The 58,667-nt window shown below is 39.5% G+C and overlaps 1 pseudogene; it reads right to left on the bottom strand.

Annotated features, from left to right (window-relative positions):
• Window positions 1-10,296: 10,296 nt before the first annotated feature.
• Window positions 10,297-39,309, bottom strand: LOC133242654 (poly(A) polymerase alpha-like; annotated as a pseudogene).
• Window positions 39,310-58,667: the final 19,358 nt, after the last annotated feature.

Below are 58,667 nucleotides of genomic sequence, written 5' to 3'. Positions count from 1 at the left end.
GCTATGAAGGGTCACTGCTCACTAGAAGTTGGCCCTTGCCAGCTGCCTCTACAAAGATTAAATCATGACCACTACAAGATGCTGACCTTCAACACCCCTTTGAAAGGAGTTCAGGGTGGAGACAAAAAATAAGGCAGTCTGTGCTCTGGGAAATACCCAGAAAAACAGGCCTTCAGATAGTCAGATGTTTTCAGGTAAAGGTTTTTACGAGTCCAAATTCTTGCATCTTCTCATACCTAGAGAAACTCTAATGTCACCAACCAATGTCTGGACCTGGTTCTCCCGGCTAGTGCCTCAGCAGCTTTCCTACTTCTATTAATCTTCGGGCCATACATTTTTAACTTTCTTGTTAAGTTGGTTTCTCCAGGTAGTAGTACAACAAGAATATCCCCCGGCCAACACCCAGACAGTGCTGGAACAAGCTGCTTATCGTTCTGTGGACTCTCACCTCCCTCTGTAAATGCACGCCGAGGTCCTCAGGCTATTCTCCCTTTGAGATCTTATATGGGAGACCACCCCCAGTGATAAAAATCTCAAAGGAGACCACCAAAAACTAGCTGACCTGGAGATGTCCCAACACCTCCAAGCCCTGGGAAAAGTCTTCTGCCATATCGCCCGAGAAACCTGAGAAAGGACACCCATTCCATTGGGCAGTTGGGTTCATCCCTATCAGCCAGGAGATGAGATATGGGTTAAAGACTCGAAAAAGGAACCACCACTTCAGCCAGTTTGGACAAGCCCTCACAGGGTCGTCCTGGCAACCCCTACTGCTGATAAAGTTATAGGTGTCATCCCTTGGATCCACCACACCAGAGCCAAGAAGGCAGCGACTTCCTGTAATGAGAACACCTGGAAAGCAATTCGGGACCCTGAAAATCCCCTCATGGTCTGGCTCCAAAAACAATGACCCTCACCCATGAAAGACACTGAGCCCTGCTCTACGCACTCCGGAAGCTGACTAATTAACACAAGGCGGAATCTTAAGGATCTGGCTATCAAAATGTCAATGGATTTTCATTGTCAACCTTGGCCTCTATCCCTGATTGGTATTATTGCTGTGCTCTTCGCTACAGGACTAGATTCAGTCACACCCCAGGACTGGGATTTGGGTCAAAAGCTGCGGTTAGCTGTCTGTTATCTCACTGTAGTGGGAAGCCTCATTCTTATTAAATGTCTCTTATGATCGATTCTCCCTACTAACTAAATCATTCACAGTATAGCTGACCCCCTCCCCACCTTCATGATAGGTTCAGTTGTTATAGCCATGACAACCCAAAGATGGGGAGAAAACCTTTTGCTAGTGTTCAGTTATTTGTTATATGCAGGCTGCTTTGCAGCCTTTTGGTGTCCCTTGCTGTAACAGATGGTGCCGTTCCTTATCCATCATACACCTGTCAACATTAGTTAACCCTTGGAAAATCGCTTACTTAACCATCAGCTACAACAACGTATAGATAGCCAATCCTATAGGCCAATCACCTACTGCCTTCATAACTATGCGATGTATATCCAGGGGTCTGGGTGCCAAAAATGTTTTCCAGTTATACCCCCTGCTGCCACTACCTTTCCCCCACCAGAGGATCCAAACCCCGGGCAGTATCCCGACACCATGGCATTGCCATCATGCCCCTGGGCCTCCATCTACCCCCAAATGCCAGGCAGATGTTACAACCCAGAACAGGTGTCTGTCTGCCAAATACATGGAAAAACCTACTGGACAGGGACAATAATGCAGAGAAAGGAAATCACAGACCAGTTAGATTCCCTGGCTGAGGTGGTTTTACAGAATAGGAGAGGGCTAGATCTACTGACAGCTGAAAAGGGAGGACTCAGCCTCTTCTTCGGAGAAGGCAATGGCACCCCACTCCAGTACTCTTGCCTGGAAAATCCCATGGATGGAGGAGCCTGGTGGGCTGCAGTCCATGGGGTCGCTAAGAGTTGGGCACGACTGAGCGACTTCACTTTCACTTTTCACTTTCATACATTGGAGAAGGAAATGGCAACCCACTCCAGTGTTCTTGCCTGGAGAATCCCAGGGACGGTGGAGCCTGATGGGCTGCCGTCTGTGGGGTCGCACAGAGTCGGACACGACTGAAGCGACTTAGCAGTAGTAGCAGCAGCCTCTTCTTGAACAAAGAATGCTGCTTTTATGTAAATCAATCAGGGACGTGTCCCAGCAGCTAAGAGAACGAATCATGAAAAGGAGAGAGAAACTAACAAATTCCTGGGGTAATTGGAACAATATCTGGAGCTGGGCATCATGGCTTCTCCTTTTTATCGGTCCTCTCTTCATATTCTTTGCAGCGCTCTTATTTGGCCCTTGTATTCTCAGTGCTGTTACCCAGTTCATAACTTCTCGAATTGAGTCCATAAAGTTACAAATGGTAATAGTTCAATATAGCCCCCTAAATGACGGGAAGCTCTGAATGTCCTACCAAAACATGAGAGAATTCTTTCTGCAATGAGTGATAGAAACATCAAGAGATGGGGAATGAAGAGGAAATGTTAAAACTTTACATAACCTCCTGCTCCTTTTGCCTCTGTAACTCAGATTGCTCCTTGCAAAGTCTGGATCACGTAAGTCACATAGTCTCAGATATACTAGGAACTTGAGCTTATCTCACTCACCCTTGTCCTGCTCTTTGCAATTGCCCAGCCCCTGCAAACCCAGTTAATCATGCCTGTCCATGTATAAAAACTGTAACCCCTTTGTTCGGGGCTCAGAGCTTGGAGTGTTACCTCCTCTGGGCCTGCTGGCGTAATAAGCCTGAGTTCTCCAACTCTCCGAGTATGGTGCTGGGTTTCTCGAGTACTGGTTTCTACAACAATATGAGAAAGTTCATGTATGTATTGTCTACTTGGAATTTTTTTCTAGAATTCTCATGCTCCTAACAAACACTTCTCTCATTAGAAAAATTTAATCTATTTCCTGACATCTAATTCTTTCCATTAGGTGAATTAGGTTTTACATCTAGTATGTGTAATATGCCCCCAATTTCATAACCTTTTCTAGATTTGTGAATATAAATGCTCATACATTGTTGTTCTTTGATCTATTCTCCCTAAACTACAGCATGATCTCCTTAAGGTGTCAACTGGATCATGTCACCTCCTCCTCAAAACTCTTCAAGGATTTCCCTTTAGACTGAAAACAATATCTCACATCCTTTTGGAGCTGACCTCTATAAACTCCTTGTCCTGCATTGCCCTGCTAACATCCTATTTATGCTTCTCACTCCTGACCTTTCATTCCCTCAGGCACCCAGAGTTCTTAACTCAGGCCCTTTGTCCATCTTCCCCCACCCCTGCCCTTCCCATGCCCGACTTCTTCTCATCCTTGAAGACATGCTGTGCATGATTACATCTAAAAGAGGCCTTCCTTGTGTTTTCAACAGAAATTAGGTTCCCTGTACACTTTAACAAAACCGAATTTACACTCTATATAACACTCATCACAGCTGTTAACTGTGTCTGTTTATAGGATAATCTGTCTGTCTCCCCCAGACAAGTAAATATGTAAGTGCACGGGTTTTATCTATTTCACTCGATGCAGTATTCTTAGAGTCTAGCACAGTACTGCTATTTCTTGACATGGATGAATTAATGCTGTCTCACGTCTCTTTTAAAAAGACTGGACAGATTCGATGCATGATACTGGATGCTTGGGGCTGGTGCACTGAGACAACCCAGAGGGATGGTATAGGGAGGGAAGAGGGAGGGGGTTCAGGATGGGGAACACGTGCATACCTGTGGCAGATTCATGTTGATGTATGGCAAAACTAATACAATATTGTAAAGTAATTAACCTCCAATATTAGTTTTGCCAAATATCATTTTGATATTTGGAAAAACTAATACAATTATGTAAAGTTTAAAAATAAAATAAAATTTAAAAAAAATTAAAAGGACTGGACAAATTCAGTCAATGGATCTGTAAAAAATAAATATAAATCCCACACACACACACACACTTCAGGGATCTCCTTTCCATATGGGTTTTGTTATGATATTTTTCTCATTCAGTGGTTATGAAACTGGTTACCTTAGACTGGGATTGAACCCATGTGGCTGGGACTCAAACCCAGCCAAAACCCACAGTACCTGGTATCAGGGCCTAATGAAGCTCAGGTTTTTGATGTCTCATTTCAGAGAGAATTCAGTGAGAGACAAAATGACAGATTAGAAGTGGATTTATTTAGAGAGAAACACACTCCACAGATAGAGTGTGGGCCATCACAGAAGGCAAGTCTGGCGGCCTCGAAATGAGTTAGCATTTATGGGCTGGGTAAATTCATAGGCTAATGAGTGGCAGGATTATTCCAACTATTTTGGGGAAGGGGTAGAGATTTCCAGGAGTTGGCCACCACCCACTTTTTGGTCTTCTGATGCCGCCTTGGAACTGTGATAGCGCCTTTGGGTGTGTCATTTAGCTTGCTGATTGAAGATCAAGGTCTAGTTGAAGTTTACTTGTTTGCCATCTTGGACCCGCTTGATTCTAAGTTTATATTGTATCCTTGGGCTATGTCATTCTTTCAAAAGTTGTGCCTGCCCTCTTTCCTCCTGTTCCAGTTATAAGTGGTGGTTATAGAAATAAATATTAATAAACTCTAATTATTTTCTATAATAGAATAAAAAATAGTGTCATTGGGAGAATATGGTTCAACTGATGAGTAGAGGGATTCAGACAATGTCAAGAGGCCAAAGTGCTATTTGAAGCAGTGGATTTGGGAAGAAAAATCCTGTATCTAGATAATCAGTGGATTTGAAGGATAAGCATATCTAACATACAATTTAAATTTACTTTGCTATATTATGTTCATGTATTATTCACTAGAACTATTTAAAAAATATCCTGTTTGCTTTTAGCTTCAGGCCTCAAGGAGTAGAGTATGTGTCTCAGTTAGCTTATCTCCTTAGGGTGGAATGAAAGGAACAATCCTGAAACACAGAGTAGAGGATACATATTGAAGGCAGTGTACATGCTCAGTAACGGAACTGCTGTCATATTGAAGATTTATTTCCAGTTTTTAAAGGAATATCCATACTGTTTCCAAAATGGCTGTATCACTTTACATTCTCATCAACAGTGTAGGAGGGTTTCCTTTCTCCACATCTTCTCCAGCATTTATTGTTTGTAGATATTTGATGATGGCAATTCTGACTGCTTTGAGGTGATAACCTCATTGTAGTTTCGATTTGCATTTCTCTAATAATGAGCAGTGTTGAGCATTTTTTCATGTGTTTATTGGCTGTTGGTATGTCTTCTTTGGAGAAATGTCTGTTTAGGTCTTCTGTCCATTTTTTGATTGGGTTGTTTGTTGTTCTGATATTGAGCTGTATGAGCTGCTTATGTATTTTGGAGATTAACCCTTTGCCCATTGCTTTGTTTTCAATTATTTTCTCCCATTCTGAGGGTTGTCTTTTCATTTTGTTTATAGTTTCCTTTGCTGTACAAAAGGCTTTAAATTTTATTAGGTCCCATTTGTTTACTTTTATTTTTATTTCCATTACTCTAAGAGGTAGGTCATAGAGAATCTTGATGAAATTAATGTCAAAGAGTGTACTGCCTATGTTTTCCTTTAAGAGCTTTATAGTTTCTGGCCTTCGATTTAAGTCTTTAATCCATTTTGAGTTTATTTTTGAGTATGGTGTTAGGAAGTGTTCTAATTTTATTCTTTTACACATAACTGTCCAGTTTTCCCAGCAACACTTATTAAGAGACTGTCTTTTCTCCATTGTATATTCTTGTCTCCTTTGTCAAAGGTGCCCATAAGTGTGTGGGTTTGTCCCTGGACTTTCTATCTTGTTCCATGTTTCAGTTCAGTTCAGTCGCTCATTTGTGTCTGACTCTTTGCAACCCCATGAACCACAGCATGCCAGGCCTCCCTGTCCATCACCAACTCCCAGAGTCCATCCAAACCCATGTCCATTGAGTCCGTGATGCCATCCAATCATCTCATCCTCTGTCATCCCCTTCTCCTGCTGCCCTCAATCTTTCCCAGCATCAGTATCTTTTCCAATGAGTCAGCTCTTTGCTTCAGGTGGCCAAAGTATTGGAGTTTCAGCTTCAAAATCAGTCCTTTCAGTGAACACCCAGGACTGATCTCCTTTAGAATGGACTGGTTGGATCTCCTTGCAATCCAAGGGACTCTCAGAAGTCTTCTCTAACACCATGGTTCAAAAACATCAATTCTTCGGCGCTCAGCTTTCTTCACAGTCCAACTCTCACATCCATACATGACCACTGGAAAAACCATAGCCTTGACTAGATGGACCTTTGTTGACAAAGTAATGTCTCTGCTTTTGAATATGCTATCTAGATTGGTCATAACTTTCCTTCCAAGGAGTAAGTGTCTTTTAATTTCATGGCTGCAATCACCATCTGCAGTGATTTTGGAGCCCAGAAAAATAGTCTGCCACTGTTTCCACTATTTCTCCATCTATTTGCCATGAAGTGATGGGACCAGATGCCATGATATTAGTTTTCAGAATTTCCCACAGTTTATTGTTATCCACACAGTCAAAGGCTTTGGCATAGTCAATAAAACAGAAATAGATGTTTTTCTGGAACTTTCCTGCTTTTTCGATGATCCAGAGGATGTTCCATGTTTATGACCCAGCAATCCCACTACTGGGCATATGCCCTGAGAAAACCACAATTCTAAAAGACACATGTACCCTAGTGTTCATTGCAGCAATATTTACAATAGCCAGGACATGGAACCAACCTAGATGTCCATCAAGAGATGAATGGATAAGGAAGTTGTTGTACATTTATACAATGGAATATTACTTAGCCATAAAAGGAACCAGTTTGAGTCAGTTGTAGTGAGGTGGATGAACCTAGAGCCTCTTATCCAGAGTGAAAAAAGTTAGAAAGAAAAAAACAAGTATTGTATATTAACACATATATATGGGATCTAGAAAAATGGTACTGATGAACCTAGTAGATGTCAACTACAAATTGGCACTTACCAAGAGCATTGCCAATGACTGAACAACAAAGACATTTGCCATCTGCCTCTGCGGAGATTGAACCCCATGTTGCTATAACTGTTGACTTCAACAACCCTTGACAGAGTTCAGGGTGGAATGAGGCACTCTGTACTCCAGGGAATCTGGTGCGACAAGTCTTTAGATAGTTGGATGCTTTTAGGAACAGATTTTATGATCTCAGTCCTTGCATTTTCTCATATATAGAGAACCACTAAATCCATTCATGGTGACATCAGATCCTCATGACTAGGAAAAAACCTTTTGTAAAATGTCCTTCATGGTATTGAATTCCCCTTTCATGAAAACCTTATATATTGGCTTTCCCCCACTGCCACTTTGAAGCAGTCTCTCAGAGCTATCTGAGATGCTGCCTCCCAGACTGCAGTCCTCACTTTGCCCCAATTAAAACTTAACTCGCAACTCTCAAGTTGTATATCTTTTTTTTACTCGACATAGAGAATGAACTTGTGGACACAATGGGGGAAGGTGAGGGTAAAACGAATTGAGAAAGCATCATTAACATACATACACTATCATGTGTCAAATAGATACTGGGAAGTTGCTAGATAGTATAGGGAGCTTAGCCTGGTGCTCTGTGATGAACTAGAGGGGTGAGATGGGGGAGGGGAGGGAGGGGAGGGAGGCAAGAGATATATATGTAATTATGACTGATTCGTGTTGGTGTACGGCAGAAACTAACACAAAATTGTAAAGCAATTTTCCATCAATTAGAAAAATAAATAAATTTTTTAAAAAAAGAATTGAAGGTAGACAATCAGAACTGGAGTTCCTTTTTCTGCATTAGTGCTTTTACCAGGAATTTGCGAAAATCTTTTTTGAAACATTAGTCTATCTGCAAGATATTGAGACCAATATTATCTAGATCTTTTTTAAAGGCTCTAGACTATGTCCTTAACAAAACATTTCAAAGAATTTAGGATTGTTAAGCTAAGGGCATCATAAAGTTGACCCAGGGTTACAAGTATGACTTAGAAATAACCTCCAGGTATTGATATTAGAAGTAGTCTAGGAATTATTTGATGATTCAACTATCACTGTGGCATTCTGCCATAAAATAACCCATAATCCCATTAACACTACATGAAAACATCTATTAAAAATAATTTGGGGTTTTTCTAGACTATAGCATGGCAGGGTTATGTATCTGTTAAAAAGTTTTCCAACTCTAACTTAAAATATACTATATAGAATGAGATAGGCAATAAAATACTTTTGAACTTTACATACACACATGCACATACACACAATGTATAGAGACATACAAATATCTATACACATATATAATACATTTAGTTCAGTTCAGTTCAGTTGCTCAGTCATGTCCGACTCTTTGCGACCCCATGAACCGCAGCACGCCAGACCTCCCTGTCCATCACCAACTCCCGGAGTTCACCCAAACTCACATCCATCGAGTCAGTGATGCCATCCAGCCATCTCATCCTCTGTCGTCCCCTTCTCCTCCTGCCCCCAATCCCTCCCAGCATCAGGGTCTTTTCCAATGAGTCAACCCTTCGCATGAAGTAGCCACAGTACTGGAGTTTCAGCTTTAGCATCATTCCTTCCAAAGAAATCCCAGGGCTGATCTCCTTCAGAATGGACTGGTTGGATCTCCTTGCAGTCCAGGGGACTCTCAAGAGTCTTCTCCAACACCACAGTTCAAAAGCATCAATTTTCAGCTTTCTTCACAGTCCAACTCTCACATCCATACATGACTACTGGAAAAACCATAGCCTTGACTAGACGGACCTTTGTTGGCAAAGTAATGTCTCTGCTTTTGAATATGCTACCTAGGTTGGTCATAACTTTCCTTCCAAGGAGTAAGCATCTTTTAATTTCATGGCTGCAGTCACCATCTGCAGTGATTTTGGAGCCCAAAAAATAAAGTCTGACACTGTTTCCACTCTTCTCCATCTATTTCCTGTGAAGTGATGGGACCGGATCCCATGATCTTCGTTTTCTGAATGTTGAGCTTTTTAAAACTAACATTAGAGAGCTAAGGATTTAGATTTTACTTTGAATGGTTTGATTAATGATGGTTTGGATTATCTATACATTTAGAAGTGTTGGTGGGATTCAAACCATTCAAAGTAAAATCTAAATCCTTAGCTCTCTAATGTTAGTTTTAAACTAACAGCTCCAAGCTTTTATTTTTATATTCTTAACGTTACAAATTAACATTACACTTGTGTCACAGAAAATTTGAAATATTGAGCACAGTTAAATACATTCACAATCCCAACTCCTTTAATGCTAAACATTTAGTTTATTTCAATTCTGAGTTTTCCCTTTAACCTTGGTGTTGGTTGTTGCTGGGTTATTTATTTATTTGCAAGTTTGTGTGGAGGTGTTTAAAGTGCATTTTCAATCAGGAGCTATATCATCTGTTTACAATATAGCTCTTGAAAAACAAAAGTAGTTTAGAATTATAAGCCAGAACAAACTCCAGTCATGAGATACAACAAACATCATGTGAAAGCAACAGCCTGATCTCTAGGTTATGAAAATTAGAATTAAAAAGTCACTACCCAGAAAACGTCCAGCTTTCTTACTTGGCAAAGCTTGGGTGCAACTCTATGAAAGATTTAATAAGCTGAATTTTTCCCATTGTGTAAACAAAATGATAAGACTAAATCTGTGCTTGGCAATTTCAATCTAAATTCATAGCTACACAAAACACCAGACATTGTGCATTTCACTTGTTAATATACCATATTTTCTCAGATAGTAGGAGGAAAGGCAAGGTAACTACAGAGAACAAGAATGTGGGAAGAAGAAATAGTGTACCTATATTTGACAATATAAAGTAATGGTGAAAAGAAAGCCTTAATTAATGCATCTCGGAAGGGCATAAAGACTATACTCTAACTTTGGAAAGTTAATTTAGAAAGACAGAGGGAGAGACTGAATAACTGCAATTTATCATGAAAAATACACATATGATAGAATGGTGAACAATGGAGAATTCATACCATATGTTATTTGGAAAAATCTGTTAGTTTTCTTTGTTAAGATTAAGGAAGAATATGTTTATCAATTTATGCCATCCTTCATACAGTTGATAACAAATTAATAATAGCATTCCTGGCTCTGCACTTACAAATTAGGACATCCTAATAAATGCTGATTAGCTCAGTCAGGGAGGTCAGTAAAAAACCTAAATCCTTTCTTAGTCATTTCTAATCTTGTACATTCTATTCTCCTTTTTTAGCATGTAAAGACAACATATTAAGTTGGCAGACATTGTTTATGAACCCCTGAAGTTAGCTGTATTTTGACCAGTTAAATTTCAGATTTATTGACTGGAATAGAATTTGCTGGGAGGCCAGGGATATTGGAGGAGTCCGTACTTGATGTTTTCTGAGAAGTCAAAAAAGAAGTCTCTTAGTTTCCAGTTAAATTGCATTTTTTAAATATACAGTTATTCCTTTATTTCTGTTTGCCCGTGCCCACTCAAAAGAAGACCATTAACATCTTCAGTTGTTTTATGCTCTTCTGTTTTGGTTTCCTTGATATGCTTTTCTTTATGAAGTGAGGATGTCCTCTTCACTCCTACTACAGGATTAGGTAGATTTTTTTTTGTCTACTTTCCCTGAAGGTCTATATGGTTGCTTTACCAGACTTGTTGAAGAATAGACTCTAAAGACAGTAGGCTTTGGTGGTGGTGAAATAGGAATAGGAATCCTTACACTCTATGTGACCTTTTGAAATTTCACTGAAATTTACCTGTGACTCAGAAACTTCAGTAGCCTGTATGTTGGTCACACATCCTGCTGTTCTAACTGGAGTAGAACTGTGTCTGTTCCAAGAGTTGTCAGAACAGTTCAATGGACCAGTCTTCAAGTTAAGACACAGGCTGACAGTTATCATGTTCATTGATAAGTAGAAGCTGTTGTCACTCAGAGATGTCACTTTAACACCATCGATTGAATGATTTTGCCTTTTTTCTGAAGCACGTGATTAGGTAGTAATTGAGGTTGATTTGGTTTTACATGCACTATAGCACTTTCCACATGAGTTTCAAATGACTTTCTGCTTATTGCTTGCCTATAAACTGTACCTGCAAAAAAATGAATACCATCAGGAGGATCAACAATGAGCTTATTAGAGTTTTTGGTTTTTTTAAACATTAAGTCAATCACTTGGATTATGTGAAATTCTTCCTTATTCTTCTCATTCTCCCCCCGCTGCCTTTTAATTCTACTGTGAGTCAGTTTTCTCTCTGCCCCTGGATGAAATTCTTCACATGCCCCCTAGTTTTTCCAGTCCTTCTTAACAAATTAAAAAAAAAAGTATTTTAATCTCTTTAAAGCATCTACAAGTTCATCACATAATGACTTAACTCCAGTCTGCTAAGTCACTTCAGTCGTGTCCGACTCTGTGCGACCCCATGGACTTCAGCCTACCAGGCTCCTCCGTCCATGGGATTTTCCAGACAAGAGTACTGGAGTGGGTTGCCATTGCCTTCTCCGAGTGTTATTTCAAATGCCAAACTTATTCAGACTCACCCTTTTATCCTTCCTAAGCATAGACCTCCTCCAGTTCTGGAAGCCTGCAGAAGGACAAGAATAGGAGCTAGCTTCTTCTCTTAGTTGTTTGCTACTTACTATATGGCTCACCCCAGGGCAATGGTGGAAAAGACACAAATTTAAGTGGTTGATTCATTCAGAATTCTGTTGGGGTACTCTGGTAATAGTACTTTTCCAAAGATACCCCTTTCCTTCCCATACAGAGCATTTCTAGGACCTTCAGTAATTTTCCAGTTGAAGAACTCCCATTTTAACTCCTTGATTAGGGGAATGCCTTTTGTCTGGCTGACTATACACAACTTTACCTTTGGCCTCTTGGCTTTCATCTGCTTGTAATTGGGCTTCCTACGTATTCCAACTAGTCCTCTCAGTTCAACTGAGTTCAGTCGCTCTGAGTTGGAGTAAATATTGCTGCTAAGTCACTTTAGTCGTGTCCAACTCTATGCGACCCCAGAGACGGCAGCCCACCAGGCTCCCCCGTCCCTGGCATTCTCCAGGCAAGAACACTGGAGTGGGTTGCCATTGCCTTCTCCAGTGCATGAAAGTGAAAAGTGAAAGTGAAGTCGCTCAGTCGTGTCCGACTCTTAGCGACCCCATGGACTGCAGCCTACCAGGCTCCTCCGTCCATGGGATTTTCCAGGCAAGAGTACTGGAGTGGGGTGTCATGGCCTTCTCCAATGGGACTGTGCTGCTGCTGCTGCTGTTGCTGCTAAGTAGCTTCAGTCGTGTCCAACTCTGTGCGATCCCACAGACGGCAGCCCACCAGGCTCCCTGTCCCTGGGATTCTCCAGGCAAGAACACTGGAGTGGGTTGCCATTGCCTTCTCCAGTGCATGAAAGTGAAAAGTGAAAGTGAAGTCGCTCAGTCGCGTCCGACCCTCAGGGACCCCATGGACTGCAGCCCACCAGGCTCCTCCGTCCATGGGATTTTCCAGGCAAGAGTACTGGAGTGGGGTGCCATTGCCTTCTCCAGGAGTAAATATTAAGAAAACCCAAATTGGATCCCTTTTTCAAGGCCATATTTAGTCTCCAGAAAAACAGCACCTCTTCCCCACTTTTTTGAAAGAGGAGCTGGCTTCCTGGGCAGCCTTCTAAATTCTGCCAAGAGCAAGAGGTGGTACCAGCCATAGACCTTGCCTTTGAAATTCATAAGCAGAAGTCAGATGCTTGTCCTTTTGTTCCTCTTGCTTTTGGAAATTATAAAGAGTTTTAATAGATTCCAAATCTCCTCTCACTTGAGTTGAGGGGAAGTCTCAGTACAATTAAAATTTTCTTGAAATAAATCCTCACTACTCTATACTTCTACATCACCTAGTCAAAGTGAAAGTGTTAGTCACTCAGTCATGTCCAACTCTGCAACCCCATGGACTGTAGCCCAGCAGTCTCTTCTGACCATGGAATTCTCCAGGCAAGAATACCAGAGTGGGTTACTATGTAGGGGATCTTCCCAATCCGGGGATCAAACCTGGGTCTCCTGCATTGCAGGCAGCTTCTTTACTATCTGAGCCACGAGGGAAGCCCTGCAGAGTAGCTAAAATGAAAAAGAAAATACTAAGTGTTTTGAGGATGTGGAGCAACTGGAGCTCTCATATACTACAAGTAGGAGTATACATTGATATAACTAGAAAATGCTTTGCTATTATATACTACAGCTCAGTTCAGTTCTGTTCAGTTCAGTCACTCAGTTGTGTCCGACTCTTTGTAACTCCATGGACTGCAGCACTTCAGGCTTCCCTGCCCATCACCAACTCTAGGACTTTGCTCAAACTCATGTCCATCGAGGCAGTGATGCCATCCAAACATCTCATCTTCTGTTTTCCCCTTCTCTCGCCTTCAATCTTTCCCAGCATCAGGGTCTTTTCCAATGAGTCAAGTGGCCAATGTATTGGAGTTTCAGCTTCAGCATCAGTCCTTCCAATGAATATTCAGGATTGATTCCCTTTAGGATTAATTGGTTTGATCTCCTTGCATTCCAAGGGACTCTCAAGAGCCTTCTCCAACACCACAGTTCTATATACTATAGAACTCTGCACAGCTTTCCAATACTATAGCTAAACATATCTATTCTCTTTGACTTAGCAGTTCTACTCTTTAGGCATATATCTAACAGACATGCACATATATGTTCAACAAAAGTGTGTTTGTAGAAGCCCTATTTGTAATATCTCCAAATTGAAAATTGCTTAATTTTCCAACAATAATAGAAGGAAAAAAATAAGTTGTGGTATATATATTCACACAATAGAATTTAACATTGAGAATGGTAATTCTACAACTGTACACACCAGTATATCAAAAACACAATATTGAACAGATATGCCAAGTACAAGAGTATACTGTCTTACACCATTTATATAAAATTCTTAACACAGGCTACATTATTCCATGTTATATGTTAGAGTTCAAAAATGGTGCTATGGTTGGCTGGAAGAAGTTTGAAGGAGCAGTCTGTGGCGTTAGTAATGTTCTGTTTCTTAATCTGATTCTAGCATTATGGGTAAATTTAGTTTATAAGATTTTATTGAGCTGCACACTTATAATATATGCACTTCTCTTTTGGCTACACTAATTCAGTAAGAAGTATAAAACAAAACAAAAGCAAAACAATAAGAACAAAATTAAATATCTTGACTTTTTAATCTCATGTTCTAATCTGATCTGGAGGTGGGTGATCTATTAATGCTGGAAGATCTAGCATTGGGCCACCCACTTTGTAAATCCTACATAGATGAGCCAGGTCCTTGGCTTAGATCCTGCAGTTACCAGGCAACTATTATTCTCTTCTCAGCCTTTGTGGCCTCTTTCTGAGCCTACAGGAAGAATTGCATTTATCATCCTGTTACAAAAATGATATGCTTGATACAAGCTATCAGAAGCTTGGGGACACAAATGAGGACTCTGCACATGCACATGTAGGTCACAAGGTTCCAAAAGCTTTAAAAAGAGTAAAACCTTAAAAATGAGAATGAAGTGACAATTGTTTCTACATTAACTTTAAGGGCCACAATTCCAGACTCCTTCTGCCCCGATCTTTTGGTAATATCTTTTTAATTCACATGAGGTATGACTGACACAGCAATGAAGCTAAACTGGGAGGGCTTTGTGGAAAATATGTCAGAGGCAAAAGAGATTTAACCTACATTAGTCTTTTTCAATTCTTTTATCATGATGCAGTCAGGCACTTTGAAATTAGCAAATATTTAAGATTCTTTGAGTTATATTGTTCTTTCTCCTATCCACATGTACCCTAGCCCCCCAAAAGGCTGCACGTATTGAAGCAGTGCCCAAGGAGCAGGTTATTTGGACAGATTCTCTGAAAGAGAGTTACTAGGTACAGGCATGAAGGTTTTCATGTTTCAAGATTCACACTGACAAATTGTTTTCCATTTGGCAATGTCACCAGCACCACAGGGTATGATCAAATTTCCCATATCTCCATTACCATTAGGTAGTACTATTCATTTAAATATACACATATATGTGTAAATACCTCTATGTTATAACTTTCATAGGTAGAAATAGCTCATCCAAAATTTTAAATTTAAATAAAGAGAAAGCATATTGGCCATAATTTTATCTTCTATTTTTTAGGAAAAATCTTTTCAACACAAAATGACTATTTTATTGAGCTGCTGTTGTTCTAACAGTATATAAACTGAGCATCTGATCAGTCTCTAGTGAAGAAGCTCTTTAAAAGGAACTTAAGGAAACTGGTCTCAGGTTCCTCAATTAGTTTAGAAATTGACAATTACATTAATCTCAGGAGAACTTGGTAGATACTCTCTGAAACAGTATTCATTCTTTTGTTCAGTGCATTTTCTAATGCCAAGTTAATGCCAAAGTAAATTATCAGCAATTATTTTTCTCTCTTTCAATAGCTGAAATGTGGAACAAATTCTGTATTTTTCCTACATCCTGTATGTAGCTTATATAATTACACATCTTGTAATTTCAGAATAGATTCTCCTATAACTATCTGAAGTTATTATTATCATGATTTATGAGACCATTTCTGAATGGGAGAATTTCTTAAGATATACCAAGGGAAATAATGGAGCTCTCAGAAGTTTCTATTTTAGTATATCATGAAGCAATAAGAGACTTGCTTTATAAAACTTACTTAGAATCTTACAATGCTTTTTCAAGATACTTCATACTTCAAGAAAAGTCATATTATTACAATAGAACTAATGATTATTCTGTGTTAATGCTAGTATTCTTAATCATATTTTTACACACCATAGTATACCAATTTTAGCAGCTTTATTCAGGTACACTTATATACAATTCACTCTTTTTAAGTGTACAATTAAATGTTCCTTGGTAATTATAGAGTTGCGTAACCATAATCACAATCTAAAATGATTCCATTTGCTCATTTAAATACACTCTACAGGAGGAGCTAAGATGGTGGGGGAGTAGGACGGGGAGAACACTTTCTCCCCCACAAATTCATCAAAAGAACATTTAAACGCCGAGTAAATTCCACAAAACAACTTCTGAATGCCGGCAGAGGACATCAGGCACCCAGAAAAGCAACCCAAGTCTTCGAAAGGAGAGAGAAGAAATACAGCTCCACTCACCAGAACACCGACACAAGTTTCCCTAACCAAGAAACCTTGACAAGCCACCTGTACAAACCCACACAGAGCGAGGAAACGCCACAATAAAGAGAACTCCACAAACTGCCAGAATACAGAAAGGACACCCCAAACTCAGCAATTTAAACAAGATGAAGAGACAGAGGAATACCCAGCAGACAAAGGAACAGGATAAAAGCCCACCAAACCAAACAAAAGAGGAAGATATAGGGAATCTACCTGATAAAAGAATTCCGAATAATGATAGTGAAATTGATCCAAAATCTTGAAATCAAAATGGAATCACAGATAAATAGCTTGGAGACAAAGATTGAGAAGATGCAAGAAAGGTTTAATAAGGACCTAGAAGAAATAAAAGAGAGTCAATATAAAATGAATAATGCAATAAATGAAATTAAAAACACTCTGGAGGCAACAAATAGTAGAATAACAGAGGCAGAAGATAGGATTAGTGAATTAGAAGATAGAATGGTAGAAATAAACGAATCAGAGAGGATAAAAGAAAAACGAATTAAAAGAAATGAGGGCAATCTCAGAGACCTCCAGGACAATATTAAACGCTACAACATTCGAATCATAGGGGTCCCAGAAGAAGAAGACAAAAGAAAGACCATGAGAAAATACTTGAGGAGATAATAGTGGAAAACTTCTCTAAAATGGGAAAACTTCTCTAAAATGGGGAAGGAAATAATCACCCAAGTCCAAGAAACCCAGAGAGTCCCAAACAGGATAAACCCAAGGCGAAACACCCCAAGACACATATTAATCAAATTAACAAAGATCAAACACAAAGAACAAATATTAAAAGCAGCAAGGGAAAAACAACAAATAACACACAAGGGAATTCCCATTAGGATAACAGCTGATCTTTCGATAGAAACTCTTCAAGCCAGGAGGGAATGACAAGACATACTTAAAGCGATGAAAGAAAATAACCTACAGCCCAGATTATTGTACCCAGCAAGGATCTCATTCAAATATGAAGGAGAAATCAAAAGCTTCTCAGACAAGCAAAAACTGAGAGAATTCAGCACCACCAAACCAGCTCTCCAACAAATACTAAAGGATATTCTCTAGACAGGAAACACAAAAACGGTGTATAAACTCGAACCCAAAACAATAAAGTAAATGGCAACAGGATCATACTTATCAGTAATTACCTTAAATGTAAATGGGTTGAATGCCCCAACCAAAAGACAAAGACTGGCTGAATGGATACAAAAACAAGACCCCTACATATGTTGTCTACAAGAGACCCACCTCAAATCAGGGGACACATACAGACTGAAAGTGAAGGGCTGGAAAAAGATTTTCCATGCAAATAGGGACCAAAAGAAAGCAGGAGTAGCAATACTTATATCAGATAAAATAGACTTTAAAACAAAAGCTGTGAAAAGAGACAAAGATGGTCACTACCTAATGATCAAAGGATCAATCCAAGAAGAAGATATAACAATTATAAATATATATGCACCCAACACGGGAGCGCCACAATATGTAAGACAAATGCTAACAAGTATGAAAGGAGACATTAACAATAACACAATAATAGTGGGAGACTTTAATACCCCACTCACACCTATGGATAGATCAACTAAACATAAAATTAACAAGGAAACACAAACGTTAAACGATACAATAGACCAGTTAGACCTAATTGATATCTATAGGACATTTCATCCCAAAACAATGAATTTCACCTTTTTCTCAAGCGCACATGGAACCTTCTCCAGGATAGATCACATCCTGGGCCATAAAGCTAGCCTTGGTAAATTCAAAAAAATAGAAATCATTCCAAGCATCTTTTCTGACCACAATGCAGTAAGATTAGATCTCAATTACAGGAGAAAAACTATTAAAAATTCCAACATATGGAGGCTGAACAACACGCTGCTGAATAACCAACAAATCACAGAAGAAATCAAAAAAGAAATCAAAATTTGCATAGAAACTAATGAAAATGAAAACACAACAACTCAAAACCTGTGGGACACTTTAAAAGCAGTCCTAAGGGGAAAGTTCATAGCAATACAGGCATACCTCAAGAAACAAGAAAAAAGTCAAATAAATAACCTAACCCTACACCTAAAGCAACTAGAAAAGGAAGAAATGAAGAACCCAAGGGTTAGTAGAAGGAAAGAAATCTTAAAAATTAGGGCAGAAATAAATGCAAAAGAAACAAAAGAGACCATAGCAAAAATCAACAAAGCCAAAAGCTGGTTCTTTGAAAGGATAAATAAAATTGACAAACCATTAGCCAGACTCATCAAGAAACAAAGGGAGAAAAATCAAATCAACAAAATTAGAAATGAAAATGGAGAGATCACAACAGACAACACAGAAATACAAAGGATCATAAGAGACTACTATCAACAATTATATGCCAATAAAATGGACAACGTGGAAGAAATGGACAAATTCTTAGAAAAGTACAACTTTCCAAAACTGGAACAGGAAGAAATAGAAAATCTTAACAGACCCATCACAAGCACGGAAATTGAAACTGTAATCAAAAATCTCCCAGCAAACAAAAGCCCCGGTCCAGACGGCTTCACAGCTGAATTCTACCAAAAATTTAGAGAAGAGCTAACACCTATCCTGCTCAAACTCTTCCAAAAAATTGCAGAGGAAGGTAAACTTCCAAACTCATTCTATGAGGCTACCATCACCCTAATACCAAAACCTGACAAAGATCCCACAAAAAAAGAAAACTACAGGCCAATATCACTGATGAACATAGATGCAAAAATCCTTAACAAAATTCTAGCAATCAGAATCCAACAATACATTAAAAAGATCATACACCATGACCAAGCGGGCTTTATCCCAGGGATGCAAGGATTCTTCAATATCCGCAAATCAATCAATGTTATACACATTAACAAATTGAAAAACAAAAACCATATGATTATCTCAATAGATTCAGAGAAAGCCTTTGACAAAATTCAACATCCATTTATGATAAGAACTCTCCAGAAAGCAGGAATAGAAGGAACATACCTCAACATAATAAAAGCTATATATGACAAACACACAGCAAATATTATCCTCAATGGGGAAAAATTGAAAGCATTTCCTCTAAAGTCAGGAACAAGACAAGGGTGCCCACTTTCACCGTTACTATTCAACACAGTTTTGGAAGTTTTGGCCACAGCAATCAGAGCAGAAAAAGAAATAAAAGGAATCCAAATTGGAAAAGAAGAAGTAAAACTCTCACTGTTTGCAGATGACATGATCCTTTACATAGAAAACCCTAAAGACTCCACCAGAAAATTACTAGAACTAATCAATGACTATAGTAAAGTTGCAGGATATAAAATCAACACACAGAAATCCCTTGCATTCCTATACACTAATAATGAGAAAACTGAAAGAGAAATTAAGGAAACAATTCCATTCACCATTGCAATGGAAAGAATAAAATACTTAGGAATATATCTAGCTAAAGAAACTAAAGACCTATATATAGAAAACTATAAAACACTGGTGAAAGAAATCAAAGAGGACACTAATAGATGGAGAAATATACCATGTTCATGGATTGGAAGAATCAATATAGTGAAAATGAGTATACTACCCAAAGCAATTTATAGATTCAGTGCAATCCCTATCAAGCTACCAACGGTATTCTTCACAGAGCTAGAACAAATAATTTCACAATTTGTATGGAAACACAAAAAACCTCCAATAGCCAAAGCTATCTTGAGAAAGAAGAATGGAACTGGAGGAATCAACCTACCTGACTTCAGACTCTATTACAAAGCCACAGTTATCAAGACAGTATGGTACTGGCACAAAGACAGAAATATTGATCAATGGAACAAAATAGAAAGCCCAGAGATAAATCCACGCACCTATGGACACCTTATCTTTGACAAAGGAGGCAAGAATATACAATGGATTAAAGACAATCTCTTTAACAAGTGGTGCTGGGAAAACTGGTCAACCACTTGTAAAAGAATGAAACTAGAACACTTTCTAACACCTTACACAAAAATAAACTCAAAATGGATTAAAGATCTAGACGTAAGACCAGAAACTATAAAACTCCTAGAGGATAACATAGGCAAAACACTCTCTGACATACATCACAGCAGGATCCTCTATGACCCACCTCCCAGAATATTGGAAATAAAAGCAAAAATAAACAAATGGGACCTAATTAACCTTAAAAGCTTCTGCACAACAAAGGAAACTATTAGCAAGGTGAAAAGGCAGCCTTCAGAATGGGAGAAAATAATAGCAAATGAAACAACCGACAAACAACTAATCTCAAAAATATACAAGCAACTCCTACAGCTCAACTCCAGAAAAATAAATGACTCAATCAAAAAATGGGCCAAAGAACTAAATAGACATTTCTCCAAAGAAGACATACAGATGGCTAGCAAACACATGAAAAGATGCTCAACATCACTCATTATCAGAGAAATGCAAATCAAAACCACTATGAGGTACCATTTCACGCCAGTCAGAATGGCTGCGATCCAAAAGTCTACAAGCAATAAATGCTGGAGAGGGTGTGGAGAAAAGGGAACTGTCTTACACTGTTGGTGGGAATGCAAACTAGTACAGCCACTATGGAGAACAGTGTGGAGATTCCTTAAAAAACTGGAAATAGAACTGCCTTATGATCCAGCAACCCCACTGGTGGGCATACACACTGAGGAAACCAGAAGGGAAAGAGACCCATGTACCCCAATGTTCATCGCAGCACTGTTTATAATAGCCAGGACATGGAAGCAACCTAGATGCCCATCAGCAGATGAATGGATAAGCAAGCAGTGGTACATATACACAATGGAGTATTACTCAGCCATTAAAAAGAATACATTTGAATCAGTTCTAATGAGATGGATAAAACTGGAACCTATTATACAGAGTGAAGTAAGCCAGAAAGAAAAACACCAATACAGTATACTAACACATATATATGGAATTTAGAAAGATGGTAACAATAACCCTGTATACGAGACAGCAAAAGAGACACCGATGTATAGATCAGTCTTATGGACTCTGTGGGAGAGGGAGAGGGTGGGGAGATTTGGGAGAATAGCATTGAAACATGTATCATATCATGTATGAAACGAGTCGCCAGTCCAGGTTCGATGCATGGTACTGGATGCTTGGGGCTGGTGCACTGGGACAACCCAGAGGGAGGGTAGGGGAGGGAGGAGGGAGGAGGGTTCAGGATGGGGAACGCGGGTATACCTGTGGTGGATTCATTTCGATATTTGGCAAAACTAATACAATATTGTAAATTTTAAAAATAAAATAAAATTTAAAAATAAATAAATACACTCTACAGTCCTACCCCTTTGCAATGATTAATCTGTTTTCTGTTTCTATAGATTTGTCTTTTCTGGACATTCCACATAACTAAAATAATATAACATGTGGTCTTTTAACTGGCTTCTTTCACTTAGCTATTTTTAAAAAGATTCTTCTATGTTGTAACATGTAGCAGTAGTTCCTTCTTTTATATTGTTGAATTACATTCTGTTTTATGTATCTACCACATTTTGTTTATCCATTCATCAACTGATGAACATATGGGTTATTTTCAGGTTTTTTGACTGTTATATATAATACTGCTATGAACATTTGTGTATAAGTTTGTGTGTGAACCTATACGTTCATCTCTTTTGGGTAGACTCTTAGGAGTGAAATTGTTGGGTTGTATGGTAAATTGCTTCATCCAGTATCACAAATTAGACAGCTGTAATGTTGCCCTTCCCTGATTTTTTGTCACCAAGATAGCTATTATTTCAGAAAAAGGTCCCTCTATGTGGGTTATCAAATTAGATTAGCCTCAACTGGCAGTGAAGTACCTGATTTTTATGGCTTGTCCACCTTAGTAGAGCTACTATCCAGGATAAATTTAGTGAGAGGCAGGGGAAGACAGGAAGCAGGTACAGGTGAAAATGTCATAGGCTAACATTGTTTGTACCTGAAGCCTGAATTTCAACAGTTTCTTTAAGCATAATCAAATGCTTTGCAGATTGTTGTATGCCTTTCGTAAATTTAGAGGCTGTATGGCGTAGTGGTTAGGGCAGGGGACCTGGAGCTAGGTGGCTTGGGTTCAAATCCTGGGCCTACCACTTCAGACCTGTGTGCCTTGGCTTTGGGGCTTCCCAGGCTGTGCTAGTTGTAAAGAACCCTCCTGCCAATGCAGGAGACATAAGAGATGTAGGTTCTATCTCTGGAGATAAAACTCTTTATGTCACAAAGAGTTGGACACAACTGAGCAACTTTCACTTTGATAAATTTCCAAATAATATTAAAATGACTATTTTGACAATCTGTCCAGTTGTATTATTGTATGTTAAGTAGAAGATCTGCCAATCTTGTCACTCTACCATTCTGAATGTCTTGTCTCCTCCAAATACTTAAAAAATACAAAGATATCAAGGCATCTTCTTCAGGCACATGTATGTTTTCATATAGATTATATATAAACTATATATATATAAATATATATACAGTTTACTGAGAAAAGCATTTTTCATAAACAGTATTAGAAAAAATTATTGTGTAAGTAAGTAAGTAAAGTTTCTCAGTCATGTCCGACTCTTTGCGACCCCATGGACTGTAGCCTACCAGGCTCCTCTGTCCATGGGATTTTCCAGGCAAGAGTACTAGAGTGGGTTGCCATTTCCTTCTCCAGGGGATCTTCCCAACCCAGGGATCGAACCCCAGTCTCCAGCATTGCAGACAGATGCTTTACCATCTGAGCCACAAGGGAAGTATTGTATGAGTACAGATAAGTAGAAAAATATGCTAAGTTCAAAAAACATGCTAAGTTGAGAATACAATAAAATATAAGAACTTCCCATATGTCATGCTACCTCCCTATAAAGGAATAAACATGAATCTTACCTTGCACCAGTGATCTAGCAGCACTTATGTTTTTGTATAGTTTATAACTCTTCCTTACCCTATTCCCAAGTTCTCCACATGTGTATGTATACACAAGCACATCTTCCCATTAGTAGTGATATTTAATCAATAATGTACATGATTTTCCAATGGCTAATTATGAATTACTTCACTAATGTCAGGGGCATTTCATACTTTCATAGTACTGGACTGTTGCTTCTAGGAAGAAAAGAAGAGTTTGGGCTACACTGTCAAGCTCCCATAGCCATTTAAAAATAACTAATGTACACTTGGAAATTTCTCATCGTAAGACTCTCTCTTTCACACACACACACACACACACACACACACACACACACACAATCAGTTTGCCAGTTAATTGCCTGTGCTGAAAGTTAATGTTCTAGTAAACTAGGTATTAACTGATGTAATGAGTGGTATCATGTAGGTTATTGCCATTATAAACCATACTTAACAGTTTAGAAAATCAATAACATATTAAACTGAGGTTAGTGCTTCTGGGAGAGAGTTATTTGGCAAACAGTTGTTTTCTGACAGATTGGGACTGCTTCTTCTGCTTCTTGGAAGGTAGAACATGTTCTGCTGCCGTAGTGACTATGTAGAGTTTGTGTCTCTGGAAAAATCACACACACACACAAACACCAGTGAAACATGGAACCACATCTTAACTTCCCTCAGACAGACACACACACACCAATGAACCACAGAACCACATTGCATCTTCCCTCAGACACACACACACACACACCAGTGAACCACAGAACCACATCTCATCTTCCCTCAGCGGAGCTGCTTGCTTACAGGTCTGCAGGTTGGGCAGGACGCAGGGAAAGGGAAGGCGGCTAAAGTCTGGGCCTGGGGCGTGTTTCCTTTGCTGTCTCCACACACGAACCCGTGTGCTGGTGTTGGGTAACTAAAGAAAAGCTGGAGCAGGGTGACCCTTTGGCAGTTTTCTTTAAAAGCGAGTTTGCTGTCCCCAGCTGTCAGGGGTCATGCTAACTTGATGGAAAAACTCTCCACTCTGTGGCTATTCACTTCACATCGCTGCTTCTAAATATCATCGTGAAACTGCCAGAGACAGACAGAAATGCAGATTCTCGGCAGACTTCCAGGCAGTGGTTCCCAGGGCAGGATCATCTGTGTTTTGTCAGAACATAGCTCCTACTTGAACTTCTGGACAGTCAGCTAGAGAATAACCAATAAGTCTTTGTGAGGACAATAGACAGCGAGCACCACGCTGACTAATCATTCTGGAAAGAATGAGTTCATGGCCTATACGTGTGCTATTTTCATTGAAGCCCCACACCACACGCCCAAAGCCCTTCATTAAGCATTCTTCTATAGGTTTTATCCTTTATGTGTAAAATCTCATTTTATATTTATTTTTCCCTCTTCCTTACTACCTGTTCTTCCTGGTGGCTCAGATGGTAAAGAGTCTCCCTGCAGTGCAGGAGACCCAGGTTCGATCCCTGGGTTGGGAAGATCCCCTGGAGAAGGAAATGGCAACCCACTCCAGTATTCTTGCCTGCAAAATCCCATGGATGGAGGAGCCTGGTAGGTTATAGTCCATGGGGTCGCAAAGAGTCAGACACGACTAAGCGACTTCACTTCTCCTTCTTCTACCTGTCTACAGCAAAAAGTTACTAATATGAACACATTAACATACCACAGGGGCAAAGCCATGGTACATCATTTGTAAAAGGATAAAAGAAACAGTATAACATAGAATGAAAAGCATTCCACTGGGAGCCAGGAAACCTGCGTTCCTCTTTTGAGCTTGTGATTAAACTCCTGGCTGACCACAAGGAAGTGACAGCATCCCAGGACCTCAACTTTCTCCTATGTCCCAGGGAACTGGCCAAGATCTAATCTAGGTCCCTTCCACAGCAACACTATTCCAGGAATGACTGCTCAGTTTCTGTGTAGAAGTCATTAGGCTGGGCATTTTCCCATCCCTTTGATCTTCACAACACTCCATGAAGTAGGTGTCACCATCCCATTTCATGACTGGAAGGCCAGGGCTTGCAGAGAATTAAGGAACATGCCAGAGACACAGCCTGCAAGTGGCTTGGCCAGAACTGTGTATTCTAATGACTATGCTGCTCTCTCTCTCTCTCTTTTTTTTCTAGCTAGAGGAGAGATTTTATTTTTCTATTTAGTTTTGGCTTTGCTGGCTCTTTCTTGCTGTGCATAGACTGCCTCTAGTGAGTGGGGGTTACTCTTTGCTGCAGTACGCGGGCTTGTCAAGGCGGTGGCTTCTCTTGTTGCAGAGCACAGGCTCTAGGCGTGTGGGCTTCAGCAGTTGTGGCCAAGGGGTTCAACTACTCCACAGCATGTGGGGTCTTCCTGGACCTGGAATCAAACCCATGTCCCCTGCCTTGGCAGGCAGATTGTTTATCCACTGTACCACCAGGGAAGTCCTATGCTGCAGTCTTTAAGTGGACCAAAATGCTCTGACTGGATAAAGTACTTTGTGTCATCAAAACTCTTCCTCGAGGATCTCGGATTTAGAGTACCCAAAAAATGGGCAAACTATATCAATATATTGAGGTGTTAGAGTGCCAGTTGATTATCAGCCACTTCCCTGAGCCCCCAGACCTCCTCTTTGTCATTGCCCTAGACATCCCACCTCAATACCATATGATCCATTCAGCAACTAAGGCGGCATGCCTGGGCCTGCCTTCCAGGATCCTTTTCAGCATTAGGATCCATTTCCATTTTGTTTGGACACTACACTATAATACTGGTTGTGAAGAATTTTAAATACCATCCTTGAAATTACTGTCATAGCCACCCTTCCTTCTTTTTACCAGCATTCCAAGACAGAATGAATTGACTTCTGCCCTGAAACATTTTTCTTATTAATTTTTGTTTTTTTGACAAAGCCATGAAGCACATGTGGGATCCTATTTCCCTGATCAGGGATCAAACCTGCACCCCCTGCATTAAAAGTGTGAAGTCCCAACCACTGGACTGCCAGGGAAGCCCCTAAAACATTTTTCAAATTTCCTGGTTGAGGGTGACTGTTGATTTAGAGTTAAGGTTAGCTTGGCTGAGTTGTTCCAAATCGTTTCTCAGGTTCTTTAGCTGGATTCTGCCTCCTATTGCTGAGATCCTGTTTAGGGATCTGGTCCCCAAATACTCCTAACCTATCTCTGAGCTCCTAGTAGGAGATTGTCTTCAGCTTTGTCCGCTCTTCTGTCTGGCCTTACCTTCAGTACATACTTGATATTTTCTCCTCTTCTGATGACCAGGTTTCTAGATCTGTTCCTTGCTTTCATTTACTTTAAGGCCTTACCTAACATATCCTTTAATGGCAACCCACTCCAGTATTCTTGCCTGGAGAAACCCAGAGACAGGGGAGCCTGGTGGGCTGCCATCTATGGGGTCACACAGAGTTGGACACGACTGAAGTGACTTAGCAGCAGCAGCAGCAGCAACATATCCTTTAATCTTCAGTAGAATTCACTCCCTCTCTGGTCGATTTGACTGGTTTGCGGCCTTTGACTTTGTTCTGCCTGAGGCTATAGGCCACTGGGGAGTTTTTACCAACAGATGAATTTGTCCATGTGAGAGATTTTCATTTTCCATCCAGTGTTTTTCCAGTCTTATTAATGTTAAATCTACCCCTCTACCTTAAAAAGAATGAAAGTGTTTCTTCCTTTGCTGCTCTTAAAAAAAGAATAAGAAAATCCAATCTCGATCACTCTCTATCATACCTTATATTTTACTTGTTTATCTATTTCATTCTATTTTATTTATGGTCACAAGGCATGCGAGATCTCAATTCCCTGACCAGGGGTTGAACCCATGCCCCCTGTAGTGGAAGCACAGAATCTTAACCACTGGACTGCCAGGGAAGTCCGTATCTTGTTTATTTTTGGTCTGCATAGAAGGTAAGCTCTAGGATTTTTTTAGTTTTGTTTATTGATGTATCTCAAACATTTGAAACAAGATCTACCATAAGTAGATCTTTGGAAAGCATTGGTTAAATGAATGGGTGAATGAATGAATTCACCCTAGTGTCTTGCTGCCTTTAACAATTGAGTTTCAAAAGTTATCTCCTAATATCATAGTTTTAAAATGAACTACAAAGAAATAAATCAGAGTAGACAATTTGGCAATAAAGTTATGCCCTAGAATAGACTGCATTGCACTTGATCAGAAGAGTGGTGGAGAACTTGTCTATTTGGGTATATAAATTGTGTGAGCTAAGTCAGAGTAGGGGCTAAAGGCCAGAGTAGCGATTGTCCTAATTACTCAGCCAGCAAGCCTCACAGAATTGGCCTGTAAATAACGTACCCATCAGCTTCACAGACCTCTCTGCACAGATGGTTTCATTTGAATTTGAGCTCCCATGCCCCTTTCTAGGAGGTGTATGTGGATAATTTTTGGCATGCCTGTCTGCTGTGTGAAGCCAATTTACCTTCAGGAAGATGTTCACCACACAGGCAATGACAGATAGAGTTCACATTAATTTTATCCACTGCCAGGTCAGAGACTGATTGCTATGAGACAGTTTCATGGAAGCAATTTTATTTTGTATGTCTAGAATTGCCTTTGAATTAATTGTTATTATTATATTGATGTATTACAAAAGAAATTCTCAAAGTAAATAGGCTTAAGTAGACAGATGTACCCTACCAACCAAACTCATCAAAGCCAATAGCAAGCATTTACCATGATCATTTCTGATACAAAGAAACATTGGTTTAATACTGTGAAACTCTTAATTTATAAATATTTTCTTTCCATGATGCTGATCAATAACAATCAGCCTTGATTCTCCATCAGGAAACTGCTTTCCTCTTAGCCTCTTCTTCTTTGATAGGCAGATTTTGTAACCTAAACTCATGTCCGGGCCATGGTGAGGTTGTCAGGAGAGGGTATCTGACTGAAGTGTCATTAATCCATGGACAGTCGTGTAGCTGTGTGGTTTGATAGGAGAGTTATGGCAACCTGATTTTCTTTGTCAAGAATTTGAACACAGAGAGTCAGAAAATAATTTATCAATCAGAACTGGAGGCAGAAGCTGAAGAGATGCAGTGAGAATGCAAAAAGGTAACATTTACAGAGTCCCTATCATGTGCCTGAGACTATGTAACACATTACATGGGCTATCTTTTAAATCCCCATAATAGCGTTATGTGGGCTTCCCAGGTGGCTCAGTGATAAACAATTTGCCTGCCAATGCAGGAGACGCAATACAGCAGGTTTGATCCCTGGGTTGGGAAGATCCCCTGGAGGAGGGAATGGCTACCCACTCCAGTATTCATGCCTGGAGAATTCCATAGACAGAGGAGCCTGGCAGGTTACAGTCCATGGTGTTGCAAAGAGTTGGATCGGACTGAGCATGCATGCACAATAGCTTTATAAGCCATGTGCTATTCTTAACTTGCAGGCATAGGGAAGGTAAATTACTTGATTATGTAGTAATTTGTGGGATCATGATTCAAGCTGAGGTCCATGTGATTCCAGAGCCTCTTCTCTTAATTACTGCATGACACTGATCACAGAGGAGAGAGAATTTTGTAAAAGAGCAGTCTCCAACCTTTTTGGCACCAGGGACCAGTTTCGTGGAAGACAAGTCTTCCATGGGCCAACAGTTGCAGGGGAGGGGGCGGTTCTGGATGATTCAAGCACATTACATTACATTTATTGTGCACTTTATTTCTATTATTATTACATCAACTCCACCTCAGACATCAGACATTAGATCCCAGAGGTTGGGGATTTCTGCTCTAAAAGTCATGTTAAAGTTAAGAAGGAAGAAAATGAGCAAATAGAGCATACCGGATGTTTGAGAAAAGAAAATGGAAGTGGAATAGTCCAAAGAGAACCAAGGTAGCTTGGCAAAACACATTTCCCAGGAGAAAAGAGACAAAGAGACTGGCCTCAATAATTACCTTGGATTAGCATAGTGTTCTGCTGTATATTGCTTGAGAAATTCTCTGTCCTTTGTCAGTAAAAAAAAAAAAAAGTCTTAAAAAGTCATTTATACTAATTAATACCATAAAGTCTATTTTGCAGGGAAAACAAATATAATCATAACATGTACGCTGCAAGGTGTCCAGTTCTTCCTCCTGTGTCTGTTCTCAGGTGCCAGCCAGTCTCTCTCAGGAAGACCAGAATGGAGGTAGGCCTCAGAGAACCAGGGCCAGGAGACCTGAAGGTCATTTTTAGAAAAATACCTTTCTATCTATGTATTTGGCTGTGTCAGGACTTAGTTGCAGCATTCAGGCTCTTAGTTGTGGCAGGAGGGATCTAGCTCCCTGACCAGAGATCAAACCCCAAACCCCTGCATTGGGAGCATGGAGTTTAAGCCACCAGACCACAAGGGAAGTCCTTGAAGCTCATTTCTTGTTTTGGTGTCTCTTCATTGGATGAGTTATTGACAATGCACAATAAAGTAGCCCCAATAAAGGTAGTTTCTTTTTGCCAGAGGTCTTCCTTCAGTGCCTCATTCTGATGACCATAGTACTTCCCAGAAAAAAACAGTCTTTGAGATAATACTGAGGCTACAGGAAAGCACAGTTCTGCTCATAAGGAGGCCTATATTCCCTGACCTAGCAAGGGATATGAATCATATACTCATATATACCATGTACTTCCCAGTGCTCCTAAGAGTCATGGTACTGAGGATGTATGCTTCCTCACAGTGTAATGCCCAGGCAACTCTCCTTTGTAATGACTGCTGCTGGACCCCAGGATCTGAGGAACCCAAGAAAATCTTAGCTGAACTCCTGGCACTCATGAACATAAGAGCCTTCTCTACTCATGAAATAAGATTCTCATCTTCTACATTGGAGTTGTCCCTAGGAATTCATTTTCTTTATCTTTGGATCCCTTCACTTTGTTCTTTGCCTTCATTTTGTTCTTTTGACAAGTTTTGGTCTTCCTTGGTTGCTCAGCTGGTAAAGAATCCACCTGCAAAGCAGGAGACCCCAGTTTGATTCCTGGGTTGGGAAGATACCTTGGAGAAGGGAAAGGCCACCCACTCCAGTATTCTGGCCTGGAGAATTCAGGGTTGCAAAGAGCTGGACGTGACTTTAGGGCTTCCCTTGTGGCTCAGCTGGTAAAGAATCTTCCTGCAATGTGGGAGACCAGTCATCTGGATCACCTTAGACTTTTGTTCCTTTGAAAATTATAAATGAAGAAATGTTCTATAAGGGAAAGACCAGACTGACCTGGTCAGTCATTGAAATGTTTCTTTTCATTTTACAGGTCCCAGTGAGCTCACATCAATTAAATAGAAATGTACTTAATTAGCAGGATATGCTATGATAGATTAAATATCTAAATGTCAGATGAAACCAGAGTTTTCTGAAATTTCCTCAGATATAACCTGGATTTGTCTGTCTGTACCTGGGGAAGATATACATGTTGGCTTTCTATAAAATAGGCAAAACTTGAAAGTTTTCCTCTAGTATTTAGATTGCAAATAGGTTGATCAATGTAACTTCAATGTCTAATCCATCAGGAGGCATTATTTTTAAGGTAATGAATACTTATGAGACTATAGGAGACAGTTCAATTTAAAAATATGTATTATGTAAGTAAAATCTATTTTTGTGAGTTTTAAGAGTAGCAAATTTGTATGCTGTATTCATTAATTTATCATTTTGTATTTCTTTTATTTCATTTTTATAATCAGGTTTATTGAGATATGATTTAGATAATGGAGAATTGGCCATTTTCAAGTCCACAGTTTGATAAATTTTGGCAACTATAAAGTCATGCACCCACCACCATAATCATAAGATTTAACATTTCCCCAAAATTCCTTCATCTCCTTTTATAACTAATCCCCCCGACCCATTCCTTAGCATTGATCTGATTTCTCTTCCTATAGTTTCACTTTTTCCAGGATGATGTCCCATAATAGAATCATACGGTATGTTAGTCTTTTGTGCCTGACTTTCTTCACTTAGCATAAGGCATTTGAGATCTTTTAATATTTCTGCCTATACCAGTAGCTTGCTCCTTTTTAATGTTGAGTAGTAGTCCATAGTCTGTTGTCTGATATAACATAATCCGTTTATTCATTCACCAGTGGAGACACACTTTGGTTATTTTCATTTGGGACTATTATGAACAAAGCTGCCATGAACATTCATATATAAGTCTTTGTGTGAGGATGCTTTCATTTCTCTTAGGAAAATACATAAGAGTAGGTATTCATTTTATTTTCAAATGAATATACACACAAAATAATATATGAAAAACTATAATTATATGTATGAAAGAACACATAATATTCACTACATAAATGTCATTCTTGCAAATGAGACAAATATCTTCATTAGCTGAAAAACCCTAGCTGTTACCTGAACTAAGTTTTTTATTTCAGCAACACTAGCATGTGTTTAATATTTGATACTTTGGTCCTTTCTGAAGCTTCCAGAGAAATAATTCAGAAATTTCAATGGCACTTTTAAATTTAACATTTTGCTTTCCTTTGTATATTTTATACTTTTTAATTTTTATTTTATGTTATAGTTGATTAACAATGTTGTGTTTGTTTCAGGTATACAGTAGTTATACATATACATGACTCTATTCTTTTTCAAATTTTTTTTCCATTTAAGTCATTACAGAATAGAGTTTCCTGTGCTATACAGTAGGTCCTTGCTGGTTGTCTATTTTAAATATAGTGGTGTGTACATGGCAATCCCAAACTCCCAATCTATCCCTCCCCCATTTGTATGTTTTAGATGAGGTATAGTATGTGTTGCCTGTACAGTACTTTGCTCTTTTGCAAGGATATTGCACTTGAATTTTGAATTTCAAGATTTTAAAAACCTTTGTAAAAAATACATTTCAAAATTTTTCCAGAGAATAATAATTTACCAAGTTTCCTCATTATAAGCAATACTCCTTAAAATAAAATTTGTCAATCAAGTAAAAAAATATTAAATGTAAAAAATTAAAAATATAAATTTAGTTTCATTACCATGTGATACAGAGTTGAAAGCAGTGGTAAGAAGTTTGAACAATTACAGTAGATATTTAGAGTATCTTTCCATTCTAAAGTTATTCTTAATTTGAGAAGTAGTTTATCCTTGAATCCACAGGATCAGAGACCAGGGTGTCTCCTTCACCTCTCTTAGCAGCTCATGACTTCAGCCTTCTGCCTGTAACATTTGGAGCAGGGTGGACATCTAGAGCTGTCTAGACCAATCAAATGCACATCTATAGGAAGCTAGACTGGAACTGAGCTAAGGCTTTTTGTGTGAGTGTGTCTGAGTCATTTTGTTCAGGGGTTGTGAGATAGCTATTTTTCCACCATTTAACTGAGAAGCAGAGAACATTCATCTGCAAGGAGGAATGAAGCAGAAATGCAGAGGACCAAGAAGTGAGATGAACGTTTCCACTGACTTTCTCAGCCCTGGTTCAAGTCTGTAGTTTTCCAGTGGTTCCTGAGGTCCAGAATTCAATCTTTTTCTTGTGACCTAAAACACAGTTGAAGAACAAAATTTTGGTTTTCCTGAGTTTCTTATGATTTCTGTCACTTGCCTTCAAAGTTTCTAAGTGCTAGAACTGTTATGAGTCCAAGCTCACTTTGTTTGCCACACAAGAAGCCAGTGAATCTGAGGGACAAAGAGTTGAGGAAAGGAATACAACTTTATTTGGAAAACCAGATGACCGGGAAGATGGCAGGCTAATGTCTCAAAATAATCATCTTGTTGGGGTCTGGATGCCAGGTTCTTTTATGGATCAGAGATGGGGGGAGGTGAGGAAACAAAGTAAAAAGGCCATTTCATCTTGCAAGTATCCCCTAAAATGGCAAGCCTCAGGCAGTAGGATGTGTTAATTTCTTCCTTCTTGCCATCTATTGGTGGACAGAGTTCTGAACAAAGGCACATTAGCTTAACAGTCAGTCAGAGGGGCAGGGTTCCCTGAGGCAGGCCATTATGTGTGATTATAATAACAAAAGCAACCAAAGATGCAGATCTAGCTTCAGTTCAGTTCAGTCTTTCAGTCGTGTCCGACACTTTGTGATCCGATGAACCGCAGCACGCCAGGCCTCTCTGTCCATCACCAACTCCCGGAGTTTACCCAAACCCATGTCCATTGAATAGGTGATACCATCCAACCATCTCATCCCCTGTTGTCCCCTTCTCCCCCTGCCCTCAATCTTTCCCAGCATCAGGGTCTTTTCAAATGAGTCAGCTCTTCGCATCAGGTAGCCAAAGTATTGGAGTTTCAGCTTCAAAATCAGTCCTTCCAATCAACTCCCAGGACTGATCTCCTTTAGGATGGACTGGTTGGATTTCCTTGCAGCCCAAGGCACTCTCAAGAGTCTTCTCCAACACCATACTTCAAAAGCATCAATTTGTTGTAGCCACAAATTCCGGGAAACAAACTCACTCAGAAGGACATTGCAGAGAGTGGAGGGCAGTGGAGCAGGCCCACACCGGTGGACCCAAGGCAGAGTCTCCTCCTAGCCAAGGACCCCGGCCAGTTTTTGTGAAAACTTTATATACCCTAAGCATATGTGTCTAAACCCACCTCCCCAAATTCCCTGAAACTAGTCTGAACAAAGGAAAAAGAAAGATACAATCAAAGTCAACCCATGATTCATATGCCTTAAACCTAGGTAGTTAGCAGTGGACAATTATCAATAGGCTTGTGGTCATTTCCCAATAAGCATAATAGAATGTATGATTCTATTTGGTTACACAGATAATTAGAGTATTCTTTTAGGTGATGGAGAGCCCCAGGGCTCTTCCTTCTCGGCCTGGTTTTCCAGTTGGTATGTCGTTTCCATAGATACTGGGCATATAGCTCAAAGTCCACAGTCCAGCCCAAGATGGAGTCCTGCTTTCAAGATAGAGCCTGTTCTGTTTCCTCCTTCAAATTCTTTGGTGCTTAGCTTTCTTTATAGTCCAACTTTCACATCCATACATGACCACAGGAAAAACCATAGCCTTGACTAGACAGACCTTTGTTGACACAATAATGTCTCTGCTTTTTAATATGCTGTCTAGGTTGGTCATAACTTTCCTTCCAAGGAGTAAGCATCTTTTAATTTCATGGCTGCAATCACCATCTGCAGTGATTTTGGAGCCCAGAAAAATAAAGTCAGCCACTGTTTCCACGGTTTCCCCATCTATTTCCCATGAAGTGATGGGGTCAGATGCCATGATCTTAGTTTTCTGAATGTTGAGCTTTAAGCCCACTTTTTCACTCTCTTCTTTCACTTTCATCAAGAGGCTCTTTAGTTCTTCTTCACTTTCTGCCATAAGAGTGTTGTCATCTGCATATCTGAGGTTATTGGTATTTCTCCCAGCAATCTTGCTAGATCTCCTGGCAGATTTAGCTTGGAAGAGTCTAAATTGACTCTTCCTGGTTACTGAACAAGGCGTCTTCCATTACTTTCCCACTAACTAGTGAGAGATGGGAATACCAGACCACCTGACCGGCCTCTTGAGAAATTTGTATGCAGGTCAGGAAGCAACAGTTAGAACTGGACATGGAACAACAGACTGGTTCCAAATAGGAAAAGGAGTACGTCAAGACTGTATATTGTCACCCTGCTTATTTAACTTGTATGCAGAATACATCATGAGAAACGCTGGGCTGGAAGAAGCACAAGCTGGAATCAAGATTGCCAGGAGAAATATCAATAACCTCAGATATGCAGATGACACCACCATTATGGCAGACAGTGAAGAGGAACTAAAAAGCCTCTTGATGAAAGTGAAAGTGGAGAGTGAAAAAGTTGGCTTAAAACTCAACATTCAGAAAACGAAGATCATGGCATCTGGTCCCATCACTTCATGGGAAATAGATGGGGAAACAGTGGAAACAGTGTCAGACTTTATTTTGGGGGCTCCAAAATCACTGCAGATGGTGACTGTAGCCATGAAATTAAAAGATGCTTACTCCTTGGAAGAAAGGTTATGACCAAACTAGATATTGAAAAGCAGAGACTTGACTTTGCCAACAAAGGTCTGTCTAGTCAAGGCTATGGTTTTTCCTGTGGTCATGTATGGATGTGAGAGTTCGACTGTGAAGAAAGCTGAGTGCCGAAGAATTGATGCTTTTGAACTGCGGTGTTGGAGAAGACTCTTGAGAGTCCCTTGGACTGCAAGGAGATCCAACCAGTCCATTCTGAAGGAGATCAGCCCTGGGATTTCTTTGGAAGGAATGATGCTAACGCTGAAACTCCAGTACTTTGGCCACCTCATGCAAAGACTCATTGGAAAAGACTCTGATGCTGGGAGGGATTGGGGGCAGGAGGAGAAGGGGATTACAGAGGATGAGATGGCTGGATGGCATCACTGACTCGATGGACGTGAGTCTGAGTGAACTCTGGGAGTTAGTGATGGACAGGGAGGCCTGGCATGCTGTGATTCATGGGGTCACAAAGAGTCGGACAGGACTGAGTGACTGAACTGAACCAGAATTCTCACTAGGAAGACAAATTCATAAACAGAGTCACGGTGTCATATTCCAGTATGGTGACCGACGTGTGTACAGAGGGCATTCACGCACAAGGAAAGCTGAGGAGAGATGCAACCTGAGTGCAAACAGACCTTTCAGAAACTCACTGCCAATGAAAGGAGTGGAGGAGCACACGAGGGGTATGAGCCACAGCGTATCCTGACTTGAAAGCCTGCAGGGCAAGCTTTTTAGGAAGACCTTCTTGAGATCTGGTGATTTCAGCTAAGACCCTGAGGTCAGACATATCCTGATGGTGTAGAGTTCTTGGGAACAATCAGTCTGGGGTGGGGGTGGGGGGATGCTAACCTAACTCTTCTAAGAGTGACACGAGGTTACCATATGGTTAGCAGGCAAATGATCAAATGTTCTCTGATAGGCTTCCTCTAACAGCCTGTAAAACTTTGTTGCTCCAAAGGCAAATGTTTCCTTAACGTGCAACCTATGGCCTTTCTTCCACTGACTGGTGCCCAACTTCACAGAACTAACACATACCAGCAACAAGACTGACTTCCCTAAAAGCCCACCTCCAAACTAAAGTGCTCCACTCCCTCATTCGAGTTAGATCAGCATTGCAGTTTCGTGGCCTTTGAATAAAAGTCAGTTGCTTTGGGGGTCTTGTCTAAGTCAGAAGTAGGCTGACAGCTTCCTGGCAAACACACTGACGCTGCTGCAGCTTTCTGTGGATGGAGACCCAGAGGCTCGTCCCCACGGGCAGCCAGGAGTGGCTGTAGCCGCTGAGCATACGCGGTGCCCACCTCGGCCTGCAGGCGTGCTCTGTCTAGAAGCAGCCCGCAGAGCTCTGAGAGCCGTGCCCATGTCCTGGGGCAGGGCCATTACAGAGAAGACTTTGTTTTCAGTGTAACCAATCTGTTTCCAGAGAGCGCCTTGCAGATGATCTCATCCACGCTCACTTCGGTGAACTGGCAGGACTTCCTGAGAGTAAATTCTGATAGCGAGTGGGCTGTCTCTGCATCCTGTATTTCTTCTCAAGGCTCTAGACGGGAAAGTAGACTTCCCTGAACCTGGGGCTTCCTTCTCCACTGTGCAGATTGCTTCTCTAAGTCGCTTCAGGGTCCTCAGCTCAGATGGAAAGTGCTGCCTGAGTGCTGGGGACTCTGTGGAGTTACTGGTTTGAGGGACCCAGTGTCTCCTTCAGGCTGTGGAAGCCAAGCTCTGTGAGGCAGAGTTTCATAGTTCTCGCCGGCTGCTTCTGGGTGAAGCACAGCTCAGGGAAGATCTGTTCTCTCTCTCTCAGAGCTGACTCTGCCAGTTATGAGTCAAGTGATTCCCTGAAAAGTCATCATTAAGTAAATCTTCGTTTTTGTCGGAGCTGTTTTATTGGAGGGCTGTTGAAAATCTCCTGGCAATGATGTAATCCATCCAACACTGACAACTCAGCAAAGGCTGTAGCTATGCTCTGGAATTCAGCAGTCAGAAAGACTGTCCCAGCCTGTTGCACAGACCCTCCGGAGTCTTATGAAACCACCTCATCCTCAGTTTGTTTTATAAAAGAAAATTCTGTACCACAGACTGTGGTCAAGATGTATAAATCAAGATGAAAACAGATACCAAAGCCAACATTGTGATGACAGTCTAAGGCAATTTAAGTTTATTTACTCCTTCTTCATCAAGCCCCTTCATTCGAGCCCTTTGAGGAAGGGTGAGGAGTATTAATTACAGGTTAAGATAGCAGCATCTTTTACACATTTCCTTTCTTGTCAAAACAGACACCACATCTCAGAGGTAAGCATTCTCATCTGTAATTGATGGTTCTCATTAATAATACCATAAATCTATCACTTTCTACAAAGCATTCCAACATGCATTATCTCACTTGATCTTAACAACATTACGAGCAATAAAGTCTATGAAATTTAATTTTGTTTGGTGGCTTCAGTTCCAGGAAGTCTTCAAAAAGAAGGTGGACTTTGACCTTTGTGGGAGGAGGCATGGAAGCTGCATGAGCGCTTTTCCATGGAAGACTGCATTTCTCCACATCTAAGGGGTACAGCCTTCAACACTGTGCTGCTGACCCCAAGCAGGTGCACAGACCATCCCTCTCTTCCTGCCCCTTCATCTTTTCTCATTACAGATGCTCCATGACCTTACCTCTTGCTACTATTACCCTGCTCCCGAGTCTCTTTCCATATGGAAATACGGCAGAGGGGTGTAGGGTAATGCCTAGACTGGGGGTCCAGAGGCAAATTCTAATCCTAATTTAACAACGGTTGTATGATGTTTGACTAATTTTACCTGTTAAAAACCAAGGAAAGTGGTTGACATGATGATCTCTTAGGACGCTTCTTTTCGTGTAGGGCTATTCACAGAGTGAGATGGGGTCAGAGAAGCCCAGGGGCTGTTGAGGCACCTAGGGACCTGCAGAAACAGAAGCCTTTACCACACCTGAAGCAGAAGGTGTTCTGACAGCTGGTTGAGCGCTGGAGCTTTGCAGGAAGGGGCCATGGGCAGAGCCGTACCTGGGGAGGAGCACCATCACTGCCCAAGCCAGGAGGAGGTGAGAGAAATACACTCATGACTTCACTGTCTTCTGCCCTCCAAGTCCCTGCTGACACCTCCTGCAGAGGCAGAGTTCAGAAGAGCCCGGAGATGCCCACTGCAAGGCACAGCCCCCTGGGGCCCGGGGAAGAGCAGAGAGTGGCTTTCAGGAAATCTAGGGGCAGACAGCACATACCTGCACCCGCTCCAGACCCCAAAGCAGGATTTGGCTGTTCTTTTCACAGAGGGACAGGTTCTAGCTGCCATTTATATGTGTGATTATGCATTCATTTAAACAGCTGTTATTTCTGTCTTCACTTGCACATGTTCTCTGGTAAATCCACCAACAGAATATCCACTTCGCACATCAGCCAGTATCTTTACAATAACAAAAACATTGGTTTTTCTTGGGTGACTGGTTGTAATTTACAAACACTGGTTTAGAAGCTAATACCATATTTTCTTGTAGAGAATAAAGTTTTGTCAGTGACATAGATTTGGTATTCCACATAAAGTAGATGATATTAGAATAATTACAATTTGGATAACACATGTTTAATGTTGATGAACTTATAATGGAGACACACTGAAGCGTTTGGATCTTTACAGCTAGCATTAGTTTAGCAAATGAAAGCATGGGGAATAGAAATCCAGAATTTTATTCTTTTTAAGAATCAATATATTTTTATACACTGGTGTGTGTGTGTGTGTGTGTGTGTGTGTGTGTGTATCTGTCTCCTGACTGATGGCTCTTTTTTTTCTTCCAAACAATAGACAACACATGATCAAATGCTTATGAAGCAAAATACCACATTCTACAGTCTCACAGGGTTTATTTCTTTGTTTTGGGCCTAATGGAGCTGTTTGAACAGTGCACTGGAGGATTTTCTGTACCTAAATTATGTGGCCACTCACTCTGATTTTCCACTTTGTTGCAAACCCAATAATCTGTTGCCATGCCCAGCTTGCTAAAATTCCCAGCAGAGTGCAGAAGGGTACAATGAGTCTGAAATACCACATCAGATCTAACCGGAGGACTGATGTTAAATAAACCTGAGAGTAAATATTAAGTGAGGAAAGATTTACCTTCAAACTCCAGGTTTTAGGATCTGTGCCCTTTAATTTCATCCCATCGATTTCTGAAGTACGAATTTGCTTTATAACACTAGAACACTTTTTATCAAGCATCAAGATGCATGTATCCTTAGCTTGTGCTTTATAAAATCTGACAAATGATACTAGGAGACTCCTGAGGGATCTGCGTGGTATCACAGGACTAGCGGCTCTCTCTGTAGCAGGAGATGAGGACACAGTCGACATTCAGATTTCACATGGTTTCCCCCAGGGAGGGCCACACTCTGAAGAGCCGCACAGCGGCCACACTGAAAGGTGGGGAATCAACACAAGCACACAGTCCACAAACGCGAACTTGGGGAAGCGAAGAAAAACAAACGACACTTTGAGGCAGACACAGTCTCTGGTGAGCAGTGAGAACAGGAGACCTGAGGCTCATGCATCTCCTCCATCTCCACCCTGTCTGTCTCAAGATGCTTTCACGGCAGACCTTGTGAGAGAGGCACATGGGGGAGTCCGGGGTGTTCGCATCCAGGGATACCGAGTCAGTGAGAACAGAGGAGGGAAGAGGGGGATACTCTATTCAAGTCCTGAGTGCTCACCATGCAGTGGGCTGCTGAGATCTGAGTTAATCCCACCAGAGTCAGAATGCTAAGCTTCTAGAGCACATGTCCCCATTTCCAGAAACCCTCAGACACAGAAACTGTCCCTCACTCCCATCCCTCAATACCCACCCCTCTGCCTCTATGAAGTCCCAGATTATTGTGCCCCCACCCAGGGGAAGAGCACCTGAAGGTCCCTATTCACACGGCAAGGTGTCAGCCCACATGGGGCCACAGATCAGCAACCCTTCAAATCTGGAGCGTGAACGATTTCATCAATGGTGAGACTCAACTAGTGCGGCTGGGAGGGAAGAGGGCAGAGGCAGGGGGGCCGCTGGCAGGACAGGGAGGCAAGGTGTTCCACCTCAGCCTCGAAGCAGTGGGAGAAGGCACCTGACTCTCAAGCGAGATGGGGTGTGCAGATAAAGGACCCAGAGGAGCTTCCACAGGATGAGTCCCCAAACTCTGAGGGGTACAGCTCTCTGTGGGGGTGTAACTCCCGAGGGGACAGTCCAAGCCCAGCAGTGGGGTCTCTGTTGGACAGAGCCAGGGGGAGGCACACGTGCCTAGTTCAGCCTCACCTCTGAGACAGTCTCCCGTCGGGGGTCTTAGCCCTGTGCTCCTAAACTGCCTGTACTCCCTTGATTCCTCTTCACTCCTTCACTTTTGTTCTTCCTCCTCTCAGGAGATATTCGGGGATAAACAAACAGGAGGTCTGTGAGGGTCTCCCAAGTTCACGTGCCTCAGTGACATCCTGTGTGGCCTGTGTAAAACAACCACGCGGGGCTTGAGCAGCTCGCCCCTGAAATGGTCTGTGCTCGTCTAGGATTCAACACTGAGGTGGAGTCAGGAGGCAAAGGAGGAGAGAGAAGTGTCCTTACATGGGACCGTGTGTGCGTGTGTGTGTGTGTGTGTGTGTGTGTGTGTGAATGGAAACGGAAGATCTTTGAACTTCATGTAGACACTCTCTTCTCAGGTTAAGATATGCCATATGACCGTTTTTGGGGTCCTTTTTGGTAGAGCAAAAGAGTGTTGTAATGTCAATACCATATTTTAAAAAATTGCAACCTATTAAAATTAACAGGTAAGAATGAGGTAATTACTTCATGGAAGATGCTAAGTGCTGGCATCCATAGTCTTATGAAATGCAGAGCTGTAGAACTGGCTGAGTTGGTGTCGCTAATCTTTATATTTACAACTTGGATTTTTAAATGTTAATCTCCACCTGATTTTAAATGCAGTTTCTTTTTCTGCTTATTTATATATTTAATTCTTGAGTTAACTTATTATAAATCAAAAGCTACAAATTTCTAATTTAGTGTCTGGTTTTACAGATCCCTAACTCTTCATTAACTTCTTGATTTATAAACAATGGACCAAAAGTCCCAGCTGCTGGATGCAAAAACTTGCGCAGATTTACGCACTCTAAGATCCCTGCTGTAAATCAGTGTCTCATTTACAAATGTTTCCATTACCAAGTGCTTTGGCTGTCTGATTTGAAACACCTTGTCTTTTTACTATTTAATTCTGATTTATCTTTTTAATATATGGCACTCCTTGACAATTTGTTACTACCAAGTGCTGATTTATAAAGGCAATGTAATAAATTTTATAACATAAATTTTAAAGGCTTTGAATTAGGTACACCAGATTTTTGAAAACTGTATGGATGAAAAACAATTCTCAGAAGCAAGAAGAAAATTTTACGTCCTATGAAACAAAACACGGAGTGCTGGCCATAGGATGGTCTGTCTTTTCTTTTCATACTATCTCCCCACCTCCTGCATTAAGACTTTCCTCTTTGACAGTGCCTACAGTTGTTGGCTGGATCTAAGAAGACATCAAAGGGCAGAGAAATGTTAGTATTTGACCTGAACAGATCGATACGATTAGTGTGCACTAAGCCTCTTGCTGAATTCGGGGGCCTTCATGGTTTTATCTTGGTTCCCTCTTTCATCTGTGCTTTTCATCTGCTGGGGACACACTGAGGCACACTGGGACTTAATTTCCTGATTGGGCTCAGGATTCTTGCTGGAAGGCCTGGTAACTACAGATCTGTTGAAGTCATTTATTGTTTCCCTGGCCAAGGGCTGAAGGACTCTTGTTTATCAGTTTTATTCACCTCACCTGCTGGTAACTGAAATACTGCCCACTGTCAGAGAGACTTGCTCCAATAGGGGATTAGGGCAAGACCTGAGGACATTGAATAATAATTAGCATTTTAGAATGATCGTATTTGGAAGGTGTTATTCACAATAAAGGAAATGGATAATTTTTTTCTTGATTCTATTGTTGTTGTCCGACTCTTTGTGACCCCATAAACTGCAGCACAACAGGCTTCCCTACCCATCACTACCTCCCAGAGTTTGCTCAAACTCATGTCCATTGAGTTAGTGATGCCATCCTACCATCTCATCCTCTGCAGCCCCCTTCTCCTCTTGCCCTCAATCTTTACCAGCATCAGGGTCTTTTCCAATGAGTTGGCTCTTCGCAGCAAGTGGTTAAAGTATTGGAGCTTCAGCTTCAATATCAGTCCTTCCAATGAATATTCAGAGTTGATTTCCTTTAGGACTGACAGGTTTGATCTCTGCTGTCCAGGACTCTCAAGAGTTTTCTCCAGCACCTCAATTCCAAAGGATCAATTCTTTGGCGCTCAGTCTTTTTTATGGTCTAGCTCTCACATTCATACATGACTACTGGAAAAACCATAGCTTTGACCAAACGGACCTTTGTTGGCAAAGTGATGTCTCTGTTTTTGAATAGGCTGTCTAGGTTTGTCATAGCTTTTCTTCCAAGGAGCAATTGCCTTTTAATTTTGTGGCTGCAGTCACAGTGATTTTGGAGCCCAAGAAAAGAAAATCTGTCACTGTTTCCACTTTTTCCCCTTCTATTTGCCATGAAGTGATGGGGTCAGATGCCATAATCTTAGTTTTTTGAATGTTGAATTTTAAGCCAGCATTTTCATTTCCCTCTTTCACCCTCATCAAGAGGCTCTTTAGTTCCTTGATTCTATAAAATCTAGTAGATCTATGTTGCTGACTTTTTCCCTTAGGTTCATGTGCTTTACTTTTGTACTCTCATTAGAGTAGTGGGGAGTGATATATATTCTTTTTCTTTTTTGACCATGCCACGTGGCATTGGGCATCTTAGTTCCTGACCAGGAATTGAACCCATGCCCCCATCCAGTGGAAGCGCAAAGTCTTAGCCACTGGACCACCAGGCCCCCATCCAGTGGAAGCGCAAAGTCTTAGCCACTGGACCACCAGGGAAGTCCCCTATATTCTTACATGGTATCTTTACTACAAAGGTTTTATCTTATCAAATTTCTAAGAACCAAAAACTATCTAAAATGGGCAACTAAAGGCATAGATCTTCATTTGAATGGACGACCAAACAGTACACAGCAATTGTTACCCTTTAGTCTCTATGTAGCCCTGTGATTTATAGGAATCTGGGAAACTTTTGGCAAGGAGTAATGGTGGATGGGTAATTTACAGTATAGCATCTGGGTATGACCATACAACATTTATTTTTCATAAAGAAGTTTTTAACAACACAATTTTTAGAATGAAACAGTCCATGTGTTTTTCTTAAAGCTCTCCTTTGGAGCTATCTCTGAATGTGGCATTTTTTAAAATGAATTTTTTATTGAAGCACAGTTGCTTTACAATGTTGTGTTAGTTTCTGCTGTACAGTAAAGTGAATCAGTTATATTGAAACCGATTGGTGTCATTCCAGAGGGGCTCTGAAGAGCTCTGACAGCCTAGTCCTTTATGTCTCAGTGCAGAGAAGAATTCAACAAGATCAAAGTGGTAGATAAGAAGTGATTTATTAGAATAGGACGTTTGTGAGACTCACAAGCCGCTGGGTGAGAAATGCCGTGCCCTGAGAACGGACCAGGCTACAGTTTTATAATCAAAGTAAAAGTGGGGAGGAGAGAAGACCTTCTTTGTCTTTCTTGAGTAAGGAAAACATCATGTTTTCATCATTAACTCCTCCTTTGGGTTGCACAGAGGAGTTTTCTTGTCCCTGAGTAGTCAAGCTAGTTCCTCATATTATTGATTTTTATGTGTGCAGAGAGCATATCCAGGGATCATTAACTTACTGAGTTCACTGGGAAGGATGTGGGGCTCATATCATCATTGCTTTACTGTTTAGTGGCACGTCCCATGCTTCTGTTGCGTGGTTTTGTTGCTAAGCAAGGCTGCTTGGTTTTGTGGTTAACCAAACCTGCTTTCTTAAGTAATCGTTAACTTACAGGGGTTTCCCATATTTTTCTACTTACAATCCCCTAGTGGGATTAACTAATGAATCACCTATTTTGTCTCTTCATTTTATTCCTATCAACATATATACAAGTATCCACTCTTTTTTTTTAGATTCTCTTCCCATTTATGTCACCACAGAGCATTGAGTAGGTGAGCCTGGCATTTAAACTGAAATTGGGCACAATGAGGAACAAAGATAATGTTCTAAAAGTTCAATGTATGGTCTAGGTCCTCCAGGGCAAGTCAAGGAAAGAAGGCAAGATTCAAATGCAAAGCAGTTAATAAACAACATAAGATTTTTACTGGGAGCTCTGGGGTTTCAACTAGGCGTGGACAAAGAATAAAGAATGTTGGGGCCAGAAATCCATTAATCACTGCAGCTGCCCCCCTGTAGTGCACCCTGAGGAGAATTCAGGATGGAAAAAAAAAAAAAAAACCAAGATACTGAACCTAGATATTAAAGATTCATATCAAAGAAATAATTTCAATAAGCCCAGACTCTTGCATCTTCCCATACATAGAAAAGCACTAAAAACATTAACTTGAGATGTCTGTTTTCAGTGATTAGCATTAATCTTTGATTACTATTTTTTTGTGGGTGTTGTTATTGTTTTTGTTTGTTCTTGTTTTAGCAAAAACTCCTGTATATCCTGGCTCCTCCCTTACCTCTTTGGACCAGTCCTGCAGAGCTATCTGAGAGACTGTACCCACCGTGGCCTAGAGTCCTCAGTAAGTCCACCAAATAAAACATAATTCTCAATTTTTAGGTTGTGCTTTTTTTTTTCTTAAATCAACATAGGTTTCCCTGTTGAGTAGCTTTGGGAACGTCTGCAAGTCATATCAGTCTTTCAGAGTTTGAGTTCCTCGACCTTACATAGAGAAGATAATGAACAAACATTTATCGAGTGCCTATTTTTTGCCAGGCACTGTTAAAACTATTGGGGAATGAATGATTAAGCCATAACCAACTTCATGGAATTAAAGTCCATAGAAAAGAGAGAAATTTCTGTAATCAATAAGATCATATATGTTAGAAAAGTTTAAATACTGTAGAAGAGAAGAAAAATATCAAAAGTCCATTTTATCCCTGTAGTGCTAGTGATTTTGTGATATGTGTTTATAAATCTATAAGTAATGAACATTGTACATGTTACTGTTACCAATTTCATTTATTTCACACACATGGAAAGGACTTTTAGGGCATAGTTATTTCTTTCCTAGTGCCACAATATTTTTGACTAGGTAGTCGTTGCATAGAATTGGTGATTTCAAAGAAGAATGACGGAAAAATAAAACTGAGTCAAAGAAGAGGATGAAATACAAAGAAAAAGTTATCTAGGAAGGATTATATTTGTTTACTTATTTTATTGCATGCAAGAAAAATGGCAGTGGTGTGCCGTGCTGCTATTTCAATACCAGACTCAGTCATAATGGACAAGAAGACTGATAAATTGATGTTACAAATTGAAATTTGAATGAATTTGGTGAAATAACAATGCACTGTTTTTTTTCCTATTTTAAACAGGTTTTTAGGTGTACCATAGGACCATGCAGTGAAATCATCAAAGAGCAGCAACTGGCCAAGAAGTGGTGCCCTCTTAAGTAGATCGTGGGATTGAAGATGAGCCATGTTAAGCACCTCTGAGGGCTTAATGGAACTTTCTTGTAATGGTGCTTCCTCCTTCTCCACTGAAAGTTTTGGAATTGCCTTATCTTCCTGATATTGTCTAGCACAGTATTCTTTAGGGCCTTGGGGATCCAATTGTAATGAATTTATCCCCTCAACCTTGGGTATGTTCCAAATTTGATCACTGCTTTTCTATGACCACCAGGGGGTTAACCTAATTGTAATATTTCAAAACATAACTCAACTCACTGTCACTAGAACAAATTTTCCAATAATAGATTGATTGAAAGAAAAACCAGCTATTTACTTTAAAAATAGGAAGCTTCCAGGTAAAAATAAAACAAAATGGTTTTATAAAAGTTCTTCCAGACCATTCTTTAATTAAGACCAAAATTACATATGGACATTTAAAATACTCATTTCCCTCATATCCAATATTATCATTCTGCTTTTTTTCTGCATTCAATGCATTTATTAGACATAAGAGCTTTGAATATAATCATGCAAATGTAAGCATCAAAACATAATTACCAAAATGATAAGAAAGAAAGAAATAAAAAAAAAACAATTCAGCAAGCAGATGACCTCTTTGAAAAAAAGAAACAATAGTAGCTAATAAAGCTGCCAAGTGGATATAAGAAATTCACTGCTTTCTGAAAAATCTAAGAAGAGAAATGGCATTTTAAATTATTCATTACACTGATGTTCAGGAAAAAATAAATTAAGGGCATCTCATTTTATGAGAATTTAATTCAATTTATATTATGTCCTTCTCTACTACCTTTCCCATGAGGCCTGTTTAACTATACATCTATGTGAAAAATAGCATCTTTCTCCCTCCCATTAGTGTTTCTTCCTGCCACAGACATATTCCCCATGCCTGGGCTAGTGACATCAGACTCATTTCAATTCAGAGGCACGGCTCTTGTTATGAAAGACAGACATACACAGAATGATGTCCACCTTTGGACAGGTGCTTGAGTTTGGATGCATCTTGTATAACATTATAGTAAATGAATTGAGTGGATTCATGGAAAGGATGTATATTTGTTAAATGCATGAATGATACAAAAATGGGAGGGTCAGAGGATATAACAGATGAGAGAATCAAGTGTCAAAAAGATCTTGACAGTTGGAAATATAAGCTAAAATTAGCAAGATGATACATTTTTATCTAGTAAGGATATGTAGGAAGTTCTTGACTCAGGATGAAAAAAATCAATTGTATATATTATTAATTGCTTATACAATATAAACAGGTTGGGGAAACCTTGATAAGTGGTACATTATGTTAAAGCAACAACAACCACAACAGTATCACAAAAGGAACCTGAAGTTTTAGTTGACTTGAAGTTCAATACAAGTCCCTAGTTGCAAGTCCACTGCCATGAAACTCAGTTCTGGAAAATGTGATGAAGCTATATAGCAACGTCGCCTTTGGGGGATGAAATACATCCTAGAAGTGTTTCAGTAGGAAGTTCTATTCCTTATTTGAGTCAGGGGAAGCCAGAATAGCAACGGAAGTTCTGATTATATCTTTTACATAGCTTCCTCATTTATTGAAATGCCTCATTTTGATCATTTAAACTTGGAACTAATAATAGCCTACTTCCAGAGTTTATGTAGAGACACATTTGATAAATAAGAGAAAATTGTATTAAAACCAAAAATACCTATGCAATGATCATTTTAAACCATGCCTTTACATAGGTTTATCCTTAGTAGGGACACATAGATATTTTAATACACATAGGGAAACAGTATTTGGACATTCTCATACACTGTTGGAAGAATATAAATTGATATAGGCAACTCATACATAATCTTCAAATTTTTCAGCGTACATGTTTTTGATCAAGTAATTCGATTTCTATTAAAATTTTCTATAGAAATACTCAGATGTGAACAAAGATATATGTATAAAGGTGTTTTTCCTAGCATTTTTGTAATAGTAAGACATCGAGAAGTATCTAAAAGTTCATACATAGGGAAATGGCTTATAATTTTTAATAAATCATGGTATATAAATACTATGGAGTATTGTGTAGTTGCTAAAAAGAATGAGGCATACTGACAAGGAAGAATGTCCATGAAAAAAGCATGTCACAAATATATTAAAATTGGTCCTATGTATGCAAAAAGTAACCTTTATGAATGTGAAGAATGCACATTCTATGTGTGTGTATATGTATATACATACAGACATACATCTATATGGGAGACAATTATCCATGGATTTCTTATATTTGTACAGCTTGTGTTAGCTTTTGTTTTGGACTACCTTTTAAGGCTGTTGTTTAGCCAACAGCTTTGGAGGATAGAAATAGTGTCTCCCTCTGGGACAGAAGGCAGAGGGCAGAATATTTTTTAACTGTCAGAATTAAAAACATAATGTCTCCCTCAAGAGTAAAGGTTGGGCAGGTTCACTAAATACCATCTTTAAAAGATTATGGTTTCCTAAAGTCAGGGTTCCTCATGCATTCACATGTTACCTTTTGCTGCCTCTTTGAGTATGTGTGTGGAGAGGGAATAGTGACAGAATTTTCCACTTGAGGCGATAAACAGATGAAATCCTATAATTCCAACTACTTCATGAACAATTATTGTATTGACTTTACTTGTTTATGTCCAGAGGACAGAGGTTTTATAGAAGAAATCATTGAGAGGAAGTTACAAAGAAGAGAAATAAAATTTGGGTTACTAAAAGGAGAAATTCCCAAATGTTAAATGAAATAAACAGGTAACTTCCCCATTAAAAAATCATTATTGCTCACCTTAACTCATGGTGTTTTTTCCTCATTATACTTTCTTCAATAAAAAGAACTGTCATGATCTTCATATGATGAGTCAGTCCCTGACAGAATTTAGTGTTCTGAGCATGTAAAGGGTCTGTTCAAAAGAACCTGATCTTTTCTCTCCTTTTCCCACTCTCTGTCTCCAGTCATATGGTTTGGCCTTATCTGGGTGGCTCTGTCTTTTTTCTCTTGTTCTAGTGTCTGTTCTTGTTCACAGAAGTGAGGCCAGGGTTTAACATGAAAACTGGGTGCTGCCTTTTGTCTAATCGAAATAAGAAATAAAAAGTTTTGATTGTGGAGCTATAGAATCCAGACAGCCACTCAGCCTGCTTTGATTCTGGGCTCTAATTTTCTCTCCTCCAGACCAAAGGAAGATGGAGTCTGATAGGTGGTCTAGATCATCTTGTAGAAGTGTTCTACTTTGAGGTTTGTGGCCAAAGCCCTACTGAATAATAAAAGATTTATTTTCTGCGCCTCTATGTATCTTCCTTGGGAAGGTGATAGGGAAGATCTTGCTGGGCTAGCTAGGTAGGATTGAGGCAATTCTGGGACCCTGGTGCAGTACCGCTGTAATACCACTCCCTAATGGGACCCTTATTATTTCTGTTCCCAACAAATAGTGACAGGAATATTGATGAGGAGGATCTTCTGTTGGGCCAGAGCGGTTAGAGTAGAGGCCTTGTACGAAATCTCTATAAAGTTTTCCATTTATATAAGAATTTTTTGTATTATCTTCACAAATTACAGATATTAGTGATATTAAGGTTATAAAATGGAGGGAGGGAAAAATTTAAATGCTTATCTATTAAAAACATTGCATCTTAAAATGTTTTTTGTTCTCAATTTTTTGCAAGGCAAATTATAAATGAATTCTATGTGTAGAGGAAGTCTGAGAAGATAAATATCAGACAAATCTCAAATATGTTTCAAAATTATTTTGTGAAAAGGATGACAGCCTAATGACCGGAGCCCTAAACAATACATTAATTCATCTCCCTTCTGTAATTTTCCCTTCTTTCCTTTTCCTGTGTAAAAAGCAGCCACAATGTCTGCATATTTCTTCGAGTAATTTTATTGGCGTTTTCTAACCTTTACCATTGTGTCTTTATCTTCCTTTTGGGCCTGTTGCCATTTTAAAGAGACATGCTATCAAAATCTCCAGACAGGAAAGATAGGGGCTGGCCAGTTCTACTCAAGCAATGCTAATAAAATTTCTATCCCTTTTGTTAACCCTTTGGAAATGCCAAGCAGTGATTTACAATTCCTCACCCCTGCAGGGCCTTTGTAAAGGAGTTACCCAGGTGGTATGAAACAGCCCTGAACCATGCAGGATGCAGGGCTCTGGGCAGCAGGAATGTTTTGCAGGCTTGGTGACCTCAAGCCAAGGTGTAGCCCACCAATGAATAAAGCAATAAAGGGAAGAGGAGTGGACCTTACTTTGAAGCCCATATCCTAGGCTCACTGAGGGTGAAACTATGCAAAGGAATGGTATCCTGTATTTATGGAAAATCATGTTTAATTGGAACTGAATAAATATCAAATCAATATAGGAAAGAAAAAATAGGATCACAGACATACACATATGAACACATATTATGCATATTAAATATATGCACACATTCTTTCTTTTTAAAGGCAGTTTTCAAAACATAACATATTTTAGAGAAAAAAATCAAACTTTTCTAAAAAGGGCCAGATATGTTTTCAGTTTTGCAGGTTACATCATCTCCATCTAAACTATTCATTTTTATTGGTGTAGCTCAAAAGCAGCCATAGACAATATGTGAATAAATGTGTGTCTGGGTTCAAATAACGTTTTTTATTTATTGAATATTGCAATTTTCATGTCATCAGGTATTATTCTTCTTTTCATTTTGTTCAACCACTTAAAAATGTAAGAGCCATTTCTAGCTGGCAGACTGTACATAAAGCAAGTGGTAAGTTGGATTTGGCCCACAGGTCATAGTTTGCTGATCCCCACTTTAACAGGGTCAAGGTCCATGAGATAAAATAAAATTTTATGGTATCTACAATTTGAAAGTATTTTAGATTTGAGGAAATCTCCTAATACTTGACACTAAGCACTCATCTAATGGATGTGGCTATTTTAAGGTGCTAAAATAATCACAAGTTAGCTCTGTATGCTTTACATCTCCTCTGTAGTTGCACAACTTATTTATCATCTTCTGCCAAGTTACCAGTGATTTTAACTGTGTTTTTTAACTATTCTGCACCAGGGAGTCAGCACCTCTATTTGAAATTTAATAATATGTATTGAAAATAACTATATGATAAATGGTTATCAAATCTAAATTACTAGGGATTCCCTGGCTGTCCAGTGGTTAGGACTCTGAGCTCTTACTGCTAAGGGTGCAGGTTTTATTCATGGTTGGGGAACTAAAATCCCACAAGCCACAGGGTGCAGCCAAAAACAGCAAACAAATCTGAATTACTAAATAAAGCTAAAAACAAAACCAAATCATGTTCTTATCATATGCATGTTATCACACTCCACCTTCCATTTGCTGAAGTATACTATTTAACTACAGATCTTCAGCTAAAATTTTTTTCACTGTAACTATCTCTTTGCTAGAGTTTTAAGGTGAAAACGAACATTGTGAGAAACTTAGTTCAGTTCAGTCACTCATTCGTGTCCGACTCTTTGCGACCCCATGGACCACAGCATACCAGGCCTCCCCATCCATCACAAACTCCCAGAGTTTACTCAAACTCATGTCCATTGAGTCAGTGATGCCATCCAATCATCTCATCTTCTGTCGTCCCCTTCTCCTGCCTTCGATCTTTCCCAGCATCAGGGTCTTCTCCAATGAGTCAGTTCTTCACATCAGATGACCAAAGTATTGTAGTTTCAGCTTCAGCATCAGTCCTTCCAATGAATATTGGGGACTGATTTCCTTTAGGATTGATTTGTTTGATCTCCTTGCAGTCCAAGGGACTCTCAAGAGTCTTCTCCAACACCACAGTTCAAAAGCGTCAATGCTTCGGCGCTCAGCTTTCTTTGTACTCCAACTCTCAAATCCATACATGACTACTGGAAAAACCAGAGCTTTGACTAGACAGACATTTGTTGGCAAAGCAATGTCTCTGCTTTGAAATAAGCTGTCTAGGTTGGTCATAACTTTTCTTCCAAGGAGTAAGCGTCTTTTAATTTCATGGCTGCAGTCACCATCTGCAGTGATTTAGGAGCCCCCAAAATAAAGTCTCTCACTGTTTCCATTGTTTCCCCTTTTATTTGCCATAAAGTGATGGGACCAGATGCCATGATCTTAGTTTTCTGAATGTTGAGTTTTAAGCCAATTTTTTCACTCTCCTCTTTCACTTTCATCAAGAGCTCTTTAGTTCTTCACTTTCTGCCATAAGTGTCATGTCACCTGCATATCTGAGGTTATTGATATTTCTCCTGGCAATCTTGAGTCCAGCTTGTGCTTCATCCAGCCCCACATTTCACTATATTCTGCATGATGTACTCTGCATATAAATTAAATAAGCAGGGTGACAATACACAGCCTTGACGTACTCTTCTCCTGATTTGGAACCAGTCTGTTGTTCCATGTCTAGTTCTAACTGTTGCTTCTTGACCTGCACACAAATTTCTCAGGAGGCAGGTCAGGTGGTCTGGTATTCCCATCTCTTGAAGAATTTTCTACAGTTCGTTGTGCTCCACACAGTCAAAGGCTTTGGCATAGTCAATAAAGCAGAAATAGATGTTTTTCTGGAGCTCTCTCACTTTTTCTGATGTACCAACGGAAGTTTGCAATTTGATATCTAAAGGTATATATATTAGATTGGTATGTATATTAATCTAATTCCCCAAATTCAAAGAAGAAAGGGGGTGGAAATCAATCTTTGTCTAGAAAGAAAAGCAAGAAAATGTAAAGGAAAACTTAAAAACTGTCATGCTGTCTTAAGGAATTTATGTTCACTTTTGCTCTGCTTCTTTTTTTTCCCTTTTTTCCCTGACACTCATGTTAGTTTTCTACTCTTGCACAATATAATAGCATACATGTAATGGGTTAAAACAACCTATGTTTATTATCTCAAAGTCTTTGTGGGTCAGGAGTCTGGGCACAGCTTATTCGGGTTCTCTGCTCATCTTCACAGAAGGTTGCAATCAAGGTGTCAGGTGGCCTGTGTTCTTATCTGGAGCTTGGCATCCTCTTCCAAACTCATGTTTTCGTTTGAAGAATTCAGTTCCTTGTAGTTCCTTGTGATTGTAAGACTGAGGTTTTTGCTTTCTTGAAGACTGTTGACTGGAGGTCACCCTCAGTTCCTAGAGGCCCCCAGAGTTCCTTGTTAAATGGAACACTTAAAACATAGCAGCTTACTTTTTGGGGGGTCAGGAGACTCTCTTTTGCTCCAGTGTACTTAGAAGCAGTAGTATGATCAGGAGGAATGACTATCCTTTCATCTTGGCTATATTCTGTTGGGTAGGAGCAAGTCATAGGTTCTGGCTGACTTCCAGGGAAGGGGGTTTTATAATATTATGACTCATTGAAAATTATTTTATTGTACGTCCACTACTGAGGGCCCAGGTTGTATTCGTGGATCAATACTGATCCAAAATAAATTATCCTTGTGATTCAAATGTTAATCATGTAAGAATAATATTGGGTTATGCTCTTAGTGGCTATACACTGGTTCTAAATCTGTAACTATTTCTTAAAGGTCTTCCAATTAGAATGCAAAAACTATAGATCAAGGTCTCTCAGTTCAGGTTCCAATGATGTTTTAGTCAGAGAGTGTTTTGTTCTGGAATGTATTATAGGATGTTTTGTGGAATCCCTGGCCGAAACCAAATAGAGGGCAGTAGCATTCCCTTCCCCAGTTGTGACAACCAAATATATCTCTAGACATTGTCTGGAATACCAGAAGAGGTGCAGGTGTTAGGGCTATACAGGAAAGTTAAATAACATCATTAGTTTGTTGTTCTTGAATATCCAAGTGAATGTGTACAACAAACAATTGTATATATAAGTCTGAAACTCTGGGATGAGATTAGAACCAAGAGCCATTGGTATTTATATGGTCATTAAAATGAAGAAAGGAGTGGATGAAATCACCCAGGCACAGCATGTAAAATGAACTGAGCGATGGTTTGCACAGTCTGTAGGATATGAAAGATAAGGCCAGAGATGGGGAATAGTTAATTACAGACTTCAAAAAGGAACAGTCAGAGTTAGGATGAGAAAGAGAAGGAAAGGAGAACGATACCATGAAATTGAAGGTAGTTGATAGTATAGCCAAAGAAATGTGAAAATTGCTGCCAGAGTATTAAAATCCAGCATAGTATCTATTGGATTTGATAATATGAAATCACTTCTTTGGATTATTCAATGTGAAGTCTGGAGGTGCTTTGTTCAAAGTCCACTTAAATCTCCTTAATGATAACTGGTTTCAGTCAGGCCAGTTCATACTGATCTTCTCTTAGGAAAAAGAATAACATCATGCAGTTTTGTGGTTTCATCCCTGTTTTGTCAAATACTGTATCTTGGCTTTTGGCTAAAGAGATCTCAAAAGAGAGTCATAACTCCCTTTGCTCAACTTTTGTCCTGCGTTTTACAGAGCCCCGATTAAAAGAATCTTTTTTAAATCTTCCTGAAGAGCACAATTGTAGAGACCAGAGAGAGAACTGAAGCTTAAAACGATTGACTTCTACGGGACACCACTGATTTTCAATCCATCGTTCCTTATTCTTGGCCATATATCTATGTATATATCTTTGTTAAGTATTTGTATTTTCATAGTCTGTATAGGATCTGCCAAGTGTTTTATTTGGCTATTCATAAGGAACTAGTTGTTTTTCTAGAAACTCAGTATTTTGAATCTGTTTTAAAAAACCTAATCACTTAACTGAATAAATGATGTGTATTTTACTTATTATTTTTTAAATTTAAATTTATTTATTTTAATTGGAGGCTAATTACAATATTGTATTGATTCTGACACTCATCAACACAAATCCACCACGGGTGTACACGTGTTCCCCATCCTGAACCCCCTCCCATCTCCCTCCCGGTACCATCCGTCCGGGTCATCCCAGTAAAAAGGGCCTAAAATGAAATCAGTGATATCCCTATCCACCACACTCTAATTTCACCCCTGTAGTGTAGCCATTGTTTGGAATCTGTTTTCCTTCATCCTTTTCCTTTTTTGTGTATGGATAAAAAAAACCTTCCCTTGTGGCTCAGCTGGTAAAGAATCCACCTGCAGTGCGGGAGGCCTGGTTCGATCTCTGGGTTGGGAAGATCCCCTGGAGAAGAGAAAGGCTACCCACTCCAGTATTCTGGCCTGGAGAATTCTATGGACTGTACAGTCCATGGGGTCACAGAGAAATCAGACACGACTGGGCGATTTTCACTTGCAGGCTTCCCTAGTGGCTCAGCTGGTAAAGAATCCTCGCCTGCAATACAGGAGACCTGAGTTTGATCCCTGGGTTGAGAAGATCTTCTGGAGAAGGGAACAGCTACTCACTCCAGTATTCTAGCCTGGAGAAACCCATGGACTGAATAGTCAGTCCATGGGGTCACAAACAGTCGGACACAACTGAGTGAATTTCACTTTCACACACACACAGAAAACCCAAATATATCCTTATGTGGTTAGGGATTTAAAAAATAGATTTTTATGACATTAGTATGATAAAACACATATTATCGGGCATGTTTTTTAAAAAATTCTATGTCAAGGGTGTCCTTTCAAGTCAATACATCTGAGTCTGCCATATTCAGTATAATAGAACAGTGGTATTTCAAAGTACTGATGTGAAGTTATTAATTTAGGCACTTACCCAGTGATTTACATTCATGTATTGTTCAATTTGTTATAAACAACGTTTTAATAATGAACATTTTTGGTTTATATGGATGCAGTTAAGTAACACTGTTTTCTATATTTAAAATGTTTAATTGTGGGAGGCTTCTCTCATTTTCCCTGATCTAGCTTTGCTTTCTCTCTTCTTTCACTTTCTGGGACTTCCTCTATTTTTTGATTGGTTTCCAGTTACATTTTATAACCCCTTATTTTCCTCAGTCATCTACCAGTCACATTAAAAGACTCAACATTTTGGGGAATTATTTGTTGTTAAGTACTTTCAGTCATTTAACCTTTTCTCTGGGTTTTGGTATTTCGTGACTTGCCAGGCGCTTACAGTACCACTAGCTTGGGTTCTAGGAAACCAGGGGTTTTCATTCATAGCAGCTAAAAGGGGTATGTGGTTGGTGCCTCTAGCATTAATGTCAAAGCTGAGCATAGATAGTCTTTAACTGAAATGAATAATTAAGTTAAAATAAAGTCCACCCCTTTCTCTTGATCTTGGCTACTGTTGCTTATGTCACACATTATGGGATGCTTTGAAAAATATAAGTACTTGGCTAGTGGTTTTATTCTGCTACAGTTTTCTTCAACCACGTTTTACCTTTTAAAAAATGTTTCTTATTAGCCATCAGATTTTAGGAAGTTGATGAGCCTAACTGATATTGTGTAAGATTGGAATACTAGAAAAATAAGGACCCAGGAAGCTGAGAAAATTAAAGAGATGTTACGTAGAACAAATGTTTTCCATGTACCTCCCTGAATCCACTTTCTCTATATTGGATTTCTTGATATAGTCAAGTATTCAAACCTAGAAAATCTATAGGAATTTCCAGTAAGACAAATGCCATTGATTCTTATTCTTTCTAATTCATGCCACATAATTACTAACATATATTTTGAACATCAGATATTGTGTGGAACATAAGAACTGAATTAAAAAATATTTTTCTCTTCAATAATCATGCTATGTAAAAAATCAAAGGGCTCAGAATTGGGTTCTAGTCAGAGCTATTTACAAGCCTTGTGATCTTGGTCAAAGCATTTAACCTCTTTCGGGCTTTGGTTTCTTAATATATAAGTTGAAGGGGAGGGGAATAGATTCTCTAAAGGATTTTCTAACTCTGAAATTGTATGACCCGTAAATTCTATTGTGGATAGAATCTCATTAAATGAAAATGTCTTGGTATGATTGCCATTGTAATGTGCAAATGTTCTGAAATTAAATCAATAAAGTGAAATCCTTGCTGCTCTTTCATATGCATGGTTATATTGAGTGATGTTAAACAGCTGCTCTATTCTATCATGGCTGTAGCCCTTCAGTTCTGGTTGAAATGGCTCCTGTGTGTATACTGAGAAATAAGGCTAATGCATGATTCAGTGCCTTTATAAATCAAAGATTCTATTACAGGCAGAAAATAGCCCAACAATAGCTATTCTATTACACTTCAGTGGCATTAGAAAAGAAAAGAATACATCAAGTGAAGAACATAGGTCCTCCCTTTTTATTCTGCAATACAATAAAAAGGCTATATAGGTTTTAGCAGTTTCTTCTGTCCAGTCGTTAGCGCATTGACACCTATGTTGAATGACATTGTCTATGATGTACCTCTATTTTTTCAGAATATCAATTTTCTTCTGTGCTTTGGTGAAGAAACTCCCTGTAGCATACAAAGTACACAGGATCGTCTTTTCAGTCTAGATCAATTGGTATTTTACTTCTTGAAATTTAACAGGGAACAACAGCACAAAAATCTGAATTAGGAGGACTATATATATATATATGTTTTCAAGAAGTAAAGTACCAATAGATCAATTGGTATTTTACTTCTTGAAATGTAACAGGGAACAACAGCATAAAAAACTGAATTAGGAGAATAATATATATATATATATATATATATGTTTTTTAATACAAACTTTGTATTTATATTAAATTTTATGTGTGAAATGATCCTAAAGGCGTTACTGTTGTGCATTTTTTCCCTTGCTCTTCCAGTTACACTCTAAGGGCCAGTCCTACATTTTATCGTATGAAGAAGAGTTAGATATTTATCCTTCATGTTTCCTATACCATTTTAAGAGGACATGCTTGCAACTGTCACTAAAGTTGCTGGTTAAAAAATCAACAACAATTGTAGGCCCCACATGTGGTAGGTTGAGTAATTCATGTCACCGCAGTTGCATTTAGCCCAGAATTTCAAACTTAAAAAATTTATTTGGCATAGGCAATCAATTAATTTTACAAGAGGCATGATGTTAATAAGCAATTTAATATAGGAAACCTGCTCATCACAGATAAGAGTATCACAAACAGCAGCAACTATGGAAAATATGTGGTAAAAATCCTGCTTTGTAAAATTTCAAAATGTGTAAGATAAAAATAGAAATGACAAGGATAAGCCCCATTTGTTGAAATTGTTAAGACACAGGAAAGTTTGAGAATGAGTCAGTGAGTAATGGGGAAGGAGGTGGTGCTGGTGGTTTAGTCGTTAAGTTTTGTCTGACTCTTCCCACCCCATGGACTGTAGCCCACAAGGCTCCTCTGTCCATGGAATTTCCCAGGCAAAAATACTGGAGTGGGTTGCCATTTCCTTCTCTAATGGGGGTAAAAATAGGTAATCTCAAAACTGTTAAGTCCCAGCAGGCCATAAACCTGGCTTTTATCTTGATTGTCTCATTAAAGATAATCAATTTTGAATGTAGCCACCTCCATTCTATAAAACAACTTAATAAGAAAATAGTGTTTCCTGGAGAACTTGGTGGAATATATCTACTCTCTAAAGACATAAACTCATGTGCTACCATGCTTTGTTGTTTTCTCTTTTACAGTTAGTATTCATGAATATAGAAGTGATTTATTTTCCATGAACAGCAAAATGATCAACTCTGTTCTTATTATGAGAAAGTTAAATAAGTTTTTAATGTCAAGTTTGAAAGTGGAATTTACAAACATGCCCTCTAATCATAAGGTGCATTTTTGTATAATAATATATTAAAATAATGCATTCAGCTACTAGAAGCTACACTGTTAAGAGCTACATAAAATTAACCTGACACATTAAAATAGCCCCCAAGTATCTAATTCTAAACAATATTTCATAAAAATAGGTAAGATGAAATAGTTTAGTAATTTAAAGCTAAAGTTGACTTCACTGTTTTGTTTTTATAATGAAATAAATTTATTTCTGAAACCGAAAGAAATGACATATTAATACACCCTCAGTGAAGTAAAATCAATCCTACAGGTCATTGCTTGACTTTGTGGGTTAGAACTGCTTTCTAAATTTATTATTAGTGTTGTTGCCTCAGAGGCTTCTCCCTCCATTACCATCGAGGTGAGGTTTTATTTCCTTTAACCACTTGCTACCTTTCAAAATGCAGTCGTAAGTACAAGCACTTTGAGACTTGATTTTCCTAAATTGAAAGAGATCGAGCTCATTGTCAGTAACTTGTCTCAAATGCAAACTTTCAGAATTTA

The sequence above is a fragment of the Bos javanicus genome, chromosome X (genome assembly GCF_032452875.1).
Source record: "Bos javanicus breed banteng chromosome X, ARS-OSU_banteng_1.0, whole genome shotgun sequence".
Taxonomy (NCBI): Eukaryota; Metazoa; Chordata; class Mammalia; order Artiodactyla; family Bovidae; genus Bos; species Bos javanicus.
The sequence above is the reverse complement of the archived record's forward strand: the minus strand, read 5'-3'. Positions and strand labels throughout refer to the sequence as shown.